Genomic DNA, 71,006 nt, shown 5'->3' with positions numbered 1-71,006 from the left:
TGTGGTGATTAAAGAATCAAATGTAATGTCACAGTATGACAGCATATTGAAACAGACATGTATTGACTAATTGATCAATTACTAAACATGAGCCATAGGGCCATTTTCATATCAGACAAAGTAAGGACGAAACAAAACAAAACAAACCTAAGTTTATTAAGGTAATCATGGGTATGTTTTGTTGTTTTATGGCTTATGAAATAACTGTTTATTTGTGGGAAGATTCATTTGGTCATATTGTCTTTCAAAAGTTACACAGTCATGCTTTAACATGAGACCATGTATAAATAAAAGGTATTTCAATAAAGTTTTTAATCAGCTACAGATTTGTTTGGGAGCCAGCACCACTAAAAAACAAAATCAAATTAGTGCTCCTGGGATTCTAGTTATGTGACCTGCAATGCTTTACAGTGTATTTAGTTTAAATCACATGTGGTATTTCTCCTAAGTAAAAACAAGTTGTGTTTCATCAAATGGACAGAAATGAACTGGGGTTGAGCAGTATTCCTCAGTAGGAGTATCGGTTGATTTGTAGGACAACATGCAAAATGTGTAAAGAACAGGATTACCCTTTTGCCATGAGCCCCTTAAACAGTGTAATGCAGACATGGTTTCTATTATTTTAGAGTGAATATCTTTGGATGTTGGACTGTTGGTCGCTAGGCTATGGAAAAACACCCTTTATTAGACTAACGATCAGGTTAGTCGACAATGAGAATAATCGTTTGCTGCATGTAGTTGTCACAAAGGTCAAATCCTCAGTATTGTATAAGGATATCTGTTGACTTTAAGGACCTGAAGAAGAGTTTGTATTCTGGAATAAATCAATTAAACATAATGAAGTTTTAAAGGCAGGTTGTTTTCTTTCTTTGTAAATGTTTACCATTGTCTGTTTAAGGCACACACGTACACTTCGATGGAAAAGCTTAAGTATAGGGCTGGATAATCATTCATTTAGACACAATTTGCTGAAATGATATTAAGCAGTTTAATTCATGTAAAACAAACAGTCATTTTTCAAACTATACACAGTGTTGTTGTTAGAGAAACCTCAAAGCACCCCTCAGAATGGTATTAGCTACATGCGGTTTGTTTCTTTGTTAGTCCTTGACATGAGAGCACTGCACACATGTTGTGAACATGGTATTAGGGTCAGGATCATAACTCTTCCTACTAATCATATATTAAGTTGTTTACAGAAAAGAGAGCACACTACAGATCTGCTCCCACTGCTTCATTTTCCAGGTGATGTTTTGGTCCCATGCGCCACAGCCCGAGGGATGTTTTCTGTAACTTTGATTTAAAATAGTTTCTGGTTCATTTTAAATGTTTTTTTGTATTTGCTTTTTGTCATCCACACTAAAGGATATAACTTTGAAAGTAAATCATTTCTGCTGCTACTGTACGATGAAAATGGAATGCTTGAGTGACGGTTGTCAATGCTTCAGTCCAAGGTGTCACTGAATTAATATGAGGGCCCAACAGACTACAGATGTTTTTAAAAGAAACCTAAAGACACATCTTTTTAAAAAAGCATTTTGCTAAATGTCTTTTATAGGTTCTCATTTAAACCAATTGTATTTCCTGCTATGTAACACTTTGAGATTGTTTAAAATAAAAAGTGCAATACAAATAAAATGTATTATTATTATTATATGGTCTGTTGTGTGCCTGCATGAAATCCATTACAATGACATAAATAGGTTTGAACCCACCGAGAAAGGCTTTTTTGCAATGAAACAGCATGCTACAACAGTTAATGCTTTAACAGGTATTGAAATCCTAAATCCCATGCTAACTGAGTCTCTTTGGAATGATTGGTCCTGTTATTAAATCATTTCAGCTCACATGTGATGTTAATTGTTCCACTTTGGTGACTTCAAACCATATTTGGATGAACGTTTCTTAAATATGGAATAAATTTGAGGCAGGAGTGTGAACATTTGCAACTCTTCCTGTTAATAGCTCAACAGAAGCTTGCGTTTGGCCTTAATTGCAAGTTTTAAAGGATGAATTATTTTCTAAATGGCTATACAACAAGGTGAAAGACAGTAACACTTCTTCATTATCAGTAATATTTTTAACTTTAACAAGAATGAGCTGCAGAGTGCATGAACTGTGTGTGTGTGTGTGTGTGTGTGTGTGTGCGCGCGCGCGCGCGCGTGTGTGAGTGTGTGTGGTTGAGAGAGAGAGAGAGAGAGAGAGAGAGAGAGAGAGAGAGAGAGTTGCAGGATCCCATGTAGGAGCTCAAGCACCACTTACTGGTCAAAGCAAAGAACTGCACCATGTACAGACTACAGATTTGAACACACTGTACATATCATGATGTGCCAAATTAAATATATTAGTTAACACTTCCCACACTGCTCCATAATGTTCTTTGTATACAGTATGTGACTGATTGAAATTGTTTTAAGTGGAGTATCTGTCATAAATGTTACTGTGCAACACACAATGACATTTTCTATGGTGTCAGTACTGGCTTTAAACACTGTTAGTTAGCACTTTTTTTGTATAGATTCACTGTGTAAACGGACATACATGTTGCAAGAGGCACAGAAATCATAATGTGGACAAATTCAAAGCTGTCTTCAGTCATGTCAGAAATAAGAATCAGTAAAGAAATGATTTGCATCATTACCTCAATTACACATCTAATGTTTCATCAGGGTTTTCAACAGGGATGTCATCTGTATAAATGAACAAAACAACCTATTTTGTGGTGTTCTTCATTAGGATGCAAAACAAATTGTTTCAATAACCTTTTCTCCTTATTCCACCGTGATGTCTAAAATGTATGAACCCTGTCTTAATTTTGTAATTGCAATTAAAAAGTCTAAACGCTTTTGTCTTCAGGTCACAGAACATTAAGGTGTCAAAAGGCCCATAATTCATCACACTCACCTGACACATTATTCATGCCAAATGTGAACATTTTTCTGTTTAATTCTCTGAAGTAAAACTTGCAGGAGATCAAAGATACAGAGTGTTCTTTACAGCCGATGAGTTTTCATTTTACAGCTTTTTCTCACTGTGGTAAATACAGTACTATTGTCATGATGTTGGCAGCACGCTGATGTTTCAAAGAGGGAATGTTTCTGCCCTTAAATTATGCTTTTTAAATGTCAATGTAGTGCATTCACAGAAGACACACACATACACACCTGATGTTATTTTGTGGTTGATGTACAATTAAAACCTGACATTTAAAAAAATCCTTAGTAACATGTGATATAAATAAGTATCAAAAGCAAAATATATATTAACTTTTTCTGTGCAATGCATTGCCATTTTTCTTCTGAACTTAAATGGGAGAACTTGTTAATACCTTCATAACCCTTATTTTCATGCAAGGTCATTATTGCACGTATAAATAATAATTATTGTATCAAGGATGATCAGGCATGCAGGGTTTAAACAGTGTTTTATTTAAATTTTTTACCCCACATGCTGTTGTTAAACTGATCTAGATTACAGTATTAGCCCATTCAAATGTGCTTTTTAGTAATTTCTGAGACGCCAGGGTGGATTTATTCTTCTTCATGTCTTGCCTAACACAATCACTGTATAGCAATGTGTCCATTAAACAACACAAAGTCAGAACCACTCAATCTAATGAGATGTGGAGTGAATCCATGACTAAATAAAGATTAGCTGATGATTATGGTTACTGACGCCAAAATTACCTTTTATATTGTTAATTTGAAATGTAAATGTATAACACTGGTTATGATCAAGCCCACTTTGGGGGCATGAAGAGGACTCTCCATAGATGCTAAGTGACGAAACTGCAGCAGTATAAGTGGTGCTTTTCATATAGGCCATTAATATTTAAATCATCCAGATGATAAAACAATCACAAGCATTTCTTTCTGTTTTATATACACTCTGCTTCATCCTTGACATTTTCCTGCTAAGTTAACAGCTGACACCTTCAGGCTGTTTCCCAAAAAAATAAAACCCCTTTCATAATTAAAAAAAAGAGTAAAAACCAAAACCTGTTACATCAATCTGTAGCCCTCTCCACCCTCTACATGCCGCTCTCATCCAGTCATGACAGGGAAAGACTGACACACAAAAGCTTAAAAACTCTCTCCCTCTGGAGAATTTGATAGGATGAATATGCTGCTAGGCCGTTTTCCCGTTCTCACGTCAAAAACCGTGGCAAATTTAGACCGAACACCTTTATCCATCCCTCCTTATTCATATTTATGAGAAGTGACTGACAAACTCATTGTGTGGTAATTACAGTGTGGTGAACCTTCATTGTTTTTAGATTGGTAGAGACTGAGACATGCTGTGCTTTGGCTTGCTGCACTAATGCAAACCTCTTCCATGTAGATATTATTAGTCACTGTTTGCTTAGCAACCACAACACATGTCTGACATTTTTGTACAACGAAAACGTTTTGCCCAGATTTTATTTTATTTTTGCTGCGTGATTTTTTTTGTTGTTGTAAGGGTGAAAAAGAGAACAAGAATGTAAGAACACAGAAAGATTCTATTATTAGTATCGATACGCATGATGCTCGACATTACAGTTAAAGTTATTTAACAATTGTGTTTTTAAGTGATGTCAAATGTGAGATAAATGGACACACTCGTCATCTCAGCTCTGGTGATCACATGTTTGATTAATCTTGAAAGACTTTACATTTAAACATCTGGGACAAGATTTACCCCACCCCCAATGTAGTTATTTTTATATCCTCAATAAGACCACCTTGTTATTCAATGTAATTCAATAGGTCACATTAGCCTTAACAACTGACCCCTATACACATCAATAGGCCGAAGCTGTATGATGTAGCAACAACTAATATGTTAACCAAAAAGAGATATAGCAGTTGAAGCTTTGAACAGCAGGGGGCACCAGTAATATGCAGGGATTAACTGATGAACTGATCACAACAGTTATTAAAATAAATATTACTAGTACTACGTATGTAATAAAACATGTCAATCATTTAAACAATCTATATGATTGTTACCTTTTTGTAAACCTGGATTTATCTTACTTTTGAGTCAGACATTTAAAAAGCTCAGTAAGGATTAGCTGCAGAGTTTTATATGATTATCTGATCATACCGCCATTAAATAAGTTGTATACCCTCATGACAATATGGACAAATCTATACACTCACACCATGCAAAATGACAGCCTGGTGTCCTCAAAGGGTGTGGCATTTGTTTTGCTACATCACTAAGTCAAATGGGCTTTTGCCGCCTGTTAACACTCAGAGTAATACAATGGAACAACATACAAGCATGTGGGAGCTGAGCCAATATCAATATATCACCTCAAGTGGCAATTATACTCATTAAAGATCTAAAATGTGAAGAAATTGCAGGCTAACAGCTTGGAAATCATTATCACGTTCACTGCACAACAATGCAACTCAGCTGTAAGTGTACAGTTTATCATCAAGCAGTCCAGCTAAGAACATGAGTGTGTGCAGACACTGGTGTGAGAAGCCAAATAAATAAATAAATAAATATAAAACAGAAATCACTTAAAGAAAAAGTCTAACAGCTCTGCTATTAGTCACAGTTGGTACTAAATAATTGTACCAGTATTCTGCAGAAATGTAACTACAACGCCAGCTAATGAGGAACTATCTTCTCTTTTATCAAATGAAACAAATGTTTTCTAAAAATCTAAGCCCTGTGGTTTTGTCCAACAGCCATTACGGTCTCTCTAACTGCTTGCAACCCTTATTTTCACTTAAATATCAATATAGATGTTTTTTAATGACTAAAAATAAAATAGACAACCAAACATGTGCAAATATAACTTGAAAAATGTGTTCTGCGACTTATTTGCACCCTGTAGAAAATGCATACGTATGAATATACATAAATGCATGCATAGAATTTTACGTCTTACATTGAACCACCTCATATAATTTCTGCAGGATGTCCAACAAATCTAACATGTGTAACAGAATAAAATACAGATCAGTGTTAATATGTGTAAACTACAATATTATGTCTTGTAATTAGTGTTCTTTACAGCTCTGAACAGCAAGACGAAGCATACTAATCGTGAACATGGAGATTTTAATGATGGACATAAGCTTTTGTGTTGCCGCTCAGTGTATGCATAGCCTTTGTTGAAATGATTTGTGAATGGAAAGTGATCTCGCTGACTGCAAATGCATTAATGTCCAAATACAGTAATGCACGAGCCTTATGGCAAAGCCCCATGTATCACAATGACAACGATTATCCAGATCTCTGCATTCTTTGCTTGAGCCATGGATGTTGCCATAGTAACACGAGTATGTCTTATCAAGTACAGCCCTTGTGATTTTTCACTGCAACTTATTTAGGCTGTTCACTGTAGGTATGACAACAGGCTCTTGAGTTGTTGCATTCATTTCCATGTTAATAGAGTTACCTGCCATTGTGTGGTAGTTTAACCTTTGATCTCGCCTTGTCAAACTGTCCTCAGCTAATATTAAATTAGTCTAGTAATAGAGGCTTTTTATGTAAATCATGTAAAATGCTTTCAATCTATAAATAGTCATAATTCAGCTGAGAGTTGATACGATGGTCTCTGATATCAAAACATTGTGGCTGCGCTCTAATGATCGGGAAAAGCCGTTTATGATAGATGTTAAATGTAAATCTTGTTCATCATTATAGTATTTGGGATTTAATGCTACGGTGGCTCAGCATGCATGAAAACATATTTCTGCAGTTCTTTTGCTGAAGAAGCTAGATTATTAGATGTTGTAGTTTCACATAGATTCTACAAAGGTCTATATAAATATGAGTGAAACCACATTTAAAGCCTTAAAGCCCCATGTCACCAGCCTGGAGAAACATGCTTTTAGTTTGCTTACATATCCACAAAGTGCAAATGTATTTGAACTTGGTAGATACTTTGTAGCTCCAGCTTGTCACACGTGTGCGCTTCCTCCCTCGATGGAAATAATGAGGCTGTTTGATGTGAGACCACTATGGACCGTAATGAGTGGAGTAGACTGTTCAGGACACATGAAAGCTCTTCAGTCCATTTGGACCATGAGCGGCCATTACGGCGCAGGACCGAGACACCATGGAGGTCTGCTGACTGTACGAAGGGGTACAAGATTTAATGATGGAAGCAACAGCTAAATCTGTCACCCTTTTAACTTCTTGTGGAAGGAGGGAGGAAATATTTCAGAGATGTTAAACACGGGGAGACCTACAACATCCAAGGGCAGAGTTAATGGGCCATATGCACAGAAGCACGGTCACATCCAAAATGACTGCACAGGTGCTGGAGAAGATCTCAAATGAAGAGAATCTGCTACATAAATTAAAGTCCTTGATTGTACCAGCTCTGTGTCTGTTTAAGTGATTGTTCAACTTCAATCATACTTCTGTATTCGTTCATAATGATAATTTCTTTGAGGGTTGTTCTTTGGTAGAAAAAATACTGTTTTCACGCAAAGTGATGAGTCCATAAATTATCCTTTTTCTGGTCCAGAGGCAGGAAGCAGCACATGTACCTCTAATCATATCAATCTCTTCCTCCTTCACAAGACGCCACTGTCAGTGGTGCCAAAAGAGACACAAACACAGAGAGTGGATGAGTGGGAGGAGGAAGAGGCTGATGGTGATGGAAGGATCGGCGTCTCTTTATTTATCTGCAGGACGAAGGAAGAGGAAGAGCCCCAGCTGAGACGAGGTTAATATTTCACCAGCCTAAGTTCTGGGGGATATTTGTCACCTCAGGTTGTAGCAGGAGTGCCAAGACTCTAGTTAATGGTTAGACACAGCATCCTGCCACTGGGCACCATTTTGGCTCTATAACAAAGGAAGGCCTGCCTCAGCCACTGAGTACTGAGGAGAACCGGGACCCTGTCACTATCCGTCTCCACAAAGATGGCAGTTCCTGATCAGTTAATAGTTAACAGACACGTGGATGCATCAATCCCGAGGAGTGACAAGGAGTATAAATGCACAAATACACAGACGGTGGGAGCCCAATGCTGATGCTGTAAACATATCTTGTTAACAGGAAGCAGACCCTATGCCGCCACAGCATTGAGTGACAGGATCACTGATGACTAACAACAACAGAGCAGGCTCTTTCTCCCTTAGCATCCCGCTTAGCATTTGTTCTGCTACATTTTTTTAAGTGGATGAAAAATTAATCCCTGTATTTATTTGCTTTTGCAGGAAACGTGTAGTAGAATAATTATTTTTGTAATGTAATGATTTGCACCTCAGGTATTGAAGGGTGAATTCACTACCTGAATTGGAGGATTTTGAGATCATGTACCATAAGAAATACTTTGGAGTATTGTATACCCTAACATTGTAGGCTACAGTATAAATCACAAGTTTAGGTCTCTCAGTCTCCATTTTTAGCTATTACAGACCATAATATACTTTCAAAAGCTACAAAAGCAATTACAAAAACTACAACCTAAATCCCACTGTTAATTCACATGGTGATTGCTTACAACAAGAGACAGGGGACTTTGGGACCTGCAGTGAGCAGAATGTTTTGATTTTTAAATGTATACTGCTGCTCTGACTCATGCATGTCAAAGAAACCATTTAAAGCACCAAGATCCCCAGGAGGGGACACAACGTGTCTCTTTAGGTTTTCAACACTCTACAGGTTTGAGATCAGAGACAGCTCCTGTTTGATATATGGCAAGGGCTTTTAGGCTTGGGAAACATACTGTACCGTATACACCCCAGTGTGACCCCAGCATGGCTCCTATACACTCAGACAGGGAGGGATGTCACTCTTTGTGCACTCCCCCACCCTGTGAAAGTGACAGTCCATCACCAGCGAAAAGTCACTAGGGGGGCATAGCTGGTCATTATGCACTACTAAGGGGCAACACTAAGGGATAAGCAGGGGAGGGGACTGTGTCATAGCTTTGCTTTGTTTCAAACTAGAGGGGGGTGAAGCAGCAGGTACAAGCTCACAGTGATGGAAGTATTCAGAACATGCACTTTAGTAAAAGCAAGAAATACTCAATTTTGAAGCACCTTCCTAGCAGAGTGATTACAGTGAAGGCCGCTTCAATGCAATGTCCTCTGTTTGATACGAGCCTGCGGAAATGAGTTGCTTGTCAAACCTCTCTAGACCTCTGTTTCCAGTCTACCTCTTATCCGTCGTCCGTTAAGTGAAGGAGAAATTCCCAATATGTGCTTTTAACATAAAAATAATACTCTATCAGAGGTAGAATTGCTTAAAATCTTAACAACATACATGTTTTTAATGCTGTAGATGGAGAAAATGACAAAATATTAATTATTGTGTAAACTACTGAACAGTTTAATGTGTAACAATGCCAGAAATCTGATCTGAAAAAGTAAAAGTGTTGGTCGAATAAACATATTAGAGTAAAACGTTCAGTGTTTTCTTATAAAAGGTATTGATAAGTAGGAAATATTGTAACAGTTACTTTGCAGATTTAAAATGTACAATATGATGCAATAATACAGATTAAAATACATATTTAGTATACATGGTACAAATAAAATCCCATAAAGTAATAACATATTCAATTTTCCTTATGAATCCTCCAGAGTGCATGTGTATTTCACGATTAATTCATTAAAGCTCATGTTGGCTATTTAAAAATTAATCTTAAGTAATAAGTCAAGTGCCTTTATGAACATTGAAACATGTTATGCTTGCCTTAATCATTCATATTGTTCAAATGGGTGATTAAGAGTTTTTTTCATAATGTGTCAGTAATGTAAGTGATGGGGGCCCACAGATGTCTTTAGTCTGTAACAGCATAAATTAGACCCATTCAGTAACAATGTTAAACATTTTAACTTGTAATGGTATGTTTAAAAAGGTGGTTTTACTCTTAAGGCAGAATGAGAACACCTACATCTACAGCTAAATCTAGTCAATTAAATATAACTGATTGTAGAACAGAAATGATCAGACGGCAAAAGAAAATAGGAAAAATAACAAAAGTAAAATGGAATAACGGTAACACAGGACCGAATAAGCACAAATTATCTTAAACCTTTATAAAAAAACGAATGCCTGATTGCATCTGTAAGATTTAGGTCCCCCGAGAACATGACTAGAAAATAATGAGCCTCTCTGCTCTCTCTCTCTCTCTTATTCTTTACTAATGGCTCCAATCCTCAAACTATCAGAATTCAGCGGGCATTAACACAACTGTTGCGGCAGGGAGAGCCAGTCGCTAATGTTGAAGTAGCTGCATTTTGCATACATTTCATGGAGCTCCAAAGAGCGATGCTTGATTTTTATGGTTAATTTAGATGCAGAATACATACTGCGGTTGGCTTGGAAGCTGGTGTGCACATGCAAATCGTCACCATGCTTGACGGGAGTGTGCACTGTATGAGCTGTGCATGTTCAGCCCACTCATTTTTACACTACTAGTCTTTATGTCCCAGCCTCCTCTCCCAGTCTCTGATTCCATCTTGGCAATGACAGACATGCATACACACACACACACACATATACTAATACACTTCACATACACTCTCAATCGGCCTCACTTCTTTCTCTAGGTGAAAACACACGTGCGCACGGTTTTCTTAGACTTCGACACATTTTCTCTGCTCCTCTATCGCTGAACCATCATTATCTAGAGAGAGTGCCAGTGTTTGGCCACAGTATGCCTCCTTCCCAGCGTTGAACTGAACAGCCGAGACATAGGCTGCTGGTAGTGACACAGCTGTCACAGACATGCCTCATTACTGCTGTTGCAAATGTCAAAGCACTAAAGTAATCACTCACAGCTCTACTGGACACATGGTCAGACGGTAATTTATTTTATGGGAAGAGGGGTCAACAGTTGTGTGTCTATGCTGATGTTATATAGATGAGTGGATTTTACACTTTTATTTCAGACGGTTGCATGCTAATGCGATGGCAGGTTTTTATATAAGTCGCACCTTCTTTATCCACCAGCACAAACTTCCCTCAGAAGCATAACTGTCAATCCAGGATGCTTCCAGCTACGTTTCTCCTGTGGAAGTTGATGATATCTGTGCACCATAAGCTAATTTTCCTCCACAAACATCATTGTACCATATCATTTTTAAGACGTCAAGTAAAGTGTTGAAAACATAGATTTTTTTTTTTTGCACATCACCTCTGACATATATTATGACTGATGTGACTGACCATTCACTGTTAGAGGAAGCTTTAGTACACTGCCAACAGATGACCAGGTTAATGGTTAACATGTCATCCTATTGTCACAACCAGCCGCTGTCAGAGCCGTCCAAACTATCCTGAGCAACAGTTATAAAAGTTGCATTCTAGTTATTGGAAGTCTCTGCTATCTGAAAATGAGGAAGGGAATTGGTCAAAAGAACTACCAAGCAAGCAAAGACTGAGAACTCATAGTGTTATCAAGGACACTTACCATCCAAAGCAATATGTCAGAGCTCAGAGGTCTATTTGTGCTCAGCTAAGATTTGGCATTCTGCCTCCGGCTGTGAAAACTGGAGGCTCCCGAACCCAGAGGAGGACAGAAAGTGTCACCAGTGTTATTTGGCTAAGGTTAAGAGGGAAATACATTTTATTTTCTACTGTTGTTTTTTTCATGATCTGTGAGAAAAGATTTTAATGAAAACATCTGCCAGACATTCCCTTCTGTCTGTTTTATATACCAGGTAAAGGTAGTATACAGCACATATATACTCTAAGCATTGTATATTTAATTGTGTTAAGTTTATTTCTGAACTATTGTGTCTGTGTTTGCCTGATTTCTCTTTGATTTCTCTTGCCTCCGAAGGTTTTACAAGCACATGTGGGCTGGGCACCTTTTTGTGTATGACACTTGAATAAAAAAAAATCATTATGGAAGGAAAGGGAGAAAAGCTAATCAGGTGTGTGTTGGAGTAAGAATATGGGCAGGTTGTCTGGATGGTAAACATGTGATTGCATTTTCGTTTAAACTAAATAAATAATAATCATATCTCTCAAGAGCTGCATATTTGGGGATACCATGTGTGCACATATTATTACCATATAAAGTTGATATGGTTAACTCCTTACATTGTTTTTTATTTACACATCCAGCTAATAAAAAAGCAACATTCAGACACAGTTTGCATTGTCTTTCTGGTTACCTGATAATTAGAAGTTTTCCTATAATTTCTTTTAGCTCTGGTTTTGGTCTCCACCATCCTTTGAGGTGAATATTTAGCTTATTATCTGCTAAATTCTTTGTCATGTTCTCCAGCTAGTTGCCAGCTTTGTCTACTTGCTATTTGTTGCTGAGCAGGTGGAATACATTCAGCTTTTAGAACTTTTTTTCCTAAAACAGCTGAAAAAGACTACACAGTGAGAGCGTTAAGAGTAAAGCAACAAGATGCCGGTTGTAAAACCAAAACAATGACTTGAAAGATGCTCAAAGGCTGAAATTGTCACTACAAGCAGCAATTTAAGATAGTGTGAATACAAAAAAATAAACTGTTGCTATACTAACTTGAAGCATCCAACACAGAAGGATCTCAGACGGGTTAAAAATAAATGGTTAGCTGTTTGTATGGACTGACGTTATTATTTGTATTGACTGTCTCAATTACTGGAGGCTGTCACAGTATTCACAAGGTACACTGCTGCATTATTGTATGGGCTCAAACCTAAAATTTTCCAAGGGTATTTGCTGTCAAGACATTCAGCTTTCAGGGGTATGCTGACTGCTTCCCATTCACTTAAGATACATCATATATTGCAAGTGTTAGTAACCATAGAGATGCCATGACCAGGACAAAAGTGGAGTGAACTCCATCACCCTTGGGTTGACATAAAGTTCAAGGAGAAAGACAAGTTATTTCCTCAGTTTTTTGCTTTGTCTGATCAGTAAAAAAAAATGAAGAAATTTGGAAGCCAGAACAATGAAAGAAATTAGGTACTTTAAAATGTTTGCATAACGAGCTCCTTCTCGCCGCAACGGTTCTCTTCTTTTTAATCACCTGCACTCTCCAGACCACCTACACCCTTCTTCATGATCAGATACAGGACCGACAGGCTGATGTATGATCCGAGGAATTAATCTGCTAAGCCTGATTGCCATTACCCGCCATGCGATTATGCACCTTGATTACTGAGCCCACCCCAAGGACCATGACGTGCCCTGGTCCACATTTTAAAGGTGCGCATAAAATTATGTGGTGATTATCCCACAATAGATCAATCCACGAGTGAATGAGACTGTGGGGCCATATGGACCGTCTCAAGTAGGACTGTGATTATTAATAGGTACTTGAGGTGACCTGATACCTGCAGCTTGAACCACTGAAACTGCCTCCGATCCTTCATACAAGCAAATAAACCCATTTTCATACATTGCGAAAGTCATTATTGGATTATTGTTGTAGAGGTAGAATTGTTTGGAGTTCAAGCATGGATAAAAGGGATGTTGGGCTCTTCAGAGACGACTGGGGCCGCTCTTGTCCCTCTTAAGAAGACTTCAGATATTTAACAGCAGAACAGATGTGGATTGGCTTGAGACTGTTGAGGATGTGCGTCAGTTATCAGCCTATAGAACATAGATCAGTATTTACTTGTGTATTATGAAATAAATAATAATAGATTAAGCCGAAAAAATATATAAAAGCCTACAAGTATTGTACATCATATCATTCTGCAATGACACTTATCCTCAGAATTCGAGACCCATCTAATACTTCACTGTCATTTTTAGGGATTTAAAAAATGTAATCCTGAGCCAAAATACTCATTTGGTACAGCAGATAAATAGTCCCATAGACTTATCCAAAAGCAATCCTGCATTAAGCGATTAATTGGATGAGACAATGAAGAAGGGAAATCTCATCTGTTCATGGCTTTTCTCCCTGCTTACATATGGAACATATTAGTCACAAGCAGACACTAACCTTGGATAACCCTCCCCCCTCCCCAGTGCAACAGTCCTAATGTTAACATGTTTGCATTAGTAACATCCTGGCAGGATTTAATGGACTCGATGTGCTACTATTCACAGCAGAGGTCCGCATTCTGAGAAATCATGGTTCTCAGTGGCGGTCATGTGCCCTCCCAGCACAATTACTTAATGGCTTTAGCAATTACGCATATCTACAGGAGTAAAAAGACATAAATGTCAGTCAGTGGAAAATAACTGATTTATGTATTTAGTCTGTAACAGAGAGGGAGTTAGGAAGGTTTATGACATGCTAAACGTATTCGATAAAGACAACGCAGCCGAAAGCGCACGCACATGCTGTAGATAATTCAAGGACCATTTACAGTATGCAAATGTGAATTTGAGCTTCCAAATGCACAAATGCAGAAATTCCATCACTGGCCAGAGTTCAATAACTCTTCAGTCTTCAAGTGTCAGGATAATGGTCACTGTGACAGAACATCAATGCAATTCAAAACCTCAACAATCCATCACTGGACAGTGTTTGCCACTAAAACAACATAGATAAGGGAGTGTGCGTTGATGCTAGATTGGCCCTGTGCTATTGTAAGTGATGATGAGTGATGGACAGCAGAGGATGGGCACATACTATTCACAGGGCTCCATGTAGCAGCTTGCATTTTCACACTGGTACAGTATGTTTGTCAGCTTCAGACAACGCAGACTCTTACGCACTGCCGGGGGCAAGCACAGTAGTGTTTGGCCAGCCGTCTGCGTCATGGGCACATGCATGTCATACATACACAGTGGAGTCCCTGGTAATACATGCCTGCATGGCTTGCAATGACAGATGTAACATCTTGGCCTCCTATAGAGAAGCACAGAGCACAGAGCATCTTTGAATCCCATTTTAAGTATCAGCACAACCATCTTCTTCCCAAATCTCTTATAGACGCAAAGGCTTATCTTAAACATTACTAGTGCTGTGCTAAAAGTGTTGGTTTTTGTATCACTTTACTTGTAAATTCAGCGCAATTTGAATTTGTTCATTATAGGGGGAAATAAATACTATAATAAAAAGAAGCAATGGCTTGAGACACTTTTTATTCTAGCAGAGAGGTTTCAAGAAGACTATTAAAAGCATTTACAAGAATGCACATGCAGCTTTGGCAAGAGCAGACTTTAGTACCACCATTCTTTGAGAGAAAAAATTACATGATAATAGACCATAATCGCATTCAGCAATCGAGTGGAAATTAATATCCTTTTATTGCAAAAATGGGGATTGAATGAACAAAGGAATGAATGAACTGAGAGCATCAGATCATCTCATTGACATGGGAAGAAAATGTCCTGTTTAACACTTTTCCTGTAGAGATTACCACAGCACCCATGGTGCACACATTTAGAACATGAGAAAAGTGATCTTTGAAGTCGGGTGGATTCAGAATCCCAGCACTGAGTAATAGGGTATCTCTCTTTAATGTGTTTTAGTCAAAAGCCTTTTGAGTCACAGGGTAGAACTGTGAAGTCTAATGTTAGGACTACAGCCTGGTGCCACACGTGGACTGTTAAGTTTTTGTAGAAGATACACTCATCTGAATGATCCAATGGGGGTCTCAGTGCCGTATGACACAGATAGGGCAAAGGGAGCAAGAGATATCATTTTGATCATTTTAAACCATAGACAAGAAACGTGCTGCTTCCAGAAATTGTTTATTTTGTTCATAAACTTTTCATAAAAATAACAACATCAATATTCATTTAAAGTATTGTAGAAACTGTCTATGTACAAAATCTTTACTTGAACAGTTAATATAACTTAAGGCAAGTTAAATTACTTTTTTGCAGTACCGTACCCTGTAGGTGACAATTTCACCAAACTTTCAACATTTTTTTATTTTTATTTTTTTTGCTAAAGTGTACATTTCAGCATACAGTATCTCCAGCAAAAGATACCAGGAGTCAAAACCCTTTCATGGTAAAGTCCAAGGTAAAGTCCACAGAAACTCGCAGCAATGTGTGCTACCTGATTACTCAAAAGCAATATTTTATAATTTGCTAGTAATTTCTAGCTCGATTAAATATACTTCTGTACATACTGTAAAATCATTTCTGTTGAAAAGCTGTACTACAACAAGTGTACCTACTGGTCCCTTTTTAAAACTAAACCAGCAGCTTAATTAAATAACTCTTATCATACCAATGGGATGAAGTGCGAAAATGTTTCTGATATCAAATTGTAACATTTAAAATATTGTGTTACTAAACAATAGCCCTCAAAAACCAAGACATTATTAGTGATTTAGAATACATTTCACCTTGATAAATGACACTCAAATGTGATAAATGTAAAATATACAATTAGCTATAAAAATACAAAGAAGTACAGTTATACAAATATATTTATTTCCCATTTATGATATATCTTTCACAATTGTAATAGTCCAATTAATTGTAACACTACACAAAGACCAATGACAAAAAACACTGACAGCCAAATGATAAGAATTTAAACAAACACTAAATTTGATCAAAGATGGACAGCTTTATGGTCAAAGCCATACATATGTTAGCCTACATTCAGGTCCATAACCTTCACAATGGAGTGAAGGAGTACCTTGACAGTGGTTGATATTCCGCTTAAAGGAAAAAAAAACACTGACATAAACATGCATTTTAAGAAACATAGTCCAAACCATTGCTCTAAGAATGCTAAAAGCAAAAAATAAGAATCTTAAATGGAAATATTAATAATCTGTAAGTGCAATCCATACAGGCTCAGAGGCGATGGAGGTCGGAGCTGTCCAGGAGAAGAGGTGCTGAACAGCAGTCATGCAATGCCGCAGCAGAGAGGCTTGGCTCTACTGACAGTAACAGCAACAAGTCACATATTATCTGTTTATCGACTTTTTCAACTTATGCATCTTTGCATTAAGTCAGCAGCATCAGCAGCAGGCACTAAGGCCGAAGCAGACCTCTCCTTTCCTTTCTGCTCCTCAAAAAAATGCAATATTTGCAAAACCTCGTGCCAGGCATTGCCAGTCAAACCAACTTGGACGTAAACTTGTTGTCAGCTGGCTTTATCTTCCAAGACGGAAAGATCCTAATGTCGTGTATGTGTGGACGCACAGCTTTTTCTTCAAATTCCCTCTGGAAGAGTGAAAGTCCACGCGCTGGTGGTCACCTGTGGCTTTATTTCCATTTTCTCCTTCTGTTTCAGGTGTACGCGTCCGTGCCGTTTCCTCTCGTCGCTCCGGGCAAAACGTTTTCCGCACACGTCGCAGGAGAAAGGCTTCTCCCCGGTGTGAGTCCTGGTGTGGGTGGTAAGGTGGTCGCTACGACTGAAACTGCGCAAACAGATGCGGCACTGGAAAGGTTTGTGGCCCGTGTGGATGCGGATGTGCCGGTTGAGCTCGTCGGAGCGAGAGAAGCGCCGGTCGCAGCTCTCCATGGGGCAGGTGAAGGGTTTCTCTTTGGCGGGGCCGTGCGCGGCTGCGGGGCTCTTCCGGGCCCGGGTGGGTTTGGTAGGACGGGTGGTGTAACTTTGGGCGAAAGAATCTGGCAACAAGGAAGAGTACAGGATGGAGTCTATGGTGCTGGGTAAAGCTGGAGATGTGTATAAGGAATCGCACTGGTTAGATGGCTGTGGAGGTTCGGGGAAGGGTTTGAGGTTAGAGGAGAGGCCCATCGGAGGGGGAGGGAGGTAATTATTGTACATGGGGCTGGAGTAGCTCTGAGAACAGGTGTCAGAGAAACACGGCTCCTGTTTGATACCTCCCTCCACTTTAAACTCCATCTCTGGGTTGGGACATATTGGGGGAAATGTGTCTAAAAGTTCCTTGACATCCATTTGTTGCTCAGGGGGGAAGTCGCTTGACATTGGGAAGGTTTCTGTTTGGAAACTCGTCTCCAAACAACCAGCCTTGTTAAATGTCCCCCACTCGTAGCAGCTGCTTTCAAACTCATTCTTAACCACGACAGGGAAGGAAGCAGCCTCTGACTTTGGTTCGTCCTTCTTCTGGTTCTGATCATCAGCGTAACTCGGGCACGTCTGGTCAGGAGAGTAAACAGGGGGAGAGGGTCCGGAGCAGGTGAAAGATTGCCTCTTGACGCCTGGGTCTCCAAAATGGCCATTGCTGCTGTCCATCGGCGCAGGCGATGGATAAGTTCCCCGACTGTTATTGCTCTGTTGCACGTCTAAAAGTGGCAGTGTGGATATACCCACAATCTCAGTGATCATATTGAGAAGTGTTTCGGTGCTGCACGGCGCTCCCTGAGATGCCTCAACATAGAAACTGCCGGAGTAGGCGAGCGAAGAGGGGGTGTAGGAGTCTTTTGGGCACTCGCAAGGGTTAAAAGCAAATTCCGAGTTGGAAGCTTCGGTTTTGAGGGTTGCTGGGGTTCCTTCTGTTGAATTAACAAGAGAGAAAACTTTGTCATCGCGAGTGATTTATAATTGAGAATCAGCGCATATTAAACGAGGAGGAAAAATCAGCGTTACATAAACATTCATAGTGTTTTGGCACAGGAATGCCTTGATAAGATGCCTTAATATTGTCTACACGAATGTACGGAAAGAGTTCTCTATCTCCTCTGGTTCTCATATATTCAACACATTTAAATGATGTTGCATGCAAATGTTGATCGACTGTGCAAAGATGCGGACTCACCATGGCCAAACTGGGCAGGTACCCCCCGCTCTGCATCGACATACACCTCCTGGTTATCTTTCCGCACGCTGTTGTCCATTCCCATGGAAGAACTGTTGCAATTGTCAAACTGAGGGTAAAAAGAATCTTTCGCATTCAAATCCATATTGTTCAACATACTGATGCTGCTCATAGAAGTCCGTGTCTCCCAGGGAAAAAGGTAAAAGGGGAAAATGTAAAATAAATTATGCAGATGACTGTTTTCTTTCAACTCCCCTTTTGATGGTTTTCAACAAATGATCCAAAGTGGTCTGTGTCAAAGGTGTAAAAAGCAATTAAAAGGTATTCCTTTTCGTCTCTGCTCCTCGCTGGGTATTTGCTTTCTGTGGATTTCACATCAGCGACTTCCCCTCTCTCTCCTTATATACACTTTGGCAGCTCCCTCGGCCCTCCTCCCCATTCATCAGCTCCAGTGAGAGGATTCCCCGCTGCGTGTAAACTTCATGCCCATACATGGACAGAGGATGTGACGGAGTCCCCCCTCCTCTAATCCTCCCTCCTCCCAGACCGGAGAGATGGAGTCTGACGTTGCAACAAGTGGCCACCAGTGTTGGGTGGTAAAAACGTTGTTCTGGTGGCATCTCTGTCCCTGAAACAATGTATCAGTTCAATTAAACAACCATTAAGGTAATGACAGTCTTGTTTCTCTTGACATCACCCTCAACATCACACAGTGTCACACTGCATGTGAAATAGGTGAGGTAGCCTAACTCTATGATTCGCCTATTTAGTTTTTAAAGTTATTTTATGCAAAGAGAGGTAATACATGGTAAAGTGAACAGTTTAACTGAATTGATCTCACAAAGCAGGGGTATTGGAGATTTTGGAGATAAGAAGGTAGGTCAGGTGGTTTAACATGAAGGTAATGTAAGGTGACATATGTAATCATAGGCAGTCTAAATTATTAAAGTTATAGAATAAGGTGTTTCAGAAATAAATACATTTTAGGTTCAAGGGGGTTAGGGTTAATTAAAAGACGATTTATATCACATTATTATAATGTATCAGGATATATTTGAAGGACATAATACTCAGGATATAGTTTTAATAGACTGATCTACAGATCACATGCAGTTTTGGATACCAGCTCAGAAAACAGCACCATATTTGCAACACATTTGTCCTACAAAAGGTTTAAACATGTTACAAATTTGGAAATGTAATATAATTCATTTCAAGATATACACAATAAACACTGTGGTCTTTGAGGCCTATAGCTGTGGCAGGAGAAGGGACAAATAAAATATTGATAGAAAGGGACATACAGAGATCAACGTACAGGAATAGCCAAGTGCAATAAATATATATGTGAAATTTAAATTCAAGTTCAACATTCAAGAACTAAAGCAACAGGGCTTTATATATAAACATTTTTTTTTAAACTCAGTCAAAGCAGCACAAAAATATGGTAATGCTTTATAGGTAGGACTACTTGCTCTTAGACTTGACAACATACATTGTTAATCTGTGCGATTCGATGACATGTAATAGCTAAGTGAAGCTAATGTAAATGTACCAAATGTAACAAAGTGAGACAAAAGGAAAGGACAAAAGCTACACTCAAAATGATTAAACGAGTCAACGCAAAAGCACGTGAGCCTGAGCAGATAATAAGGTATTCTCTTGAGTCTGCCAGACAGTCTTTGAAGTAAGCACTAGTGAATTAATTAGGCCTACTTCGTTTTAAAGACAAATACTATAACAACCTGTAGTCTGGTAAGCGTATTTCTCCCCTGACACTTGCCTCTGTGTCCGCATCAGATCTGGGCCAGACTACATGGCCTACATGTTTTCTAGCAGTTAAACTGAACAACTCTTCCTAGCAGTCCACCTCTTTGATTTACTTCCAGATATGTACTCCCTGTCTTGTGGTCGCTGTAAATTGTGGTCGCTAACACTATGAGGGTGAATAACCGCAAAGCCCAGTCTAAACGAACCCTTGGCCTTTAAAAGCATTGAAGGGAGTCGATAACACCCCTGAGGTGTTCAGTGGTTGAACCCAACTGTTCACATGACATTTCAACCCCCAAAGCATTTTTTTCTGTTTCGCATCTGTTGCTGGGTGCCCTCCGTGGTCACACTTCCTATTACAAAAAGTCAATACTCTTTCATAGGATGCTGCAGTCTGCAGCAGACCTCTGGCTCCGGCTGGAGGTTCAGGACCGTGGACAGTGACGCTGCAACAGCATTCAGGTTGTAGCCACTCATGAACCAGCAGCACACAAACACGGTGTTTTTCACTCTACCCTCAATGTTTCCTTTGGCTCTGCAGACATATCTGCTATCTGTGCCTTAAATCAACCTAATCAGATTATAGGAAATTCTGATTTCCTGCTGGAACAATTAAATGCATACAATCATCACATTTACAGGATGATTAAGGTCTCTTTGTTTTTGTTAAAGCAGATGTTTGATTCCATTGGTATACATGTTAACTGCAAACAGTTCTAAAAAATCTATTTCCTTTGAGTATTTTATACCTAAATACCACTACATTTCGGAGTGAAATATTGTAATATTTTATTCACTACATGTTGGAAAGCTTTAGGAAATGTTTACACATACATGCCTGTATGGACCTGATAAAACCCAGGAATCTACAAAAGGCAGTGAAAATGAGTTCCCCATTGATCAACTACAACATGAAAGCACTGTTGACATGTTAATTTGTGAAAAAGAAAAATGCTCCATTAATATAACACTAACAAGAACCATTGCGCTTAATAGTAGTTTAAGTAGTAAGGAGCACATATAGTTGCTTACATTCTTTTCTTTTTTTCTTGTGTAACATTTTGAATGCAGGACTTGTGAGGAAGCAACCTTTGTTAAGGGGTCAGGAGTGCACATTTCTGTACACAAGCAAGGATGTATTGATAAATAGACCAAAGCCATAGAAAATCGCTCCATTTACACCACTACAGACAGCGTTTTTATTTTTTTAACTGTACTAAAAGGCTCCTGTGAGCTCAGGCCAATTGAAAAGTATCTGAGAGGGATTTATTAGGGACTGGTTTAACTGAAGATAAAAAAGCTTGTGGCTATAGTAAATAAAATAGGATTACTGAAGTACAAATGCAAAGACACTATTAGACATAATAAACAGCCTGCTTAGACGCCTCATATTTAATGTCATCTCCTTCAATACTAAAGGAGCGGTGGAAAATGTATCAAAGGATCTCACTGCCCTGTCATCTTTTTAAGGTAGTGTATGATAATAGCATATAAGCTCTTTCATTGCAGCAGTGACATTCTCCTGAACAAATCGTTTCCACCTCAGATGTGCACTCTAATTCTAGGCCCTGAGATGTTTAGCTTTGAGGAACTGCCTCCAAGTAATCCGGAGTCTATTAAAACCAATCTGATCACACAGGGTTCAGATCACGAGATGCTGTTATGATAACTGCAGTGTGGCTAACCTCTCTCCTCCATAAAATGCCACAGCACAGGCACTAAGTAATGGATTTATGTAATGTAAGCACTTACTGACATTACAGCGCAGGGGTAACTCCATACCTGTGAAAGATAAATGAAAGCCTTTGTTTTATTCCTTTCCATCCAAGCACTGTGAGACAAATCCATTTCTTAGGGAATGGTTGTGGTAGGTTCAGAAATAATGTAGAGCAATACAGAGTTGCTTCCATGTTTTAACAAGGATATTGACTTCAAAAGAGGTTCAAAGTACTGGCTGAGGACAGAAGATGAAACATGGCTTTAATGAAAAGATCATTTCAGCAAAGCACAAGTGGAATGCTTTAATATAGTCCTGGCCTGAAATAGGCTCAACTTGTAGTATGGCTTTATAAATTAGCCCTTATATCAATTTGTCTGTCTTAATAAGATTAACAAATTAAATATGGCCATACATATATATATATTGATATGTAGCTGTGTGCCTTTTTATGGAGAGTACAGAGGATAGACTGGAAATGGGGAGAGAGAAAGAGGGGACATCCTGCAAAAAACGGATTGTGTTTGAATTGAGACTGCTGCTGTGAGCACTCAAAATCACAAATACCAACCTCATGGGTTTGTAGGAGAGTACGATACGATATGATAGAAGAAAATTCAGAGGATCCCTGATTTGGCAACAATGAAATTCTGAATAACGGCTTATATATACAGTAAATGTGGAGATTTTTCACAGGTTAAGTGAAAACAACTAGTGATGGTGGCACTACGGGAAAGGTCTGAGGATCAACAAGTCAGTATGATTCATCCTCTGGGAATCACAAATTAAGCTTAATGGCAAACCATCTAATAAGTACATTTGTGGAGCGACAGACTGACAAGATGCATAGGAGGGCCATTCCAGTAGCACTGCTTAAATACTGCTGTACAGCTGTTTTTCAAAGTACAGTAATGTAATCCCTAGATGCCTAAAATACCATCAACCTGACAATTACAGATCTCCTGTGACTTGCATTCAGGCTGTTGATTACTTTACTCCAGCTTGATAAATTGTGTCTGAGATGATTTATATCTCCTAACTGAAGTGAATTCTTTGTGGCCCAGAAAAAGGTAAATACTTTTCTTTATACTGCATATGTAACCCCCTGGCCGTGTTATTTTCAGGTTCACTCCTGGACAGTGAGTGGGAGTTGTGCTTGCAGGTGGGTGCCTGATAGAGTTGAAGAGGCAGTGAGGAGTGACTGCCCTCTGAGATCACTGCCTGCAAGATGAAGGATAGGTTGGACAGCAATGTCTGTTCTATATTTTGAATAATATTAATTTCCTTTAAAGCAGAAACAGCTGCTATGCTAATGAGACTTAACTGATCCAACCAATACAGATACACCTGTTTCCGGCTGTATTTTCTTTCCTGAAACAACTTATTTCACAAGTTACTTCAACCTTATGATCCAGACAAAAAAAAAAAAATGATACAAATCAAAGGATTGAATCTACGAGCAATGGCATTTTGTTGATTTTGCAAGACTGTGCAGCAGTCAAGCTATCGATACAAGCTACAAGAGGCACATCAAAGGATCACATTACATCTAGTTTTATCTGTACATCGAGAATTGAAATGTTCAACTCCCCATTTGCATAAGACGATGAGCTCAAAACTTGGCCAGAGAACAGAGGTGACCAGAGGCCGATCAGGAGTATCGGCAAATGTATTTATCATTGATGTACTTGTTGTTATCTTTATTGCTATTGTTCTAAGAAGCACATTGTGAATGGGGTGTAATCTGAATCAGGGAAGTTAATGACTTTAATTCATTCTTGAAAATCAGTAGGCATTTTTTGTTGCAATGTGAGTTCTTGATCTAGTGTACAATACAGACCTTTATGTCCAGACTGGTACTGTATATGTCTCAAGACTATATGAACTGAAGAGTAGGGTGATTCTGCAGCACATCCACATTCCTATTCGAGAGCATAAACAAGCAATCATTTGTAATTATAAATATATTGTATTCCACTGGATGTACAGTAGCTCATCTAAGTCTCAATGCCTTGGCATTTTGTCAACCAACTGTGCAACCCACACTGTTTGCGAGTAAATAATAGCAGAACCTTTTCCATACCAGGAAATCCACTAAGATGCAGAGGCTGCCATTTAATGTTTGAAATAAAAAAGAACTTTAAACCTACCATGATCTGGAGAGGTTATATAGAAAATACTGGATCTACAGGACAAATTCAAAAAGCCTGAGATTAAAAACGTAGGCTGATGCTTTGCCTGCATCCATGCAGTGATGAAACACATATGGATCATAAAACATGCATTTACATTCAGCCCCAAGTGCTGTGTTGTACTTTTGACTAATGCCTCTTTAAGTTAGTGGATGCAAAGCAGATTTTTTTTGAGCATTCCTTAGAAAGCTAGGGTTGCGCAAGAGCTGGAGGAATCCATCTGCCTCCCCCAAATCTCATTCTGACATGTCTCATAGTCAAATCTCCCCCCAAGGCGTTAGATGAGGGAACATCTTCAATCTAAACCTGGATACAAAAGGGCCTATAAGACACCGCAAAATGGATTGGGAGTGCTAAAACCACAGAAACCTCTGCCGGAAACACGACTTTCTATAAATACAAGATACTCGCCTCAGCTGCCAAGTTCGTTATTCTCTCTCTCTCTCTCTCTCTCTCTCTCTCTCTCTCTCTCTCTCTCTCTCTCTCTCTCTCTCTCTCTCTCTCTCTCTCTCTCTCTCTCTCTCTCTCTCTCTCTCTCTCTCTCTCTCTCTCACTCTCTCTCTCTATCTCTCTCTCTCTCTCTGTCATGTTGGGTTCTGGATAGTTATATATACTGCATCATCATTCAAACACTGGGCAATTGAAAGAAAAATAGTACAAATAAGAAAAATAAAAGCAGCGGAAGCGTGGTTCTTCTTTTGAAGGAGCATCTCTCTCCTGCTCTTCCTCTGAGAGTGGGAGTGGGTTAGGGAAGCCCGGTACCAGGCCCCGGTGCTGCTGCTGCTGCTGCTGCTGCTGCTGTTGGTGTGGCAGGTTTCCCGTGCGATCCAAAAATACTTTCGCACTCGCCCACTTTGGTCCCCAGCCGCCTGTACTCTTTGGTTCGACAGAAGGGATGGGTGAGAATCATATTCAGCTCTCCAATCATGATTGCAGAATGCCCCAGTGTTTCTTTAACCATGCCCCCAGACTCCTCCACACACATTTCCCTTGCCTGGTTCCCACCTTGCCCTCTTCTCTGCTGGATCCATGCTGGCAGCGCTCTGTCAAATTCTTGGGCCTGATCCAACTATTGTACCTGCAGTTACCTAACTGCTCAGATTTTTTAAAGAGAAATCGGTGATATGCAACTGTGAATTTTCATCATTTCAAAGATTTGATTTAAACTAAATAATCCCAAATATAATGGAGTTTATGGTGTAACAATTGATTAAAATGCAAACATCTAGGTTTTAGTGCTTCACCAGATGCAACAACAACCCCCTTAGACTGAAACTCAATAATATCAATATAAAAAAATCATTATCATGCAACATGGGACTATTATTATGTCCAACAGAAGTTAAGATCTACATATTGTAGTCTCTGACTCATCTGCTCCCACACTGATTTCTATCTCGTTCAATCAATTGACTCCACAACGTGTATGTTTATGAATATGAATGATAATATTTCAAACCAAATGTTTCTATCGCTGCTTTATCGATGCACATACAGTTATTAAGGGGACAAGCAACGCAAACAGATTCAAAGAAATAGCTAACAGCAGACATGTGAGGAAACAGATGAAGAATGTTAAGAGCTTGCAGCTAACAAAAGTAACTATGGAAACGGCCAGCTCTACATTGCACTAGCTTCCACAGCTCTCTCCAGAAATAAAAACTGTTGGGCTAAGAGCGAATCAGGTAAAGACAAAAGATCCCGGGTGAACCTATTTATAGTGGGCCTTACATAACATACATAGACCTATGTTGGCTGAGGCAACTTTGGTGCTCAACAGCGAGCTTCTGGGGGGCAAAGGCAGGGTACAGAGAGATGGAGATGCTGCATCCTGCATGGTATTTTATAGAAAGACATGAAGTATAAACAGCAATTAGCCCAGTTTGGATGATGATGCTGAATTAAATAGAGGAAGGAAGGCTTGCTGTTTTGAAGTCGGGGAGAACAAACACTGTTACTCTGTCCTGGGAGGGCAATGCCGGAGTTCCACGTACAAAATTAACATGCAATAAGCTAATGGAAATTGACACATTAAAAGGTTTATAGCCATGAGGCTTGAGAGAAAAAGACAGAAAAATGGAGAAACTCATACGTCACAGGGAGCAGGAGTTCATAGCCAGTTTTCCCAAAGGCTTTGTTTATTTGTATGGGAGGCAGAAAAGTTGTGTCAGAGGAGTTCACACACACACACATTATACTGTGGCCTCAGGACAAAACATCTGACATCTCCACTGAGATGATATGAACATAAGCCCACATACGCACAGAAAACCTGTGTGAGAGCACTGTAATGCAGGAGCGGTGATCATCGAGAAATACAGCCTGCCACCATATCTTAAATCCAAATTGAGCCATTAGCATAATTATCCACTTATACTGCTTTAATTCTAAGTAGCTCTCCATTGTCAGTAAAATGATAGCTAAGCTATATTCAAAAAGCCTCTCTTCCACTCACAAATGCCTTATTAATTAGCTCCCTCTAGCATAAGTTCCCAGTAATTACATTCAATACAGCAGTCAGTGCTACAAGGGGGGTATTTCCAGCAACTATTAGAACACTTTATAATTACTCTGCAGATGTATAATGATTTCCATCATAAAAATATTTGATTTCAAGACTGCGTAGCGGCCATTTGAACACTAAATTCTCACCGTGCTTACTGCACACGCAGGCCAATTCATTGGTATTAGTCAATCACAAAATATTCACTATATAGGAGCTCTGATAAGGTTGGGATGATATGCAAATGAATACTCCCTGACTCATCTGTTTATTATGCAGTCACATTAGTTAGCTCTGATGCTGTTTGGCTATTATCCCATCTAACTGTGAAAAAAGGGTCTTGGGTGAGGGGGATGGATTGCGCAGTGAGTGCTTTAGTCACACAGATTGTCCGCACTCTTCAAAGAAATAAATGCATTTTCGACTGTAGTCGCATTGAGGGGATGTGGAATCCATTTCCTCTGAGAGAAACAGCGAAAGGCAAAGGAAATGGCTCATCTGCGTCCAAATCCCTGGATACCGTGCTTTGCGTTAACAGGTCAAAGGGTCAAATAATGAGCTAGTGTTACCCACGACTGTGCCCAAAGACAATCACTGCACATTGATACTGTACATCATTGTATTTTTAAAAACTCGAATCTCAAAAGATTACGACAAATGAAGGATCACAATTTTTTCAAAAAAGCTAAAAGATGCAGAATTGAGGTACTGTATTTATTCATGTCGCTGCTAATCTACATGATCTACCCTGAGTCATGCATTAAGAACTGAGAGACATACTGCAGCCTCTAATAAATGTGTTGAAGCTACCAATCTGTGGCTTCACAGCCTATCTGCTGTTCCTCTAACTGATACAGGCACTATTTTTAGTCATGCAACCTTAATGCACCACTGTAAGCCTCCAACTACTACACATCTAGCCCATTCAAAGGATCCATAAAGGTCCAGAGGTTGGAACCCAGTGGTGAGGCACACAGGCTGAGGGCCCATATTAGTTTTTCCAGCAGTACCGTTTTATATTTGGTGTCAAAGTATTAATAGGAACATAGCCACTGCAAGCCCTGGTGAGTAAATGTATGACAGCTCATGTCAAGGAGTAAAAAGAATTTGCCATCTATGTGCTATCCATGCCTTTTGATTTTTAGCTAATTAAGCACCAGGCCCTCTCAGCAACAGCGCTCCATGGAAACCATGAAAAAGCACATTGACGTCAGCTAGAGGCCTTCGAATGTGCCATCTGACAAAAGAAAGGACAGGGCTGCTATACTTAAGGTCACAGCAAGTTATAGCTACTATTTGCTTTGACTGACAGAGGAGTGAAAATGTGATGAGTTATTGACTGCAAGCTCGAAACTAAAATCTATTATTTTAATTCTTTAGATTCAAAACAGAGAGAGAGTACAGTCATGGCAATAACTGCAGCTATGGGCAATAAGACATGTCGGCTACTTAGTAATGGTGCAAGTGAATCATTTATTATATTCTACAAGTGTTGCTGTAGAATTATTGGGTATGAGGATTAAATACCCTGGCTCTCCACTTGAATATTACAACTCATAAATCGTAAGCTTATTCATCTTTTTCTACGATAATATTGCACCCTTAGGCATTTTTAAGAAACATTAAAATGGTTTGGAAAATATTAGAAAAAGGAGTTGTGGTGGGATTTCATCGATCTGCAACAAGACTCATTTACTGATCCAAGATTATACTTACCAATAAAATAAATATGCCCAGAGCAAAAGCTACCCATGGTGCCGATCTACAATTTCCACATGTATGTTCTGTAACATGGAGTACACAGCTGTACTGAATTGCATTTATGCATAATTTCACAGACCGTTTTGTTGACGACTCATTTGTAATATTGAATTTAAGATGAAGTGAAATGCAGTTCCAGTGACAGCTGTTACCTACATTAACTTAATTAAGGTAAGGATTCATTAATTATGTTTTCAAAGACAGATTGCAGAGTCAGCTGATCATTTCATCCATAGAAACTCAAGAGGAGTGACAGATTTACCACAAACCTGTGAATCCGTGTCAGAGATGAGCCGTTACAACGAAGCTCAAATAATAAGACGAGGACACGTCAGGTGAAAATGCTTTTCTTTTTGTGCATTTCAAGGAGAGATTGTATGGGCTTAAATTCATGATTTGCTTAAGTGCATGGAAGTAAAACACACAAATTACCCAAAAATGTCAAAAGAAATAGTTCAAACCGTTTATTGTTTTAAACAAAACAAAAACAATGTCACAGCCAGTCTGTTGTATTCCCTGCCAGTCAAACTACAGGCTGTGTAAAAAATATGGCTGCTTTAGGAAGCAGTAACTTTACAAATATGGCGCAATAACCTTTTTTTAAAGACTTTGATCAAACAATTAAATATCAAAATTACCAATCATTAAGACGGAGAACTGAAGACATACAGTATGATAAAGAGAAATGGCACAATAAAGAATAATGGCCCTCACTTGATGAATGATGAATCTGATAAAGACTTATTATACAACAGCTCATATATACCCTGTAAGCATGCTCCCTAAGAGAAGTGGACCAGCGGTTTCCTGCATATTATAGAAAATACTGTGATAATTAAATGTTGCAATGTGAAGTAATGAGATTGCATTGCGCATATGAGTTCATTAAGTGTTTCCTAAATGAATCTTAAGTGTATACCTGAAGCACTAGACTGTGCTGGGCTCCACATACAGCATAGACAGAGTAGCTGCACTTAGATGAAAATCAACCGTCAGAGAATACCTGTTTGAAACCTGTGGTTTTAATTAAAGGTTAAATGCTGAAATATGATCATACATGTCTAATTTCCAAGCTGGATGTTGTTATTTCAGTGTGTTGACTTTTATCAACGAGACCAGACCTGTAACTACATCTTAACACCTGATTTCGGGAGGTTTCAGTCACATCCAGATAACTGAGGGCCAATATCTTATACACATGAGATGCAATCTACATTATCAGTACTGTTCAGCCATCATTAATACGGTCAGGGACGACCAGCCGGTGAAGGGGTGGCTCCCTTGGCCCCTGCCAGTGCTGTCATTGTACTGTTCCCAGATATACCCTGTTTCAACATACTGTCTGTAAACATTATTGATGATGTTAGTCCTGAGTTCCTCATAAAGAGCAGCTGCCTTCTCTTGGTATGGCCCTTCTGTGTTGCTGTAGTGGTGCAGGGCTCTGACTGCCAAGTAGTTGATGTTAATCCATATCGGTCCCCTCCAGTAGGGGGCGTCGTGTTCTGTGTTTCGCTTCATGTACATTGGATCGGATTTAGAGATTGAACGCAGGCCGTAGGGCGTCCACAGCTTGTTGGAGTCTCTCATGTCACGCAAGATATGTTCTAGCTTTGGGCTATCCGGTGTAAGAATGTGCAGCAAGAAGGGGAACAAGCTAACGTAACCCAAAGCATTAACAAACTGCAGCTTAGGGGCGCGGCGGACTGAGCGCACGAGGCGCGCCACAGGGAACTGATGACGAGGTTGTCCGGGGGGGACATAAACCTTCTCTTGCTGCAAGGACACAGCCTGGGTGTGGTTGCCAAAGTCGCTGAAAGCATGAAGTTGATCTGACCAGTGGAGCTCATTCAGCTTCTTGTTGTCAGTGAGCACCTGGTGGGAGAGCTCATAGTCATGATGTGGCTCGCCTAGAAGCCGCGCTATGCTCGCCATGATGCCCGAGGACAAGGCCATCCAGCAGTGTAAATCCACATGGCGCTCTTCTGCTGAGGGGTGTGAGGCGCGAGGGTAGTCATCCAGCCCAGAAGTCAAGGTCTTAGGATTGAGGAAAAGATTGGTGTCCTTGTCACGCCCACGCCAGCGGTAAGAGTTCGGTAGGGGCCCCGTCTGTGTGGTGTTGTACCATTCAAACCAGGTTTTCAGTCTGGGGAACAGCCGTCGGAGGAAAGGCAAGGTCGGTTGAGATGTGGCCTTCTCTGGATCGGAAGAGAGCTGTTCGATGAGCTCCTGAAGGGCTAGGAACAGAGTGGGTGGGTTGGCGTTCTCGTTACGCTGAACTACAAACTCAGCTGGGACTTTACTGCGAGCCTCGTCTCCCAGGATCTGCTCACGGGGGATCCAGCCCTCCATATTCATCAGGTCTATCCAGTGGGCAATAGACTCCCGTGTCACCTGGGGGTCCCACTTGCTCAGCAGCAGCTGGTGAAAGCCCTCATCCCAAAGGAATCCTCTGGGAAAGAAAGAGCGTGATGGTACGGCTGTGAATAAAGCCCCCTCAGGATACAGGAGCGGGTATTCGTTGTAGACTGACTGTACCACTGACTGGCCATAGAAGTATCCCATTCCACCCAACATGTTGCTGAGCGCTGCCTTGCCAAACTTAACATGTGCCTGGCTAAAGCCTTTGCTCTCCAGCCCAAAAGTCTTCTCAAACTTTGAGTCGAACTCCGCTTTCCTACTCTCCAGCTCCTGAGTCATCACTGAGCCCACCAGTTGGTTGGGACGGTTGTGGAAACTCCCAGACTCAAACAGAACTTCGATCTGAAACGGCATTTGGACGGTCACCTGGTGAAGAACGAAGTCACTCTCTTTTCGTGCGTCAGCGGATTTCTGTTGGTTCTGGTGGTGGGGGGGCTTGTAGGTATCTACAGCTATGTAATGCCTCTTCTCCCCAGAAGGAGGGCTGTAGACAAACCTGCGGTTCAGACTTTGCTTCACAATGTCAGTCAGCTTCTCCAAGCCAGGAGAGACAGTCTGAAGATAGTTGTAGCTGGAAAAGACAAGACACTATTGTTAACTTTTTGGCGCTTTTAAAATCTATGAAATTAAACGCAATCACAAAAACCTTTAAATGTCTTTAGTAATCTCAATTACACTAGCTATGTTTGTGAAGCCCATTGTGTCATAACCTATTAGTCGTGAGGATCTCATATTGTAGTGGTGAGGTTAAGTGAATTGAAAGAATGACAGTAAATCATATTTAAGCTCCCAATTAAAATCACCCGTCTTCTTCAGCCACTGTTAAACTTTTTCCATTAGTGCATACTCTACCTTTTTCATTTTGCTACGCTGGTGTCCTCTGGCCCTCATCAAAGTGTGAAATATTTTTGGTCTCTGTAAGTGTTGCCAGCAGAGAATCCAAAAAATACTGAAACAACAGTTCTTTCTGAAGGTGGATAAACACCTTCACTAAACGACATCTGTGCCGTTCAGAAGAAGACTACAGCCCTTGTTGAAAGAGTCTGCTTCTTTAAGCTTTTAAAATATATATATTTATTTTATTTGAGAAGGGACAATGCACATTAATTAACATGAGCACTTCAGTCCACAATGTAAATGTCCGACAATGAGCCATAAAGGATCATTTTCATCTGTAGATTATATGCTTTCTGCTTCCTTCATCAGGATGTTCATAAACTTTTAGAATTAAGAAGACCTAATATTTTAAATTGGTTTTCAAAATGCTGAACGCTCTGCTCTTCCTGCCATCTAGTGGTTGGTTTTAGTTTTTACCCAAGTAGTAATGTAGGTACTAACAGTACAACATGATATTATTTTAAAGTACCATCCTGATGAGTGATGCTGGGATTCAGGAAAAGTCCCACGGACGTCAACAATTGAGGGACATTCAAATGTTTTTTGATCTAAATAACATTGTGTAATTCATCCAACTTTAAATCTCCATTTTGCATTTTATATGCATCTTTTCTTTCCTGAAATGCATTTGAAAAGCCATTGCCTGGTAATGCAATATGACAATGTTTTCGCCTTTGTAATGATTATTACATATGGCTTTTCAAACCCTCAACGTATGCTCTTTTAATACTTTTTTGGAAGAAATATATTAAGTGATTTTCTGTTCTCCATTTTTCATTCTGATTAGACTGAGCACTGGCAGTCATTCTATAGCATGCACACTTCAGCTTCCTTTTCCATCATCACGCTCTTTTGGAGCTGAGCTAATTTTAACACCTACTCCTGTAATCAAGCATTTACCTTGCATATTTGGCACTGGATGATTCCCCGGTAACTGGCTTTCGGAAGGAGATCTTAAAGTTTCCAAGCTCCTCTGAGAAGCCAGTGACGGATGCAAGGCGGCTTTTATCCTCAATGTGAGCCTCCAGTGAGCCCTGGGTGTCTGCTGCTGTGTAAAACATCAGGGAGATGACTGGCGCTTGAGGGGCCGAGCTCTGGAGGGTAAAGACAAAACAAAAATGATCAAAACTTGAATAAAATAAATTCAACAGAAGACATATCTACATCTGTATGGTACATTTTAAACAAGTGGTAAAATATGTGTGGGTCAGTTGACGTAACATCTGCTCGGCTGAACACACAATCACACTCACATGCTGTTTGGCAGTGATCCTCCAGGTCCAGTCTCCTCCGTGACTCCCTCCCATCCTCTTGACAAACTCTGTGGTTAGTGTAAAATCGTTGTCTCTGATTTCCTGGACCCCAAAAGTGATCCCATCATGCATCATCCAGCCATAGCCTTGCAAACGATCCCCTTGCTCACAAGTATGCCTCAGGTTTACATCCATGTCAGAAAATTGACGCATCCACATCATACCTGGGGAGATGTAGCAGTGAAAGTTATTTGGTTGCATTATACAACACAGAGGATGCACAAATGCACAATTTGGAAAATAATAACTAGTCAACAATTTCATGATGATTCCCAAAACTAGCTACATGCACCGTCTTACCGGCCAACAGGGTTGGAGAACAGCCATGCTTGATTAACTGTTGGTACTCAACATCAGAAAATATAGTTCACATTGTGCCTTCAACTAATAAACAACATTGGTCTTCCAAATTGGCTGACAGGGTAAACAGGTAAATAGTCCCAGGAAGTATGTCCAAAATGTTCTTGAATTTGAGTGCCTGGGCTTATTTCCCACTATGTCCCAGTTCTAATGCAATTTAACACTGAATATTTGATTGATGCAATAAAGCAATTATTGTGTGAAAGCAATTCATTAATAAACCATAAAACAGATTTCTGTGTTCAAATGCCTTGTGTAAATGTGTTTATATATGTAGACTTTGTGTTATTGTGTAACAGCATAATACTCAGGTTGTGATACAAGATTTGATATAGTTTGGGATTTTGGTTCAAATTAAACCCTTATATCCAGTTCCCCCCTTCTGTTTCTCCACAAGCATCTTCTAAATACCGGCCCTATGACAGAATTGTATACATTTTGAATTGGGATCCAATTAATTGAAGTAAGATGATGTAAACTTTTTAAAATTAAGCTCAATGTATTGCCCAGGATCGTTTAAGGGGTTTAAGAGGTTAAAAAAACTATCGTTATGGTTATCAACTTGGTATTGTGGGGCTAAACTTGCTTTGTCATCATAGCAAACATGGTCCAAATATGGACACATTTTCATATCACATCTAACATGTCAGCTTACCTGTAACAATGGACCTGGGACTCCTGGTTTTCATGCCAAAGTAGACCTGAGGCCTGTACGAGCCCCAGAACCTCTCGGTGGAGACCTTGGCACTGCTGCTGTTAGCATCCAGGACAGCAGGCGAGGGGTGCAGGGTTATTACCCGTTTGGCCAGATTGGAGCGCATGTAAAGCGCGTAAAAGAACCAGATCAGGCTGAATATACAAAGACCAATGGAGATGTTGATGAAGACTTTGCCAATATCAACTTTCTTTTTCTTCTCTTTACGGTGAAATGCAGCGGGCTTCTCATCTTTCCTTGGAGGGGGAGCAGCTTCACCGGTCACCACCCTCTTCCTCTGCCTGCCCATCCTGCCCTGCTGAAGCTGGAGACAAAGGGGAGATATAGTTATTTTAAAGTATTTTTGTGCGCATGAAATGCTATGAATATTTAAACATGGCCTTTACACCAAGAATGATCACACTAAATACACTGGTAAAGAGATAAAAAGCAAAAAAGGTAAACTCTCAGTTTTTTCTTTCAAAATGTATCTTAATCTTAAAGAGGCTATCTGATTAAACCAACATGTTTAAATAGACAAAGGTCTAGCTGAGTTAGATTTAAACAAACTAGACAAACAAAATGTGGTGCAACAAAAACAGATCAGGCATTTTGCAGACCACATTACAGAAGAAATACAGGTTTAACAGCTATCCTGTTTGCACTGTAAACTAAAGCTAATTTCCTCCCTTATAATGTTCTGTCTTTTGTTGAAATTGTATTTTAGAGGCTGCAGTTTGTATCAATAGTCTTGCAATATGAAAGTGTTTCCAATATTCTTTCGAAAAATTGTTAACAAAAATATGTCTCAAGCTAATGGATGTAGGATTTACTGAAGGACTCTAATTTATGACAACAATATTTTAAGCAAAAGTAAATAATTTCACTAAGGAGTTTAGTTTTTTGTCAAATAAAGCAACGGGATTATTAACATTACTAGAGCATACATGACAGTATAGAATAATAATGATGGTAACAGTTCACGTCTTCTCAGGCTAAAATAAGCGGTTTAGCTAGCTTACGTTAACTGATGTGTTAACGTTGCATGGGGTATGATGGCAGAAATTATGCAAGTACGGCGACCATGTTATACTTAAACTCTGCATGTTCAATTTAAGCAACTTGGCACAGAAGCTCTGACATACACCTGTTCTTCTCCTCACAGATTCAGCCTGTATCTAGCAAGACGCCCGGGTCTACTACTCGCTACTCGCTAGAAGAGCTAACGTTATATATACATTTTGCGAAACCGACCGGCTGTCGCTATAGAATGTGGCATGAATTGGTCAGAAGCTAGTAAATATGCAACCAATAAGTACTTCTATGTTAATGTTCATTGAGCAAATGGTTACTAACCTGTCAAAATACCGAAGTCTCAGCTGTTCATTATCGTTGCTAGCTTACTAGCCACTTCCTGGTTACTACTCGTTCCCACTGACGTGTACTTTATTTCTTCTTCTACTCCCTCTTTAAGGTAGGCGTTACAGTCTACAGACCTACATGTATATATTTATGTTTCCCTACATTTATTCAAGATCATACATGAACTTCATATATTTTGTACACAAAGAAAATGACAAAGTAATACAAATATACAAAATAAAAATGAATTAAAAAAATAACAAAAATAAAAAATAATAATTGAATATCTTTGACATTTAAATTAGTTTTATACATTTTAAAATCCTTTTAAAGTAGTCTGAACAAGACTTGATTTGAGCTACATGTATATAGCCCAAACTCTCCAAATTGACCAGTTTGTGAAAAGCAATATGTATTTGGAGGTCCATCCCTCCAATAAATAGAATTTACCACAGATTCAACTTGCTCCATAGTGTAAGTGTGCAAAATGTCTTTGAGACTAGATTCAACTTTACTGTCATTGCACCAAGTACTAAGACGAAGAGAAAACGGAAACATAAATCAATAAAGTTACGGGTGATCTGTATTTGTGTTTAGCCCATTTCTAAAATGATTAAACTCCAGCTTGTTCATCATAATACAAATAGTTCATTTACATTTGACATGCACAAGAGGAAAAAAAATGCAAAAATGACAACTGTAGAGGGAAATATGTAGTTTTATTGAAATATATAAAATGAAGTTAATGTTTAGGGGAGTGTTTTTAAACATGTTATCGTTCCAAAATAAGTAGAGAGTACAAATGTGATTGTAGGAATACAAAACATAAACATTGTAGTCTCTATTTGACAGTGGACAGCTGCATGCATGCATGAATGTCCTGCGAATAACACCAGTTTCCAAAATATGAACCATTTAACATGATTTCCCTCAACCACTTATTTACACTGTAAGCATTATAAAGCTTTGCCATGAAACATGGTACCAGGTATCTTAGATGTACCATGAATGGGGTCAAAAGAAAAAGAAAATCCAAGCTTTGGCCTCAAACTGCTTCTAAATTAAAATGTCTACACCTGCTCCGACCATTGTTCATACAGAAAGATGGGAAATGAGACACGGAGAAGATATAGCTGCAAGTGAAAGACAACTGGAAATATACAATTATGATCACAACTGATGAATGTTCAACAAATGTGATAGATGTAAATCTCTACGACACTTGCCCAACAACCTACCCCAGTTAACTTTCAATCAATCAATACTGCGGGCATAACCAAAAAGAATACAGAAAACTCTTTTTGTTGCTTTTCAATAGATTATATATATATATTTCTTAGACACATTTTTTACTTTCGTCAACATGAAAAACTGTTACAACCAGTGTCAGAATAGAATATGCATATATATGAATATGCTTGTCAATCAAAGTTGAGGTGGCCACTTTACAGACAAAGTAGACAGGTAAACCAGTTCAAAGTCAACTTCCTGATTACTTCTGCTTTCTACATGTTGAGCTGTAGATTTATTAAATTGCAAATTCAGAGTGCTCAAAACATTGCATGCTTAATTTTGTTTTATTTACACACATTAACCCCATTTTTTTTTTTTTTCAGAAAAAAGAGCTTTCAAGTATATTTGCCATAAAGCAATTTTCAAATACCCACCCAACAACGAGTGCCAAACACTTGCTTTTCCTGCTTTGCTAAAGTTCATATTTGGCCTCAAAGAACCAAGATGCAATGAAAAGAAAAATTAACAAAACAAACTGTTCATAAAGGATCAATAGAAAGCACTTGTACCAGAAGGTACCAAGTATGTTGTCCTTAAAATAATTTCTAATAATTTGAGGAGAAAATGAAGCGGTTTTGATCCTGTTGTTGAGCCAAATTACTAAGCGCTCTGAATGTTGAGTATGCTCTGTCTTTTAAGTGCTTTTTTTATCCATAGCACTCAACATTGAAGAAAAAAAAAAAATAGAGGCCTGGCAACAGGTGAAGCGAAGCAACAGACAAAACACCCAATTCATCTCCCACACACCCCAGCCTGTCTACTCGTCTTTCTCCAGCTCTGACTCTAGTTATTCTTGATAAACACGTACAAAGACTGAGGCAAGGGGGGCGTATCAACCCCAAAAATAAAGAATTTTCTTACAAAAAATGTCACAAACTGTGATCAACAAGATGAATGGAACTGAACGCCTACGCACATTTTCAGTCTACTTACACCAAGGTCAATGCTGGTTTGTGTAATGACAACATTATCAGGAGAGGAATAAGGAAACTTTAGACTGCCAGCATGCCCCGATTTCAGGGGGAAAACATGTTGAAGCTGGAGAGGAAATTGGGTGTAAGGACCTTTAGACATCCCTCCTCTTCCTCCTCCTGCTGCTGCTGCTGCTGCTGCTCTTCTTCCTGTGAATTAGCTCTTAATCACTCCCCCATCTCCTTCACTGACAAAGCGCTTCCGACCCCTGGTGGCAGAAATACAGATTGGGAAACATGTTAAGTGTAAATTCATTATACATCTTAATTATACAAATGATATCAAGGTTAAAAAGCTAGTCTTCTTGTCATCAACAAACGGAGTAATAAAACCAAAATTGAATCGATCCTTACAACACGTGTTGTCTCAGTTGTCAAAGCCTGTCTTTTTCTGTTTGGCATAGAGTTCCGTTGTTTTTTCATAAACAAATAAGACATCAATGAGCTACACTGTTATACTGGATGAAGTAATACTTAAAGCTACAGTTCTCAGAGGTTTTGGAAAATGATCACATTTTTATAACAATGTAATTGGTAGATTTGTCTTCATAGATTTGCATCTTAAGCAGGAACAAATATCTTTGGGGCTGAGGGCCACAGACAGCAGTCGTGAAACAGGGCAGGTTAACAGCATAACATATATAAATACATGTATATAAATACCAGTATAACGGTGAAAGGTGAAAATGAACTAAAGCAGAGCAAGCAGGAGGTACAAAAAAAACCTTTTCTTTTTCCAAGAGGAATCAGAAGTAAAAATGATTGAGGAGTATTTTTATCTAAATCAGCCACCTATTGCACAGAATGTGGCCTGGACGTTGTCATTGAGTGCAGCCAGTGAAAGAGACTTTTCTTTGGTTGTATTTTTGAGTGAACATTAGAGAGCCCAGCTGAAATCAGGGTAAAAATAAAGCACTTAACGAGCAACTATGAAGCACCTTTTGTGCTTAATAACAGAGCAGGTCGCAATCTTGCAGAGCTTTGTGGGTGTGGGTGGGCTTGCAAAACATGACATGCAGAGACAAACAACAAACCCTCAGAAAATCGATCCAAATCTTTGTTTAAACGATACAACAACAACAGCCATTAAGACTTATTTAGTTTTGAGGTATGAAGAGAAAAAGGTGAGGTGCTGATTCAATGCCAGCTCACCTGGCAGGGCAGGCATCCCGCAGCTGTTTGGTGATCACATTCTCCTGGAAGCAGAGGTCCACAAAGGTCTCCATGATGGAGTGAGCATGCGGCACATCAAGGTTGATTTCTGGGAGCTCGTCATAGACACGCTGGAAACCCTACACAGAGAATAGCATACACATTGGTAAACTCATGCGTTTCATGAACAATTATATTTATAACTTATGATACTCGAACATTAAAGAAGTCACTGACCCTGTTCATCTGATCCACAGTGATGAGGCCTGTTTTCCAGAAGGACTGCAGCAGCTTTATCATCATGTGACTGGCAGTGTCTCCTTTCGACTCCAGCACCATTACCACAACCTGAAAAGGAGAATACAACACCTAACGTTTAAAAAGTGTTGCCATTATTTCTTTATTTATGTTGAACAACATCTTATACTCAAGTAAAATACCAGTGGCATCGAATCATGAGCAAAAATGATTGGTGATAAGCAAGCTGCAGAGTTCACCACAGAGTGGCAGTGTTTCACATTTTAAAACATGAGAAGAAGTAGGCGCTGTAGTTTCATTACCTAACATGTAAAACAATTAATATATTTTCATTTGTAGATACTATCAATCTGATAAGCTAAAACAACTCCAGCTGGGTGAATCCTTTGTTTAATTTTTTGTTTAATATGCTGCACCTAAAAGAACAGCACTAAAGTACCGTACATTGTGTCCAGAACGTAAAACCTGATCAAACATTTGGTAAACTATTGTTTATCACCTGTTTTTTTATTACAAAAACAGATAACACACAGAGCCAAGTATGTTCACTCAGCTACACCCTAAACATAATCACAGTGAAATTAGCACAGAGGATAGGCAGTTCCAGTTTATGCAAAGTGAGTTTTAATTTTAAGATTTATTTGGACTGAGCTGTTGATGCATAAATTGCAAATGAGAGATTGTCTCTGCCAGACACATGCTGTCCTTGGCAGAGAAAGGTGATGACAGTCACCAACCAGTTACTAGTTTTCCAATCAAATTCACTTCACTGGGCTGTCTGATATGTTTGACATATCTCTGCAAATATTGGTAATACCTCCAAATACTACTCATTCTGCACAAGTGTGCCAAACACTCTGTTGCTTTTGTTTGACTGTTTTCTTGATGAATATGTGAGAAAGTGTTTAGGGTTTTTCATGACAATAACATGTGTTCAATACCTCATAGACCAGTTCATGGTGGAAGTGTGGGACCTCCAGGTCCCGCAGACAGTGCTCTGCCTCCGACACGTCTCCTGATATCAGGTACTCCTTCAGAAGGAGGTTCATCTGGAACCAAAACACACACAAATATAACTTTGTTATGGATGTTTTTTTCAAAAGTAATAAATATCCTTTGGAATCTTTCCGTGAGGACGCAACAGAATTTACTGCAAATGTTTGTTTCTTTTTCCGTTAAATAAGAGAAAATCCGAGCGAGGTCGGTGATTGAGGCATGACAATTGACGGAATAATTATGTCTAAATGTAAATGATGCTGAATGGCCCATGTTCAGATACACAGACCTCGGCTTCATCTCGTGCAAGACTTTGTTTCAACAAACCCAGTATATTGTGACTACACAAAAAAGTTAAGATACGATCTTTACCAATATTTTTTTATTCACAAGACTGAATAAGAGATAGAGCTGAACAGAGAGCTCAATAACATCTGAAACTAACCGTTCCTCAAAAGTATTTCCTCAAGCCCAAATATATATATATATATATATATATATATATATGGGGGGATTATTAAAGCAATAACCTGACTTCCTTGGGAAATAACACTCTGCACACATGTCTGATATATTTGACAATCTGAAGTCAGCTCAAAATAATATTTCTTCGTATTTAGAGGTGTGCTTAAATGTTTCAGTCTCTGCTTTATTTTTAAGTGTTCATTTGTTATATAACTCTTACTGATCTGCACATGCACCAACAACTTTGTTTAAAAACCTATTTTTGGAACAATTAATCATACCACTTGAGATCTGAAGGGGAGCAAAAACTTCAAAACCCTCAAAGCTACACGGACAGTTGTGAGTCAACTCTGGGTCTAATTCACCGAGCTGTGGGAATGTGTTGTTGTCCGAGCATCTGGGAAAACAATATAAATAAGGGATGTAATATGGACATGCAGGACTGACAGGAGAGGCCGTAAAAGTTGAAATGATAAGAAGAGTCAGAGGGAATCCGAAAGAAAGTCAAAGAAGTGGAAGCCTGCATCTCTGAGGGCCACTGAAGCTTACACAATGCAGTGACTGAGAAAACATGGACCACAATGCAATTGCTTAACAAGCACTAAATCCCTAAAATGCATAAGTTACACAAGATGAAGAAAATTAAAAGTACATAACACAAACTCACATTAGCACAAATCATTCCAGAAATTCCAGATTATAGAACAATATGGTGCATGTGGTGTGAAAAGTATGTGTGTGTGTGTGTGTGTGTGTGTGTGTGTGTGTGTGTGTGTGTCAGTTAAAGGATAGGGTGTGTATTCATGTTTGCCCTTCCTGGGCCAATACCAAATTCTCAGGGGAGAAAAGTGCTCTGCTGATAATGCAAAATAGCAGAGGGTTGGCCTGTGGCACTCTTCCGAGCATGCATTTTGGCCTTCTGTTTACCTTATGTAATGTCAATAAAGAAGCAAAGCTTGTCAATACAGAACACTTTGACCTCCTTTGATATGGTTTATAAATAAATCATTTTGAATATGGAAATGAGAAGGTGACTCATCAGTTTATTGTTCTCTAAAATGATCTTACCTCTTTGACGAGGTGTTTGACAGGTCTCAGGCCTCCACCAACGCCCCACACATTATCTAGACGAACCATCGCCCTCTTCATGTTCAGCAGCACTTCGGCACGGTCTAAAGCCACTCTGGGGGGGAAAAAAAACACAATTTTTTTTGGTTGTACTTAATTGGGCATTTAGTCATTAAATGAAAAAGGAAGATGTGCTCCTCTTCAAAAATGAAAAGTAGAAACTCTCACAGAGGAGGAGGAAATATGACACATTTTAGAACCGTTGCATAGAAACTGGATTTCTTTAAAGAAGCTACCGCATCTGAATCTGAGTTTTCCTGTCTCAGCTCACCTGGCATACTCGCAGTCCACTTTGCCCTTGTAAAAGTCCAGAAAAGACATGGGGAGGACGTGGTCAGCTATGGCTCTCGCTACAAATTGGCCTAACATCTGTGAGGCGTAACAAAAAAAAACATCATAATGCATCTCCACATGAGGTACTGTTTATTGTTTAAGTACAGCAATATGACAAAATGTTAACACCTACCTGTGGAGCCTCTGGTGTGTCCAGTATGAGGTCTGGTAGCTCTTTGAGGATCTTGTCGAAGGCACGGGCCATTTCACTTTGAGACAGCATCTTGCCCGACAGATCGGACAGCAGGCGGGAGGTCAGCTCTCTGTGGCTGGCTTTGCCCTCCAGGGACAGGGACACAGCCAGGGAGGAAAACTCATACTTATGTGTGCCCAGGTTGAGCCCCTTCAGCAACATCTGACAGCGAGAGGACAAACAACATTATGGTAAGTTGTCAATTAATCAAGTTTGAATAACGTTTAAATTAAACAAGTACAAATTGTTATGTAGTTACAGAACTATATACACTCGCTGATCAGTACTGACTTAATCTGTGCATACATGTTCTACATTTTATGGTTAATCAGTCCATAAATGTAAATCTGCTCATTTGTGGTCAGCAGGGATGGGAAGAGGAAATGCTTCATTTGAAATCTTTACCTGGACCTCTTTTGTGTCTCCGTGTTCAAAGTACTCCTGTACAATCGGGTTCACAATTTTTTCCAGTTCCTTCTCATCTATTTCTGGCACAACTGTTGCGTAAACTGTGTCCCCCTGTGTACAAGCACATCATCAGTCCATCCATGCAAAAATGTATGTTCAACAAGTTGGATGTACATTCATTATTACAAGCCGTCAGTTATCCAAATAAACAGATAGTTAAAATGTACCCTATCAAGGTTTCATTGCAAATGTTCATGCACAATGCAAGTCTTAAAAACCTCTACTAACTATAAGTTAGAAAAGTTGAAAACGCCTGTAGTTTTAGTCCCCATGGTATCCCTCTGTGGTGATATAATATAAGCCTCTCTTTCATCTCAGCTGTTTGCATTAGTGTCAAATCCGGTTTTCAGGTTAGGTTTTTTTTTTTACATGAAGAACAATGAAGCATTGGTAAAATAATGAGATTAGATTCAAAACATTTGACTTTTATTTTGGATTTTTTTCTTTTTAAAAAATAAAAGCTAGCACCCATTTTAATATCCTGTAAAATCTTGACCATAAAAAGATAATCACTTCATTGTCTTGACCGGTGCTGATAAGACTACATTTATAGAACAGGAAAAGAAGGATTGTTACCAAAGTTGAAAACGCGTAATCACTTCCCTGTTTTACAAGCTGTTGCCTAAAAAAAATGTGGACTGTAGAAGGGGATGTGAGAGAATCCAAAGAACACTTCATGGCTAAGTACAGGCAAAAACTGAACCTGTAATTGACAATTCTTTTTTTCTTTAAGGATTAATCAAAGAAGAGGAAAGGGGGCATGTTTTAGTTTCCACTACATTTTTTGGGGCATTTCTCCATGTACAGGATGACCTGTACCATCGAGAAATCCATCAGGTGACCCCCTCGTGCTGGTTCAAAGGGCAATATCTGTACATGTCCTTTTTTTTTTTTTGTTTGGGTGCAACTCTGTCCCCATTCCCTTTTTAAAAATCAATCTTTCCACAACAGTCCTATCAAACAGGCTTTACTGGGCCTTTCCCAAAACTGTTATCATTTTTTCACTGACAGAAGCTCTGTTCCCACTCTGCATTAAGTCAGCCTGACCAGACCCTGGGGCAAACAAACTCAACCTTCAGCATCTGAGCGATAACAGGGTTAAAGATTAAAAAATATTGTTTATTGTGATGGCATGGATCCACCTGGAGGAAACAATCATGTGTTTTCTAAGTTAAGTATTGGCCAAATCATATAGACGTTTTGAGATAGAGCCACATTTCGCAATTGATTAATAATATTCTTTGATCATACGCCATCCGAGTGATCGATGCATTGTGTAATTCATTGAAATGAAAGAGCATGTGCATGTTTTCTGAAAGTGTACACAAAAAGCCTCTTTTATATTCAGTGTGTTTGAGCAGCAGCCCTTCAACATCAGCATGTTTGTTTGACACAAGAAATAATAGGTGTCGGCTCTGATCACTGGGCCTCTTTGGAACAAAAAGCTGCTCTGCACAACACATTGGCCCAACAACAACAACTGAGAAACTAACCTCTGCTCTTTCATCAGCGGCAAAACAGCGCAGAGAGTGTGTGTACAGACTGCTGACACTCAGGTAAAGGAAAAATATTGCATGAACCTCTAATGTGCAAAAGAAAGAACTAATTTCCCCCTTTATCTTTGTCGTTTCAGGTAAAATTGTCAAGTATCTTTGGCAAATGTTTTAGGTTCGAAATCTTGCAGGTTGCAATTTTAATCAATGATAGAAAAACATCTGACTGGCTTCAGCCCTACTTTAAAATTGTAAGTATTGCATCTACCCACAGACAGCTAAACGGAGACAATGTTTAATGACAATTTTTTTGTTATAAGCACAAAACCCAGGGCACATTGGAGACCCCAATTCAAGTCATGTCTGCATCATTTTTCATTTCCCATTTCCCTTTTTCTCATTTCCTGTCAACTCTTTACTGCCACACATGTCTCTAAAGACATACAATACCCCCTCCAAAAACACTGAAAGATTAATTTAAAAAATGCAATTAAAATAAGCACGGAAAACAAACCTTTTGTGAGAGTCTCAACTCTTTACAATTAATGAATTTTAAGAACAAATCCAGATGTGCTGTACTCGCTCACCTGAGAAGATTCATCGTAGTTTGGGTCTCGCATATCGGGCTCCTCATCTTCATAAACCATCCCCGCAGCCCCCCACACTCCTTTTCCACCTGCCCCACCTGCAGACAACCAGCACACAAACCGTAAAGACAGGCTCACCATTATGATTAAATGAAAACACATTGGGTGCAGGGAATGGAAAACATGCAACACAATTCCAACCAACATTATTGCTAATGTCAACAATCAGCACATCAGCTAAAGGTTTTAAATTGATGATATTCTATTGCCCATCTGTTTGTTTAGGTTATACAGCTTATCATCTGTATATTAACACAAAAATGCTCTACATTTACAAGTAATAAAGGGGAGCACATGTCTTGGGCGCTGCTCCACACATTTTTATAGAGAACACAACGCCTCTTCTAGGCCACTATAACATGGCTATGAGTGTAGTGTAGCTCAAACGTACCTTTTTTTGGCAGACCTCTGCCTTTGCCGGCCCTGGATTTGCGGTCGCTGGTGTTGATTTTGCCCTTCGGACTGTGTGGGTCACCTCCAGACAATTCTCCTGATTCGGAGAAGGACTCGCTGGTGGAGTTGCGGGATGAAGACTTGCGCAGGCGGCGCTTGGCTTTGGCTTTAAGTCGCGCCTCGTGGAGCGCTTTCTCCTGAGGGGTCCAGTTTCCATTCACCTCCGCCTCATTCAGCAACTCATCATCAACAGTGTAGGGACAGTTTTCCTGGGACAGGTTGTCTTCGAAAGAGAACACCCCTGTGGTCAGAAAAGGGTTGATATGGTTTATATTTTACCTAAATGAGACGATGAAACCATGGCAAACAACGGTTTCATTGTACTGCAATAATAACATTATTGGGCAGTTAGGTATACCATCTTGCATAAATTATGTGGACACAATAGTAGCCATTTGGGGAACTGTTCTGCCTTTACCAAGACAATGTCATAGTGCACATTGAGACCTCATTAAAGCTCTTGTGAATGAAAGCACTGCAGTTCAAACACATTTGGAGTCAGTTGTATGCATGGTAAATCGTATTACAGTGAGTGAATTAATTTCAGATTTATGCCATTTTTACAACTGTAGTTAAACACTTAACAAGAGTAAATCTGAGGCTGGCTACAAGCCTAACAAGCGTAAAGCTTACTACCGACACATTTCTGGTGTTCTTGTAAAAAGACAGTTCTGTTCTGCATGTTGTTGCTCAACGTGAACAAATATAACTCCAGGGTTTGGTATGCATCCGTATCTCATGACAATAGTGAGACATTTTCATATGTATGGCTATCGAAGGTGTATTAGAAAACTGCACCAAAACCTTTACACCACAGCAACACTAGCGCAGAACATGGATATGTGCGCTAAAGCCAGCTCCATATGTCAGGGCCATGTTTTGCATATCAGGCCAAAGGTCAGGTAACACACAAAAGATTACACAGGAGGATCAGCAGCACAGATGTATACACGCAGACTGTTCACACCTAGCAGCAGCCGTTAAAATGTAGGTGTGACATTTAGTATCAAGTTACTTTATATACTATTCTGTAGCGTGATAAAAAATATTGTATACAATAACAAAATATTGCATCTACTAGGTATTCGGACGACAACAACATGTGGGACTGGAGTTTTACTGCAGGCATGGGAGGAGGGACCAAACAGGAACACATGCCTGAGAAATGCTGACACCGCTGTTTGATTTTTTCCCTTCTCTGTCTTCTCGCGATCGGTCCGCAGCAGCTAGGGTGGACCTGACTACATATGGCATGTTTTGGGCCAGGGCTGGTCACATGACCAGGCTGTAGTACATAAGCAGAGCACGAGGAGGAGGAGGAATGTCTGAGGGTGTAATGAACACTTACAGTAGTTGTGCAAGGGACCAAATCTCAATTTGAGTTATGGCCCTATATGTTACAGGTCATGTATAAAACACACGAGGGACTGACGGGAAATTTTCAGGACCAAAGTCAAACTAACTTCATAGAAAAATAAGCTGTCTGTAAGCAGCAAAAGTACCAAATGGTTTTAACATTGGTAATTATAATAATTTTGGTAAAGGAAAAAACTATTAACTTGAAACCTTTTTTATAAACGCAAAATTTCACAAAGACTGTAAATGTTTTTCCTGGAGTGTGAATAACAAATTAAAAGAAAGCACCTTTGTACAAAGCAGGACACCTCCCTAAATTAACCTGTTGCAGTAAGAGCAGCACCACACCCTGGGTTTTAGAATCTGTAAACAACCGGCCATGTGTCATGTCCTCCTCCTGTTCTTCCCTCATGTATGCCACAAGGCCTGCCAGCACACTAAACTGGAAACTTACCAATGGCAACATGCCAAATAAACAACCAGTCATTTGGAAAAGAGCAGAACAGTAGGAAGGCAGAAAGTCAGAACTGTCTCCTAAGAACAAGAGTTGCTAAATGAGAAGAAAAAAAATGCAGCCGAGCCAACGTCCTTTTTTAACTCTGCAGAGATCATGTGACTGACTTCAGAAAAGTTCTGGTGTACAGGTTCAATTTACACCGTCTCAAAAAGCTGCAGCAACAAACTCTGCTGTCTTAAAGCCGTCAAAACTACCGGAGCACAACAAAATTATACCAAACCACACAACGCTGTCATGATGGTTTTCAAAACCGCCCCCAGTGTAACCAGTTTTCAAACACATCCGGATACAGGGCCAGCAGAGGACCTCTGCTCTACATGTTGTGTGGAAGCAGTCCACAGCAAGGGAGCCTGAATATTAATTTAACTATAAGTATGAAGTATTGCAATTTAGGTGAATTTGTCCAAATCAGCACTATTTATATCCCCCTCTGCTCAAAAATGTCATACTAGTATGTGCAGAATGATGCATGTTCAAGGTTTAACACAAGAAGGCTGTTCATACTACTCTGCTAAAAGGAGGAATGTTGTTTTTTGCTTACATTAGGCATATGGGCAGTTTTTGTGGAAAGTGTTTCAAGCAGGCACATGTTTGTGGTGAGCATTTGCATATTCAGAGATTATGATTTTATAATTATGTTTTCTAATTTTAACTAATTTATCAAAGTTTTGTTGAAACTAAAATCAGAGGATCTATATAGATTTTAAACAGGACAGCAACTAATGCAACTCAAGCCTACAAACTGACTCACTTCTTTATTAATCCATACTAATTGTGAGATATATATTGCAAATATTTAGGACTACCAGTAGTTTACGCAATATATACATTTTGTGGACACCTTGTTTATAGTTAGAAGGTACGCAAGCAGTGAGTGATTTAATCTGCACTAACCAAAGGACTCAGTTTGCTATGTCTTTAATTTAGATGAAAAAGTGTTTCCTCTGTCAACCTACACACAGAAATCACATGCCTCTAAGGTCAAACAACTATCTGCACAACAAAATAGAAGATTAAAAAAACTGCCGTACTGTATATTGTCCTTTGGCGTTTATCTATCAGGCGAGAAAGGGTGTGGACATCTTAGGGGTTTAACTGTCATTTCCTTTAATGAAAGGGGCAGAATCTTACAAAAACATGTTTTAGACACATCATGTAAACTTTGTGTGCCAAGGTGATTCATGTTTAAATAAATAACTATAATTATGTCAGCAAGGGAAGTGGCCACACACGCTCCAAAAGTAAAAATACAAGGGTGAATCCCAGTAATGTTTTATTTATCCAGGTAGGGAAAAATACTAAATTCAATGTGAAGTTTTACTGTTTTGCTGACTAGGCCTATACTTTTTTGAGTCAACCTCTGTAACAGCTGCAGAGCCACAACACAGATAAAGTACGTGCTCAGGGAGGTGCATAAAGGATTAGAGCTACTTAGATAAACGGTTAAGAGGCAGGTAACGTGGTTTTTAATCAGACAATCACATCCAGTGAGGCACAGTAAAACTCTACTTTGCACCGGTTGTTTGCTCAGCTTCCAAACTGAGCGTCTAACGCCACACACCAAGCGGATGGTGTGTGCAAACATGTTTTCATGAATGTATGTGGGGGAAAGGGGGGGTTAACAAAAGAAAAGGGGCAAGACAATAACAAAATATGTACTCAGCAGGCCACAAAGATATCTGGAGTGACATGTATGTCAGTGGGTTTCTATAGAATGCTTGAACCTCAAGTATTCACCCAAGGAGTTAGTGAAATGCTCTCACAGATGGTGCTCTACCAATTATTTAAATCAGCAGCTATATCAGGCATTTCTTTCAGTTTTGCTTTAGGCTATGATAATTTATCAATAATCTGTTCATATTAGAAAAAAAATCCCTAACTAACATAAAAATGACATATTCCAAGCCAAGGTGACTGATCGTTTGGGACTATCCATGTTGGATCAGACTGTGCTATAAAGGTTTACATATTTAATACTATTGTGCTACTTCAGGGTCCAGATTGACCCACAAATGTGTTGAGGAGCTGTTTTCCCAGCACAGACAATAGACTCTTTGACAGTCTGTGTGACCACTTCATCAACAGAGGCTGCTCAATCAAGCGTTGCTGACCTTCCTTGAGAAAAAGGCCACCAAGTTCATGCAAAAAAGGCCATCTGTGCCCTGAAGCACCGGTTACTTTCTCACACACTAACATAACACACCAGTAAGAAACCATGTGGTTTCTTACATGCAACAATTTCCTCCGTGACACCTTGAATGTGTGTGTGAGTGTAACACAATTAATGTGCAGAGGTGGGAGTACTCAAGTACCAGAGCGTAGGTATACTCTGTTACAAGTAAAAATCCTGCAATCAAAGTGATACTCAAGTAAAAGTAGAAAAGCCCATTTCAGAATAATATATATATAATATGTTTTGTTATTAAATATTGATGCATTAATGTGTTATCAAAGCTGAAAAGGTGCAGCTACTTACTTTGCAGGGTAACTTGAGAATGTTCACTAGGTATAACGTAAGTCTTATTCAAGTGTTGATTAAATAGGTACTCTATATACATACATACATACATACATACATACATACATACATACATACATACATACATACATACATACATACATACATACATACATACATACACCTCTGAATTGTAGTAGGGTAGAAGTACAAAATACCATAAAATGGAAAGACTCAAGTAAAGTACAAGTATCTCATAATAGTTACTTCTGTTAATGTGTGAGGCCAAAAGTCACCCGCACATAACTCGTTACGGTTCTAACAATACTACTACTTATGTAAGTTTTAAATACACAGCAAGGGATGGATTATGTAAGGCTTTCCTATTGGCTCATATAGTAGGCTATACATGTCGACGTCATCGTAAATCTGAGAGAGAAAAAAACACGGGACCCAGTGTACCATAAACTCAGATATCAAACATTTGAGCAAGATTTCACGCATTGCTCAGACAATGTAGACAAATGATTCCTTAATCTTCGTTGCTGCTCAGATTGTGATTCGTGTTGTTGTATTTTTCACGCATAAAACATCGTGTTCTGTAAGCGATTCCTTATAAAAAATATTTCTGTTAATGCTGGAAGGGGACGTGCATCGTGTGTTGTGTTGACACAAGTAGGCGATTAGGGAACCATACAATATTTCAAATGCATGTGCAAGAGAGATAGCTAAAAATCAGGACGCCAAGTCTTAATCATGCATGTAGTCGTTTGACGTCAAAAATAAACAGCAGGAAAACAACATATCTGTGTATAGAAATGCACTCAGCAGCAGCGCTAGTGTGTGTGCAAACAACGACTTGTCAAAGCGGAAGTAAGCGTGGTGTCCTTGTCCAATCAGAAACGCGAAAGGGTTAAATGTACCAAGCAGTTCAACAACAACACCACCACAACAAAGCACCTTTAAATCACACAACAAAAAAATGCGAAACCTGTGTGGGTCTAGTTGCAGCATGAATAACGCAAGGAAGCGTTAGTGTGAAGTGATTGTTGCACCAGCAGTGCCCGATGTGTGTGTGAGAGTGTGTTTGATTTTAACGGAGCACATGGTGGAGTATGGCTGGCGCTGCAGCCCATCCCATACAGGACAATAGATTAGGCAGAGCACGCCAGCAGGCCCATCGGTGCCTCACTGACACTTTGCACCGATGAACCATACACAGACACAGCCAGCGTGGATTCAGTTACTCACCGTCGGCTTTTGGAGCAGAGGACCACGTATCCACTTCGGTCGCCATGGCGCTCTCCAAATGCTCGATTAAAAAACCTCACGGGGAGCTTCTCGAAAAAACACTAAAACAAAAAGCCAGAACAAGATCTTTAATGCAGAACTGTCTTCGACAAATGGCAATTGCTGTAGAACAAAAATTGCAATCCTGACACCTTTTTTTATCGTGTTGCACGGTGTAAGCTGCAGAAATCAGGAAAAAAAAAAGCAATGAGATTTAATTACAATGATAGCAGAATTTTTAAATAGTAAGGCAGCAAAATAAAACAGCTTTTCGCGCTCTTCTCAGCGTTTAAGGCTTGGAAGAGTAGAATAATGTGGCTTTGAAGTAGGTTAACTAGTCGCAGAGCATTTCAGCTAACAACCTGCAAGATAAACAAAGTCTGTTTTTAACTTTGCAAGATAGAGCCGAGAAGGTCACGTGAACACAACGCGGATGGGGAGTGGTCAGAAAAGGGGGTGGGTGCTGGTCCTCTCTGACCAATCACAGAGCAGGGAAAATACGTCCACTGTAATATCTAGAATAACAAAATATCTTATTTGCCTGAATTACGTATCTTATTACAAGGACAAACAGCATTAAGCTCATATCTTTCTTAATATAAATGTATTTGGTAGTTTTTGTTTTGGCACGTCAATGAGGTATTTTATATCTAACTGTATATCTCCTTTTTTCCAAGCTGGGATGTGATTGTTTTATGTAAGCTTTTTTGAAATAACGATTTAACTAATGCATGTTTATTATATCAACTTGTAAGTGCAGTTTTACATCATATTCACGTCACGTTTACCAGTTTATGACCCCAAACACAACCTCTGATTGCAGTCGTTTCAAGCATGTTGCATTTGTGGGAAAAATATTGATTGCTCGGTTGGTTGGATTTACTCATAATATGCCTTTTTATTTATTTAAAAATGAAAATAACCTGAGGTATTGAAATATTCCTAGATTGCATCCGGCTGGAGACTCCTACTGTATTGTTGTTGCAATTCATCCCCACTAGTATTTATCCAATGAAGGCAAACAATGCCCACAAATACTTGAAAAGAGGAAAAATACTAGAGGACGAATTTGTGATGGGGGAGTAATAAAGGTAATTGCTGAACATAAAAACATCTTGTAAATCACATTGGAGGTATTTATGTCTTCCGAATTCACACCACCAGATGGAGCCAAAAAAGACTTATCAGCATTTAGGAGCCCTTGGTATTATGTTCCCTCCTCAGGAGCAACTGGGGCCTCCTTTCATCTGCCTCAGAATATGTAGTATCTATGACGAGAGAGTTAAGACCAAAAATATACCAGGCTTGTAAGAAAAATGCCGTAAAATTGGACACAAAGTTCTTGGACTCCTCTCCTCTCCTCTCATCAGGGTGAGAGGAGCAATGCCAACAGACAGGTCTTGTCAGTATTTCACATATTACAACTATGTCTAGCAACAAGAGACTGCAGATGTTGTAACACTGCATGCTGCATTTGACATCTCTGATGGACAGCTGTAACACACAATCACACATTTTAAACCCTTTTTTTGTTGCAGTTACTCCTGAAAAGAGGAATCGTTCTATGTAAGTGCAGCTTGATGATTCATCCTGAGTCACAGGGACAGCCACTTATGAGTGGGTGTTTTTAGCTCATTCCCTGCTGAAAGAAGTTAGTGCATTTTCTTTATTTCAAAGCAGAGTACTGCTTATACCTCAGGCAACTACAACTAGAGATGTGTATATTTACAAAACCACAGACATGCATTTGTTAGCATTTTGAAGCATTTATTTTTGACACAAAATCCACAGTTTTGCTGAATAAATTAGCGCAGATGTCTGTATTCAACAAGGTAGAGCATCAATTTAAAAACCTCGAATTGAAGAAAATGAAATACTGCGCCTTCTGGGGAAAAACAGCACCAGGACAATGTGCAACCAAACAAATATCTAAAGATATGACAGAATCTGCTAGTTTGGATTTTACATCAGAGTAAGCATCAGAAATATCTATGCTATACACCAATATACAAAATCAACTTGATATTCATGATGACACAAACATGTTTGGATATTTATATTGACAAATATCATGTTAACAAATACCAACAACAATCAAATTGGCCTCATAATAAGCAACGATGATTTAAACAGCACAGCAACACGGCCAACGATAACTCTCTCACACATGCGTACAACACACTGTAGAGCCGCAGGTAGAATTGCACAAGGATACCCTCAAAGAACACCACATGTTGTAGCAATATTTATCTGAACTAATCCACATACAATCACATAGAGATACTTCTAAAAATCCTGCTGTCTTGTAGCTGCAGGAGTAAAAGAGGAGAACACTTTCCCGGGGGCAAACAGTCTTGAGTAATCCTGAATTAACAGAGACTTATATTTTTGTTTTTTCCAGGCAAAACAGCATTTCAGCCGTACCAACATGAGCTCTTCAATTTCAATTTTTCAATTCTCGGCATCACAAAATAAAGTCAGTACAAATATAGAGTAAATACTATCTTGATAAGTTGAAGTAAACAGTCCTTTGCAGTCAAAACTCAGCGAGGTAACAGTCTTATATCAGGCCTTGGCCTTCAGTGGCAATGAGGGTAGAGTTTGGGCATTTTGTTTGTACATACTAGCTTCTGACAAGGAAAGTAAATCAAAATAGTTCTATATACACTGAAATCAGGACAGTTTGGCTTCAACGTCAAATCAGAGCTGGGATCCAAGTAGCCTCTGGTTGTGCCTCTTGTTTCTTACAATTACATTCGAGATACAGAGCTAAACATCCGTTTGAACAAGAAATACCTAAAATTCATTTAACAACATGACAACACTGATCAAATCAAACAAGGATGCCTTTATCAATCTGTTGTAAAATAAAAAGGTACTTTTCTTTTATCTTTTCCTGAATTTCAACTCTATTTCCAATTTATGAGTATGACACAATAAGAATATATAAATAAGGTGTTTTCTTTTTTTATGTCTAAAACCAGATCCAGAGTTCTGCATATACAATTTAAAAAAGAAAAGTAATTTTGACAACGTTAAAGTCCTTCCTTTCTACTTTTTAAGCACAGACAAGCTTGTACTGTTTAAAACCCGACCTAGCTGATTTAAACCACGTCATATTTGACAAGCCATTCTAATTATTTAGAATTTTCATAACATAATATTTCATCGTTTGGTTGAGCAATGTAAAATTGACACACACAAATCGCCATCGACGGGAATTAAGACACACTTTCCACTTCCCCTAAATCCCAATGCTCACAAATGGTTGTAAATATTTATGTATATTGACTTTCTTTGTGCCTTTATACTGACTTTACCTCTTTGGCCATGTTGCATATGGGCCAAAGACCAAATAAATTATATACTATATATGAAAAATAGAAAGTAACATCAATATAGAAAATTTAACAGCTAAAAAAAACAAGTGAATTTTGGTCCACGTTGCACATGAAGCAAGGGCATACATTATTGTACAGCTGCCGTCTTTGTGTGGATTAGGAAAACAAGACTTGCATTTGAGAAATGTCTTCAAACCTTTATCTAATTTTAGGGGATTCTTGAAATAACGTCATCAAATATATTTTTAAGAAACACAGATGCTTAGCTCTGTGACCCCAACATAATGAGTATACACGACAGGCACAACTGGGCCTAGGAAAAACCAGATAATCTCTGTTTGCACTTGGGAGGAACCTTAAGCCAAGGCATTAAAATGCAGAGTCATGTACAATCAAAGGCCTCTGCCCAGAACAGCTCACGGATCAGTAATAAAGAGGTAAATGTCTTTTTCACAACAGTTAATTTCCTATCAACCAGCATTAACTAGAGTAAGGAATAAAGTGTGAATACTATTGCTAAATACTATTTTTGCAAGTCTCACATGTACTTTGTACTGTGTATTTTATAAAGAGACCGCTAAGCACTGCTAGAAAATGTTTGCCCATTTGATGTACGACTTTACAATTTACATAAAACACATATACACTCGCATAGCAGCAGGAAACTATAAAAATGCCTTACAGAAAGTCTATTTTCATCTAGGCACCATATACTTTGATAAACGCACATTAGAGCTTATCACAAAATAAAAACTGTCCAGTCTATAGCCAAAAAATGTACCATAGCCACCAGAAGGATTTCATATTGAAATGTTCAGAGGGGGGAACAGTCTCCGTCAGACCATCCTTCACCTCTGAGACACACCTCTGAGTCATCGCAGAAGAGCTTTCAACAGAGATGATCAGAGGATGTTAAAATGACCTTCATAACAAACCAAAACATGCTTAGACTCAATATACAAACAAGATTAGTCTGTGACAAATAAAGGTCATATTGAGCTGAACCTAGGCAATGTTTTCACTCTGTAGAACCATAAATGAGTTGAAAGCTTTGCCTTCGACTTTAGACATTTAAGGTGGCTTTGCACTGAGCCAAGGACACAATGAAGTGAAGTCTAGTCATTGAACTACACATTTGTCTCATAATGACTAAAGCGAGACAAACATTTACAAAAATGTGATGGAGACGTTCTCGCTTTTCTAAATGTTGTTCTATGCTTTAGTACACTTTGCACTGAGAATTAATTACAAGAGTACATTTGTGCTATTCCCACTGCTAAGATCATCTGGTTTCACACAATCCTAGCAGGCAAGAGCATCTATCACAAGTTTCAACCTCACACTAAGGCTATTCTCTACTGACACACAATGTGCAACTGACAAATGATCTTACATACAAAAAAAGGATCAGCCAGGATACATTAAGAGAAAAGCAGCCCATTTCTCAGGAGTGACCAAGTTTTAGCCACAGCAACAATAAAAGAGGCATTACTCTCACTTTAAACCCTTAACCTCGTACATTTACACCTTTGATATCCCATAATCATTTCTTGCCTCGACCGACATTACAATCGGCAAATTATTTAAAACCCCACACCTGGCATATTGTATTTCCTTACTGCAGTTTAGGACACTTTACCAGAGGGTTTTCAGTCAAGCTGCATGCTATAAAAATGATCCGTAAACAATTTAAATGTTTGTTTTTGTTGCGATGCATAACCTTTTACATTCAGTAACAGTGAGGAGACTAGGCTTAAAGTTTTTGCCTCATAAAAGCCCAACAGTCCGCCTATGGAGGGATCAAATTTACGTTGCCTAGCAAAAAAAAAAATGGCAACGACCATCCAGGAAAACATGTTTAACAACATTAATTCCAAAGTCAAACAGTCAGTTCATTATACAGTCTAATCATGTAACAGTCTGAAACAACAATACAATACCATTGTAAAGCTTTGCCACCCACACGTTATAATTAAAGTTGGCACCCCTTTCCTATTGGGAGCAACATAAGACACAATGTATTAAAACACACCCTTCACAATTCAGTCATAATGGTTCCCTTCTTATTTCCTCTAAAATAGAGGGAAGTAGGCTGGTGAAAGCAAACAAAATCACCTTACAACTAAAAAGGTCACTATATTTCACCAAAACCTCAAACTTTGTTCAATAGTTGTGAACCTCCTTCAAAGATAGGATCCAGTGAATTAAGATTATACAACAGGATCAAGAGACACAATTAGTTAGAGCTGGTCTTGAAAATAAATTGGTGAGTGATTTAACTTCATAAACTCCTACAATATCATTTGTTCAATTTAAAACAATGTAAGTTGATCTTCCTCATTGCTGTCTGGATGATTTGAGTTATACGGTTTTCAGGCAGGGGTTCCCATCCATAGTTTTGTGTAAACCCTTAAAATAAAGCAATATTAATGTGTGGCCCCCTCACACATTGCATACGCCAAGACTTTCAAAACAGGCCCTTTAAAGATTGATTTTCGCCTCTCGATTGTTTTATTTGAACAACTTTAAATCGCCATAAAACTATTAATAGTTTCACATAAAAAAGATTAGAGGAGCGTCATCATGTAGTTTATGTATGATAATGAGTTCCTACTTTCTTACACTGTTAATCGCAAGACACTTGGGGACACGTCTTGGGGGGTTTCTGACCACCAGGCTGGGAACCACTGACTATTAGCCATGTTGTTTTCTAAGGAACTAAAATATTTTTTTATCAGTGTTGCATCATGCAGAGAATAAAAGATGAAATGCAAACAGTAAAGGGACATAGGGATATCACACTGAGCCACTAGAAAAATGGAGATGGGAAAATAGTGATTATTTAAGATTTTTCATCACTTCAGAGAATAAATAAACTTAAAAAAGGGTTTTCAGGTGTCGGCTTCCCTTGGAGTTTCTCATTTAAAGAGGTTTCATTTCTCATCCTGTCTCCAACCATTTAAGTTAAACCTGCAAGACTTTTCTTCAGTGACTTTTCACCTACTAGTCTTGATCCATGAAGATGCTATCAAGCATTATCATCTCACTCTTTCCTCTTTTGGACCACATCTCCGAGACTGTCAGCTTACGAGGACTGCACAGTGATGATGGCCTCGCCCTTCTTCTTGATGATTCTCGAGGATGAAGAGACGTGGCCACACTGTTCAGCGCAGTCGTCAGATAGTGGTGAGTGAGCTGCAGCCTTCGCTCTCAGGGAGCAGTCCATGCTGTCATGCAGCACGTCTGCCCTCTCCTCTTCCTGCAAAGCCTCTTTTCCACCTTTCCCAAAAAGCCCTTTCTGCAGTTCCTCCTCCTCTTGCTCTTCTCTCTTCACGTGACAACGACATACCTCGATGCCCGAGTCACCCGTTAGCCTTCGATGCCGGAAATGATCTTCCTCGTCCTCTTCTTCTTCCTCTTCCTCCTCCTCTCGTTTTTGCTCCTCTTTGTTGTTGTTGTTGTAATGTGTTAAGACAGCAACATTTGAAGCGAAGAGACACGGTTTAGGGGGGGACAGAGTGGGCCTGAGAATTGGACCACGAGGCAGGACCTCTTCTTCTTTGCTTCTCTGAATGGCTCCAAGTGGGTCTGAGAAGACGAGAGGATGGACTTGACCGGGAGGGAGGGAAGATAACAGGATGAGGGGAGAAAGTGGGAGGCGAGAAGGGTGTGAAGGACGAGAGTGTAAAGGAAGAGAGAGAGCTGGAGGAAGGACCCCTTCACTGCCGTTAGGGGACCGTCTTTGCACGGGTATGACATCTGGAGCGGCGGCAGGTATAACATCAGGTGGAGCTTGTGAAGGAGGTGTCGGGGAAGAAGTCGGAGTGAAGTTGGCACCCAGCCTCGGCATGACGGCACAGTCGCACCCTGCTTCACTGGGTGTGGAGAAGTGGCTGCTGTTGTATGTCTCGTCTGTCACCTGGAGAGAGAAGGAGGTGCTGGAGGGGGAGGTGAGGGAGCACGACTCGCAGGAGCAGCTGGTGTAGTTGTCAGAGCTCTGGGAGGAAGTCAGGCCACCGGTACCGGTACCGGGACCGGGGCCCAGATAGGGAGGGCAGGGGTGACGGTGGTGGTGATAATGAGGATAAGAGGAGCTAGGACCCCCCATGGTACCTCCTTGCAGGGCGAAGACGGAGCTGTAAGGCGGAGGAGGTGTGCAGGGCTGAGCAGCCACCTCCTCGTAGGAGGGCAACTTGAAGGATGCCAGAAAACCTGAGACAAAAGAAATGTCACATATCAGATCAAATATGAAGTCTACTAAAAGACTGGAGAGACAGCTTTTAATATTTATCTTACAAAAACCACATGAACAGACAACAACAATGAGTGTAACTTACTAACAAGTACTGCCTGTGGATCCATACCTCCTTAGTGACCAAAAACAATTTAGAAAACACCAATGAGAAACATCTCACATGCTTCCTTTTTTAACATGGGCACTTTAAGTCAATCTCCTATAACATAACTAACTCCTATAAACATAACTAACTCGCCCCCAAAATTAAAACAAACGAACGAAGAAATGCACTATAAATATTGAGTTGTTTGCCTAAAACCACAGTGGCCAGCTGCTCATCAAAATCACATGACTTAATTTTTTTTTAAACTTTTTTTTTTGCAGCATGGATTTTAAAAGGCACTGCAGCTTCCCTGACAGCAGATCTACACTATCTAAAAATAATAATAATATGAATGAAATAACATGAATACACCTACTGAGGTCCAGCATAGACGAAGGGTAGTTGCTGGCTCCGTTGTAGGCGATCAGATTGATCTCCCTCTGTCTCTGCTGCTGTTGGATCCTCAGCTTCGCGCGGCGGTGGCGGTAAGCACAGAAACAGCTGAAGAGGATCAGCATCGTCCACAGCAGCCAGAACCCTGCACACGACGGGAACCAAACAATAATCAAACATCATTATGAATATAACAAATTATTTGTTCTGCTAATTGAAATTGCATCTCAGATTTACTCACATAAGAGGCGACAGTAATGGTTTAAAAATCCTTTATGTTTTACATTACTATTGTAAACTTTCCAAAGAAGATCTTAAGATTTATGATAACTGTCCTTGCTTTGTTTGAATTCATTTGACCATGATATTTATAATTAATATGAATATTTTACAAAAGTAAAATTTCCTACATAGATACTACTTATACATTCAGTGGTTTTAAGTAGCCCACTGCAGGGGAGTGAAGTACAAATCCTTTGATGTCAACATACTTATCACATAACCCTTAACTTTATCTGTAAATGTCCAAATATTTGATACTGTGATCTGATTATAATGATCAGATTAAACTACAGAGCATTGCAACATGCAGCCCAACATTGTTGTTTGGTGCCTCCTAGTGTTTATTTCTTGAACTCTGGCAGCATTTTAGATAGAAGTTAAGACCAATGACATGCTAATGACAACCAAAGTTAATGTGCAGGGTGAAGGGAAAAGCTCGAAGTAATTTGTTGAACAGTAATTCAATATTGACATTGTAAGAGACACACATAGGAAGACAATTATATCATTACAATTGTTCTGTGCAAGAGAGATGTTATAAATGTTAACACTGTCTGGTTGACTCATGAAGAAACTCTGAATTACTTTGAAAATAAGACATGAAATAAATTATTTGGACAACATTTCCTCTGAGGTTATTTCATGGACATTTTGTCTGCATATTCTGGTTTGATACATCCAGTCAAGGCTGCAGAAATCTAATTACCAGGTAAGTCAAAGTACTTTTAAAACCTGCTCTTAGTGCATGTTATAGCAATGCAAATTTAAAAAATGATTGTTTTGTGTGCAGAGGGTTTACTAAACACGTCCTGGCAGGACTCAATAATGCATGTGACAGAGTCAAGCCTTAGCATCGATGACCTTGTTACAGTAACACAGTAGAGAAGAAGCAAGTCAGGTGACTCACACCAGAGTTCATAATAGTAAGTGCAGCAGCCCGTCTCTCCGCAGCAGTGCCCTGTTTCACACAGGTAGCCTGGGTTGTTGTTGACCCCTGGACAGTACTTGGGACTGACACCAGCCTGGCTACCTGAGCCTCCGTGATGTTTTACCACCTAGTGGACAAAACACGGCATTACAGATCACCACAGAGACAATAATGTTTCTGCAGAGCTAAAGTTCAACAGTTGGTGTATCGATGGTTTCCTTTTGAAAAGTATGAGCATCTTACTCCATCTTTAATCAGGCACAGGGGTTACAATCTCAACTTTATATAACCACGTTATCACCTAACAAAAATGTCCTTACTTATTATTATTGTTACTTAAATTATGACAAGCAAGCCATCTTTGTGACAACTGAGAAAACTCCATCTCCTCATGAAGACCATCAAAGAGGGTAGATCTTTAACATGACTTTTTTGGCCGAGATGCCACAACAAGCTGTATATACGGTCACATTATAACTATACTGTGGACGACGTGTTAGAGTAACATTAGCATTCATTTCATGACCATGCTCACCTGATAAATAAGTCCAATACAGACTACATCTTTATTGTAGCTCTGTTTTGACCTCCACCAACTCATATGGGTAATATATGTCTCTTAAGCAGCTTAAATCTCGACTAGGTTCACAAGATAATCACAAATGTTGTGTGTGCAGTGTACAGTGGCATCTTCGGTTTCACAAAGACAGACTTTATCTATGGCTTAGATGTCAGAAATAGTCAGCCGTTAGATTTTGTCTGGACTATATCAAGCAAGACAACGGTACAATGAATTCTGGTGAAAAGGGACTTGCCTAACGCAACAAACAAGCCTAAAATATCTTTGTGATACTGGTCCCAGAGGCTTTTGATGAATAAAGCTGCCTGTGTTAGTTTGAAACCCTGTTGACATGAGCCTGAGTTGACTCAGTTGTTACATGATGCCTTAATGCTTCATGGTGGCTGATAGTTCTCTAGAGACCCCTTTCACATTATACATATAATGAATTTTTCGCATGGAAATATTAATTACTTCAGCCTTAAGATGGTTTTGTGAGATAACAGTATTTTTGTTTTATCGCTACAGGTTGTGGTTAAATATAAAAAACACCTCACACCTTATTCACTGTGCGCATGTCAGGCTCCTTCTGAGAAACAGGCACCTAGAGAAATTGAAAGACCTTTGTGAATTTAAATGTTACATCTTGTCAATTAGCAGGCCCTTGCTGAGTAAACTATTCCCTAACACTAAGGAGAGAAGATCTGAAGCCAATCTATACTTTCAATATTACATTTTAGACACATCATAAAAAGCTGGCACATTTCAATACATGGGGAGAAGAGTCTAGATGAGCTCAGACGCTACAGTAATAATGCTGCAAGAACAGGTTGCTATATCGGTTATGTACATAGTTACCACATATGAGGATGAGAAGTGCTAACAAATAATTATTCTTTGCCATAGCAACCACTGTGGTTACGCTTGGAGGCTTTTTTTACTCATGTGTGGACAATGTTTTATATTATCTAGTGTATGAAATGTTTAGTTGTGGTTGAAGGTCACGCTCCCTACCGTAGCAGCTTCAGTCCCATCCAGCCCCTGCAGGGACATGGTCATCTGTAAAAAGACAGAGAGACAATGGTTAAAAACGAGCCAAACAGAGAGAAATAATATGATGTTAGATACAAAGATCAGCACTACATGATTACTGACAAGGGCACAAACAACCCATTATATTGTGCTGTCATTCTAGTAAGGCATCGGGGGAAAAAAGGCCACTAAAAGCAGTTTCCATACGCAGGTTACCTAACACTCGGCTCCTCAAGGAGCTGGGAAGGTCAAAGGCTTTTTAACAAAACCTATTTCTCCTCTGTGAGCCGAGGTAGCAGACAGATGGCACCAATTCCCAGACACTCTCCCTTTCTCTTTCAAACACACACACATATACTACATGCAATAGCTGCAGCTCTAAGACTGAGGATTTCAATTCTCTATACTCTGTCTAAAAACTGTCAGAAAACAGAGAAAAGCAGCAACAGCATTTCCAAAGCTCAAGGTGACAAGTTCAATTTGCAAAAACGATATAGAGGCCCGAAGATATTCATGTATGTAAAAGCAAGAAAAACAAAAAACTTGATAAAAGCATTAAATAATAATTAAGTTATCAAAATAATATATATGTGTTGATTGACAAGGCATTCTTAAAGTAAAAGCAGTCACATACTGTATGAAGCATCTGGTCCTTCTAAAAGAGTATCAGCTTTCCTCGTGAGGTTATTTTGACAGATGAAGCATCTCAGCCGGAAATGACACCTATAAAAATCACACAGGCTGACCTTCCTTTAGTAAAACGAATGAATACATATATTATGACTTGAGTCTGCATACTATCTACAAAGGAAATAAATACTACATGTGCATTCACCTAGTGCAATCCGGTACATATTGAAAAAAGTTCTGTGTCACTCGCGCATCTGTCCACGGTGAGTAAAAGGAATTCATCCCTGTGTGTGTGCAGCTGGATGTGGGGCCGGGCCACCACCAGAAACAATGTAACACACTGGGGGCTGCAACCATATCACTGATGCTTTTGTTAACAACCGCCTGCTGGTTATGTAGTCAGCATAGGGAACAATGTTGGCTGCAGTAAGTGTGTGTTCATGCACACATGCACACAAAGCGCCACAGGCTCTGAGTTACAACTATGGTCTTTTTACAAAGTCAAAAATGAAAATTAGCCAAATGAGACACGCAGCTAACTCCACACACTGCCCTGAGGCTGTTTAAATGACAATAGTAGCTGTTAGTTTGCCTACAGACAATCACATTTGATCAAGTATATCATATACAACTGTTCATCAGCAACACCTGATGCATCTACAGATTTATGTTGGCATAACATTGCATGCCATTGTGGTGAAAGAGCAAGGACAAGAAGGTGGAGCATGGGACGAACTGAGAATGATTCTTCTGCAGAAAAGTGATGTGGATGCTGGCAGCGACATGTGACCATGAACCCATGATGTCCACAGGCAGTGCATCTAGGTTTTGTACCTAAATTACATTTTGTTGATGTCTCTCTTTGAGAAATATACACATGTTCTTTCAAACTCATTGAAACTTATATAACACAAGCCAAAGTGCTCAAAGCTGGTTATACAAGTACTGACCACAACTTTGCATTCATGACATATTCATAAAGAGGCACAATTACAATTTAAAAACAAACTATATGTTCAAAGAAAGGGTGAAATACAATCCTGAGCAAAGTCCTGGTATGTCAGTGACATATCTACTGACTAGCAACTGTTCAGGACAAGCTATTCTTTATCAACTTTGCTACAACTAATCATAGATAACATTTTTGCTGGAAAAAGTTTCAGCATAGCCCAGCAGAGAAGTCATACTACTGCATATTCAACTGTCAAACTCAACCTCAGGAGGTTCATAAGTAAGCTTTTATAGGGTTATGAAAGACAGAATCACAAGGGTTTCAGGAGGGATTGGAGTTCCTGTGGTAAATCCACCACACGGCACAGAGCACCTGCACATGGGTGTGAAGTGAACATTCAGACTTCCCCAGAGACCACAGACTCACCACAAATGATTTCCACCCCTGGGGTCCCAAGGTTTACCATAGTATCACCACACACACATACATACCTTCACCAACATACTAAATGACTTAAAACCTGTCCGCCTTTTCCTGCCACCTGAAAACCCACAAATCATGAGTGCGGGGACATTGAAAAGCCCTGCTAAAGGCTGCAGGATTTAAGAAAACATTCAAAGTTCTGTAAAGTGCAAATTAGTGAGGTCACAGTAAAGTGAGAATATGCCAATAAAACACGTGATTACGTAATGTTGTAATGAACACGATGCCAAGGATGAAGGAAGGAAATAATATAGTAATCTCCCAACAGGACTTTAATTGTCAGACGGTTTGTGATCAATATTTTGTTATATGGCACAATGGCTGAACATACAGCAGCTTTCTCCTTGAGTGCCTTCAAATAGATAATAATAAATACAGTTGTGTAAGCCTACAAGTGTTCAGATAACAGACTTGAAACAAGGAAACATCATCCTCAGTGTTGAGCCAGCAGTGTCCTGATTCAGCAGTGTGCTGTTATTTTGCTGGACAAGCAGCTGTACAAAGATTTATGGGGCTACAAGGGTCTGGCAGATAAAGCTCTTTTAATGACATGCATAAATTAAAATCAAATCTTTGGTGCATTACGGCAGATTGCATCTGCTATTTTGTTTGAAACAAGAAATTCACCTTAAATCTAATTGTGGGGTTATCAACAAGTTACAAACTGCTTTTCAAATCAATAAATATTCGTCTCATAACTTTCCTATAGATTTCCTAGAAAACGTGGAATTCTGTGGTAGCTTTTAGTTAAGAGGTAATGACCTTACAGGACATTTTAATATATATGTCAAGTATTCCCTTAGTATTCAGGACATCTGTTGTGCGTTTGAGGGCCCATGCTTCTAAAACATATTATCCAATGTTTTTGCATTACCTAGAGCTCTCAAAGTAAGCTTTCCCATTGAGCACAAACACCCAAATTAAAACCATACCTGACAGACTTTACTGGAAACCAAACATTTGCTGCAGTGGTGCAAAAAAAATAAAAAATGCCCCCTTTGTCTTCGATACATAATTTCAACAGATAAAACATCTCAAGATGAAGAAAATGAAAGACAGATGGTTACACAACAAGTTGAGGCCACTGTTTGTCAACAACAACACAGACCTTGGAAAGCATGTTGCTCTGCAGAATAACTGAAGCCCAGCTGTTGGCAGTGTGTGTGTGTGTGTGTGTGTGTGTGTGTGTGTGTGTGTGTGTGTGTGTGTGTGTGTGTGTGTGTGTGTGTGTGTGTGTGTGTGTGTGTGTGTATCAAAGGAAATCTGTGTATTACCTCCTCAGCCTTCAGCCCGAGGCAGAATGTCAGCGTTTTCTCTGGATCCATGGCGAGAGATGAATACCAAGCTAAACAGAGAAAATACACACGCAGAAGTGGGATGTTATTCTGCTAAGCCCCCATTACGGCTGTCCCACTCCACAGACAAGGTGGCTTCCCCATCCGCCATTGCCCGGACGTGCGGACGGATGCCCCTCCCAGACTCAGCTGCACACACCGGAGCACCAGGGTCAGATTCCTGGTATGTTTTATGGGTGGGACCGCGGAGTATCACAGGGCAGACGTGTGTGTCGTCGACTGTTGTTTGCAGTAGTGAAATAAAGGTGTTTTACTCTTTGTTTTCGCAGGGAGTGACGGGGCTGTGCATGATGTCATGCTTCTCCAGCCCCCAAAGTACTTGTATGGGAGCGCTGAGGCTTTGATTGGCCGGAGCTCCCAGCAACAGCCGCACAGAGGCTGCCTCCACACTGTTGCTCTGTTCACTTACTACCAAAACACCTGTGAGTTTACATATCGTAGTAAAACAGCACCATGCTATTAAACAGTATTGTTTTACACAATTTAAAAACATGTTGGCTCAATGACTTATTTTCCTAGCGGTACACCAGGATACCTACAATATACTGTAGAAAACGTATCCAAATATTACACGTAATGAAAATGTAAATTCACTGCAGGAAAAACGAACTTAGTTTAGATCTTTTAGGTGAGTGAAATAGTGAATCAATTCATTCATTACTCATTGCAAGAGAAACCTACATAAAGAAATAATGTCAGGAGAATTATAAAGGGTTCAATAACTAAACATAAAGACTTAATCTTTACAGCTTTGAAGTATCGTTGCATGGCCTACTTGGTATGCAGAATGGCTCCTATCACATTAGTATATAGGTCTATTAGGAATCACATTGATGGTGTTGTTGCTAAAGATCATTATTGCTTTGTATTTAAAATATTAACCTCTAAAGTAATCTGTCTACTTAATGTATTAGAATAAAAAGTATACTATTTTCCTACTATCTAAGTAATGAAATAGCCGAAAATTAAGTGACTTAAGACCAAGTACCTCCACATTGTAATTTAGTACAGTAATTCAATACTTGTAATTAGTTTTATTCCAATGCTACCTATAGCTGAATTTATGTATGTTGTTTGTTTGTTTGTTGGCCTTGTCTATTATGAGCTTGTATGTCCTCATATATTAAATGTTAGTTGACTTTACAACATTCTTATGTTGCTGTCATGGTATGGACACTTGTAAACTAGTTTTAAATCTCTAGAAAATGTTCCTGGCAAAATAAATGACAACACACTCTTTTAAAGTACATTTGGAAATGTATGTGTACTAATTTTTTATTTTTTTTGGTACCATGCAGCTGTCATATTACATGGTCGACTGTCATGTGTTTTGGTCCACATATTCAAAATCCAGACCCGTTTTGGGTTGTTATTCACTAGAGGGCAGCAGACTACACACTTTTCGCATTTTGGGTATTTTCCTGCAGTAGAAAAATAAAACTGCAGCTCAGTAAGACATTGGCAATTACAGTCCTGATGACAGCTAACATAACAGTTAAAGAAATAGTCCTGAATTTCTGCTTTGAGACTTATGCACCATTACTCATTAATCCACCATTGCTTGTCCACATATTTCTTTCTCTCGTGACATAAAAGGGGATCAAGGAAACTCTCGAGTGTTTTCATAGTTCCACCTATATTGTTTTCCCCATAGTTCTTACCAGAGAAATACCAGTTTGAGCTCTTACTCACCAGTATTGGTCATGCATTTAAATGTTAACCCATTGTACTTGCTGGATTAAACACTAATGAACAGGGTGTGGTAACTCTTAAGACATATTATGTGAATGCAGAAATGGGTGTCGATTGGGCTGTAACCATAGCTTGTTCCATACCATGTGAGTGAGCCACATCCAGGAAGGACATGATTACGAATCAAGATTCAGGATTCAATAACTATATTGTCATTGTGTGAGCACAACAAAATTCAGTTCAAAGAATAAAAAGGCACAAATGACATTATTGGTAGCGCTAGACTAAAATCTTCAAAAATCTCTACCCACATGAATTAATACTGTACCCCTGGTTAACTGTAAATTTATGATTCTATACAGCATCATTGGGTCAACTTGTTTGCTAACCCCACATAATGACAAACACACTTTCTCTGACTTGTCTTTGCTCATAGGCCTACACATGCATGAAAACACCCACACAAAAACAACAAACCCAAAATAAACCTTAATAGGCAATCGAAGTAAGGTTTTATTTTAGTGAAAATAAAACCACAAGTGTATCATGCTGTGGTAAATAAAAAGAAAATACAGTATGTTTCATGAAATACTCTGGATTATTTTAAGAAAAACTGGAACTAGAAAGTTCTGTCACACAATTCTTGTTTTATATGTGAAAAAAAGAATTATTAATCTGTTAAAAACAGGAACACTTGAGAGAACATGAGAAGAGCACACACTTTACTATCCTATTTGGAGAAAATGAAACTCATTTTATGTTTTGATTTCCCCTCCATGGTGATGTTAGACATGTGATGTTGCACTAATCACTCCTGTTCCACACCCAGCACCCGAGGAATATCTATACAGGTTACACAATTCAGTGAGATGTGGCCTTGAATCATGTCTCCATCTCTTTTATCTCACATCGTCATCATCCATTGTTATAGAAGAGGACTGGCTACAACCAGGAAGCTATTCATCCACAAATACATGTTGGATATTTCTTGCAACCCAACAGAAACAGTGATATTTCAGGTGAGACTTTTTTGGCATTGAATCCTCAACACAACAAGAACAAAAAGAAATTACATTTTCAGCTCCCAAGTAAATAAAATATTAGGAGCCAAAATGAAAAACTGAGCTTCAAGGTTTGTGAAAGACTTTGAAATGCATGAACGTTTCTGCATCCTATAGGCTGCAAATAAAGTAGCAGGATTTTAATATGAAAAATATTATAATTTTCCCTTTTCCTTTCACCTTATAATGAAAAAAAGCATACTGTAGGTGCTTGCAAAGACTTCCACTCTCGGGTACAGCTGACAGTCACGTCCTTCGCTCACCCACAATGGATAGTGATAGCATGGGGCATGAGACAAAACAAAGGTTGTTTTTGTGAGAGACGAGTGCAGCCGGACCTAAACTCAAGAGTTCATTCTGTTGGCTTTGACACAATTGTCAAAAATAAAGCCCTTATAACACAGTAAGGAATGTTTCCTGTGACTGCATGGCTGCTGTGTTATTTTAAAACCTGTCCATCCATGATAGTCATAAATCTTCACAATGATGTCACTCTGGAAAGCTGACAGGGAAACAATTCTTGTCATGCTAGTACAAACTTCCTTCTTCTCTCTAAATTTCCAACTGAAATTCCATAAATCAACCACTAAAGCTCAATAGTTTGCTAATGCCAGGAAATGCAAAGTGGCCTGGTGCTCCTAAAACAACATGCATCAGCTCGCACTTACCACATTGTCAAGTCACATCCTGTGCCTTGTGGACATGTGACATTTAAAAATGCCACTGCAAATGACAGTACAATGCATGATGAGTCCCTGAAGGGAGGGAAAAATTCCATATACTTTGCATTATTACCATCCATTTTCCAAAGCAATGAGAAGGACTGAGCTTTTTCCTTACCTGCATGTTAAATTAAAGCCTTTGTGTTCACCTGCTCAACAGTGTGTGCCTTTGATAACATGTTCCTGTTGGAAACCTCAATATTTGAATTTGCCTCAAGCAGGTATCTCCCAACGTAAATATCCCCTTTACATTGCGTCTCCCTTGGCCCCTTTGTAGGATCTAATTTGCAATGTATTTGACTTGGTTCTTTGTAAAGCATGCAAAGTGACAGGTTCTTTATTTACTGAGATGCCTTACCAGATATTAGTCTTCAGGGCTAAAGTCCAACACAACACAAGACACAGCATCTCCTGATCTTGCATTCTTTCCATGGGGAACACTGGCTTTGGCCCTTGAAAACCTGATTTCCTAATCAGCTTTTTGCTTCAGAGCTAAAAGATTTAATCTACATAAGCTAAAAACCTAATGGTTAGTTCATATATATTTATTTGTATACGTTTCTAGTGGATTAGGTGATGTATCAGCGTCAGTCAGAACATGGTAGGAATGAGACTATACCTTCATTTTTTGTTTGTTATATTTGTACCTCCATAGGCCTTTAACAACCCTTCAAAATGAAGCTCTTTAATTCATCTTAGATATTTTACTACTCATGACCATAACCTCCAATGAAAGTGCACAAGTACACTTCGTTTTACAAAAGATGGCTGTCCTTTATAAAAGATGCTTACAACCTTAACCAGCAGTACATTTAGATTTCAGATACTTTTTAACTATATATTTATTACCTATTCAAATACAGTGTAACATTATCAATAAATGTTAGGTTGTGGAATATTTTTAGCAAAACAAGTAATTTATACAGCAAACAGGAAGTTATATCAGACTCAACGAAGAAATCTGAAAAAAATGTTGTTAAGGTTTGTTTTGTTGCCATGGTGATACAACTGTCAATCAACCCACACACTCCTCAAGCAGATGAACTCAATTTTTGTGTTTTACTGTTATACTCTTCAACCATTTCTTTAAATATGTATTTAAGACAAGTTGCCCTTTCATATTATTGGTCCGTTTGATTTACTTGCAATTGTTTATACCAAATGATTTTTCTATCCTGCTTAACCCATGGATATTCAAAGATAATTTGATACAGCATTGATGGTGTGGCCAAGTTTATTCCTATGAAAGTTTTTCCACTTTTCAAGACGCTTTGAATGTATCAACGGTGCATGCAGGCAGAACTCAGAAACGTTGTTGCCACATCAATCAATTACCTGCCAATGATACCTGAAAGCCAACACAAGGCCTTCAAATGCCCCCTAGAAGATCCTCTACCAGCTGTCACTGATTAAGTCAGACGTAGTGACTGGATCAGTGTCATTGAACTCTTTGTTTGAAGTGCGACTGCAGTGTGTTATCATCAGCATCGTAAATCAGCTGTCCCTGTGCTAATATACTACAGCTGTCAAACAGAACTACAGGGAGACAGATACACAAAACTATTTCTCTGATGTTTGTTGAAGGATCACAGTACTAATCCAGCTGCAAACATTTGTCATTATGTGCCGTCGTACAGCCCTCCGCCAACCACATGAAAACCAAACACAAAACACACACTATATTAGACTGCTGCATTATGTATGTCATTACACAAACACAAAGGGACTTATTGCTTCTGCTTTATGATGCATCCTCAATTCGTCTCGTGTGACTGAACATCATGCGACTTTCAGGGGTAAAATATTTTTGCTGATGTGTGCCTAATCAATCTGTTGTATTTTGTTCCACCAAGCAATTGTATTAATACGAGTCACTGTCTCTAGGACGGAGAGCACACCCTGACTCTGCTAAAAAAAAATGAGCAGATACTAAACATCTGCTGTTTGGGCACAAACTTCTCACACAAACAGTTTCTTGTTCTAACACTTAATTTTCTCCCCTGCAGGTCTCTTTCTTGTGCATGTACGTATAGTTTGGATGTGAAACAGTTGTTGCAAACATAATGAATTGAGACAAACACTGGTTTTCACTCATGAACACATAACTGACAGGCTGTTTTGCACCCCTGCTCTCCTGTTCCTCTCTTTGACAGCGGATTAAACTGACAGATTGTGGCCCCTTCAGCACACACACACACACACACACACACACACACACACACACACACACACACACACACACACACACACACACACAC

The 71,006-nt window shown here is 39.3% G+C and overlaps 4 protein-coding genes across 7 annotated transcripts; all 4 read right to left on the bottom strand.

Moving 5' to 3' along the window:
• Positions 1–15,325: 15,325 nt before the first annotated feature.
• Positions 15,326–18,874, bottom strand: LOC134865033 (early growth response protein 1-B). Of its 2 annotated transcripts, XR_010165890.1 has the most exons (3): positions 18,521–18,874; positions 16,720–18,257; positions 15,326–16,669 (listed from the first exon to the last, which is right to left on the bottom strand). XR_010165890.1 is itself a non-coding variant. In XM_063884416.1 (2 exons), the coding sequence occupies exons 1-2, from the start codon at positions 18,690–18,692 to the stop codon at positions 16,990–16,992; spliced, it is 1,440 nt and encodes a 479-aa protein (XP_063740486.1). In that variant the 5' UTR covers positions 18,693–18,874; the 3' UTR covers positions 15,326–16,989. The 2 variants fall into 2 exon arrangements, 1 of the variants encoding a protein (XP_063740486.1); XM_063884416.1 differs by having other exon boundaries at positions 15,326–18,257.
• Positions 18,875–28,914: 10,040 nt separating this feature from the next.
• Positions 28,915–35,580, bottom strand: mogs (mannosyl-oligosaccharide glucosidase). Its single transcript, XM_063884695.1, has 5 exons — positions 35,502–35,580; positions 34,107–34,470; positions 33,032–33,255; positions 32,679–32,872; positions 28,915–31,452 (listed from the first exon to the last, which is right to left on the bottom strand). The coding sequence occupies exons 2-5, from the start codon at positions 34,453–34,455 to the stop codon at positions 29,682–29,684; spliced, it is 2,538 nt and encodes an 845-aa protein (XP_063740765.1). The 5' UTR covers positions 34,456–34,470; positions 35,502–35,580; the 3' UTR covers positions 28,915–29,681.
• Positions 35,581–36,209: 629 nt separating this feature from the next.
• Positions 36,210–51,373, bottom strand: pdcd4a (programmed cell death 4a). 2 transcript variants are annotated; one of them, XM_063883843.1, is made up of 12 exons: positions 51,131–51,373; positions 50,940–51,040; positions 45,296–45,598; positions 44,845–44,942; positions 42,702–42,815; positions 42,237–42,458; positions 42,042–42,139; positions 41,711–41,825; positions 40,123–40,230; positions 39,161–39,271; positions 38,924–39,063; positions 36,210–37,980 (listed from the first exon to the last, which is right to left on the bottom strand). In XM_063883843.1, the coding sequence occupies exons 2-12, from the start codon at positions 50,983–50,985 to the stop codon at positions 37,929–37,931; spliced, it is 1,407 nt and encodes a 468-aa protein (XP_063739913.1). In that variant the 5' UTR covers positions 50,986–51,040; positions 51,131–51,373; the 3' UTR covers positions 36,210–37,928. The 2 variants fall into 2 exon arrangements, with proteins under 2 accessions (XP_063739913.1, XP_063739912.1); XM_063883842.1 differs by having other exon boundaries at positions 50,940–51,373.
• Positions 51,374–52,724: 1,351 nt separating this feature from the next.
• On the bottom strand, positions 52,725–65,547 carry LOC134865005 (proline-, glutamic acid- and leucine-rich protein 1-like). 2 transcript variants are annotated; one of them, XM_063884385.1, is made up of 6 exons: positions 65,193–65,546; positions 61,836–61,880; positions 61,381–61,425; positions 60,242–60,389; positions 59,036–59,197; positions 52,725–58,531 (listed from the first exon to the last, which is right to left on the bottom strand). In XM_063884385.1, exons 1-6 carry the CDS (start codon positions 65,241–65,243, stop codon positions 57,405–57,407), a joined length of 1,578 nt encoding a protein of 525 aa, XP_063740455.1. In that variant the 5' UTR covers positions 65,244–65,546; the 3' UTR covers positions 52,725–57,404. The 2 variants fall into 2 exon arrangements, with proteins under 2 accessions (XP_063740455.1, XP_063740456.1); XM_063884386.1 differs by lacking the exons at positions 60,242–60,389; positions 61,381–61,425 and having other exon boundaries at positions 65,193–65,547.
• Positions 65,548–71,006: the final 5,459 nt, after the last annotated feature.

The sequence above is a fragment of the Eleginops maclovinus genome, chromosome 5 (assembly GCF_036324505.1).
Source record: "Eleginops maclovinus isolate JMC-PN-2008 ecotype Puerto Natales chromosome 5, JC_Emac_rtc_rv5, whole genome shotgun sequence".
NCBI lineage: Eukaryota > Metazoa > Chordata > Actinopteri > Perciformes > Eleginopidae > Eleginops > Eleginops maclovinus.
The sequence above is the reverse complement of the archived record's forward strand: the minus strand, read 5'-3'. Positions and strand labels throughout refer to the sequence as shown.

What these genes read in the sequence shown, in the direction of transcription:
- LOC134865033 (XM_063884416.1), bottom strand. Translation starts at nt 18,692, where the DNA reads ATGAGCAGCATCAGTATGTTGAACAATATGGATTTGAATGCGAAAGAT. An exon ending in ACCTGCCCAGTTTGGCCATG is followed by an intron (nt 18,258 to 18,520) that starts GTGAGTCCGCAT and finishes TTAATTCAACAG; the next exon opens with AAGGAACCCCAGCAACCCTC.
- mogs (XM_063884695.1), bottom strand. Translation starts at nt 34,455, where the DNA reads ATGGGCAGGCAGAGGAAGAGGGTGGTGACCGGTGAAGCTGCTCCCCCT. An exon ending in TCCCAGGTCCATTGTTACAG is followed by an intron (nt 33,256 to 34,106) that starts GTAAGCTGACAT and finishes ACATCTCCCCAG; the next exon opens with GTATGATGTGGATGCGTCAA. An exon ending in TCCAGTGCCAAATATGCAAG is followed by an intron (nt 31,453 to 32,678) that starts GTAAATGCTTGA and finishes TGTCTTTTCCAG; the next exon opens with CTACAACTATCTTCAGACTG.
- pdcd4a (XM_063883842.1), bottom strand. Translation starts at nt 50,985, where the DNA reads ATGGCGACCGAAGTGGATACGTGGTCCTCTGCTCCAAAAGCCGACG. An exon ending in ACACACCAGAGGCTCCACAG is followed by an intron (nt 42,140 to 42,236) that starts GTAGGTGTTAAC and finishes TACGCCTCACAG; the next exon opens with ATGTTAGGCCAATTTGTAGC. An exon ending in CGGGATGCCTGCCCTGCCAG is followed by an intron (nt 37,981 to 38,923) that starts GTGAGCTGGCAT and finishes TTCTGCCACCAG; the next exon opens with GGGTCGGAAGCGCTTTGTCA.
- LOC134865005 (XM_063884385.1), bottom strand. Translation starts at nt 65,243, where the DNA reads ATGGATCCAGAGAAAACGCTGACATTCTGCCTCGGGCTGAAGGCTGAG. An exon ending in ACATGCGCACAGTGAATAAG is followed by an intron (nt 60,390 to 61,380) that starts GTGTGAGGTGTT and finishes TTTGTCCACTAG; the next exon opens with GTGGTAAAACATCACGGAGG. An exon ending in TTACTATTATGAACTCTGGT is followed by an intron (nt 59,198 to 60,241) that starts GTGAGTCACCTG and finishes CGTCGTGTGCAG; the next exon opens with GGTTCTGGCTGCTGTGGACG.